The sequence below is a fragment of the Papaver somniferum genome, chromosome 4 (assembly GCF_003573695.1).
Source record: "Papaver somniferum cultivar HN1 chromosome 4, ASM357369v1, whole genome shotgun sequence".
NCBI classification, from domain to species: domain Eukaryota; kingdom Viridiplantae; phylum Streptophyta; class Magnoliopsida; order Ranunculales; family Papaveraceae; genus Papaver; species Papaver somniferum.
In genome coordinates this window covers 48,977,760-49,049,848 of record NC_039361.1, presented here as the reverse complement: position 1 = coordinate 49,049,848, position 72,089 = coordinate 48,977,760, and the positions used below count along the sequence as shown (strand labels likewise).

General features: G+C 36.6%; 6 protein-coding genes across 6 annotated transcripts; 4 read left to right on the top strand and 2 right to left on the bottom strand.

Annotated features, from left to right (window-relative positions):
• Nucleotides 1–28,886: 28,886 nt before the first annotated feature.
• LOC113275413 (amino-acid permease BAT1-like) lies at nt 28,887–29,626 on the top strand. Its single transcript, XM_026524904.1, has 2 exons — nt 28,887–29,097; nt 29,351–29,626. Exons 1-2 carry the CDS (start codon nt 28,943–28,945, stop codon nt 29,556–29,558), a joined length of 363 nt encoding a protein of 120 aa, XP_026380689.1. The 5' UTR covers nt 28,887–28,942; the 3' UTR covers nt 29,559–29,626.
• Nucleotides 29,627–32,948: 3,322 nt separating this feature from the next.
• LOC113275412 (amino-acid permease BAT1 homolog) lies at nt 32,949–33,645 on the top strand. The gene is made up of 2 exons (XM_026524902.1): nt 32,949–33,263; nt 33,381–33,645. The coding sequence occupies exons 1-2, from the start codon at nt 33,121–33,123 to the stop codon at nt 33,643–33,645; spliced, it is 408 nt and encodes a 135-aa protein (XP_026380687.1). The 5' UTR covers nt 32,949–33,120.
• Nucleotides 33,646–36,474: 2,829 nt separating this feature from the next.
• On the top strand, nt 36,475–39,625 carry LOC113275411 (amino-acid permease BAT1 homolog). Its single transcript, XM_026524901.1, has 8 exons — nt 36,475–36,865; nt 36,976–37,236; nt 37,789–37,807; nt 37,954–38,173; nt 38,284–38,465; nt 38,594–38,883; nt 38,981–39,110; nt 39,210–39,625. Exons 1-8 carry the CDS (start codon nt 36,774–36,776, stop codon nt 39,552–39,554), a joined length of 1,539 nt encoding a protein of 512 aa, XP_026380686.1. The 5' UTR covers nt 36,475–36,773; the 3' UTR covers nt 39,555–39,625.
• Nucleotides 39,626–39,755: 130 nt separating this feature from the next.
• On the bottom strand, nt 39,756–44,498 carry LOC113275414 (amino-acid permease BAT1 homolog). The gene is made up of 8 exons (XM_026524905.1): nt 43,683–44,498; nt 43,320–43,580; nt 41,882–41,900; nt 41,312–41,549; nt 41,020–41,201; nt 40,593–40,882; nt 40,352–40,481; nt 39,756–40,260 (listed from the first exon to the last, which is right to left on the bottom strand). Exons 1-8 carry the CDS (start codon nt 43,817–43,819, stop codon nt 39,898–39,900), a joined length of 1,620 nt encoding a protein of 539 aa, XP_026380690.1. The 5' UTR covers nt 43,820–44,498; the 3' UTR covers nt 39,756–39,897.
• Nucleotides 44,499–45,597: 1,099 nt separating this feature from the next.
• Nucleotides 45,598–49,075, bottom strand: LOC113275410 (lipid phosphate phosphatase 2-like). The gene is made up of 8 exons (XM_026524900.1): nt 48,881–49,075; nt 47,886–48,111; nt 47,696–47,783; nt 47,501–47,610; nt 47,298–47,391; nt 46,334–46,522; nt 46,166–46,225; nt 45,598–46,025 (listed from the first exon to the last, which is right to left on the bottom strand). The coding sequence occupies exons 2-8, from the start codon at nt 48,099–48,101 to the stop codon at nt 45,826–45,828; spliced, it is 957 nt and encodes a 318-aa protein (XP_026380685.1). The 5' UTR covers nt 48,102–48,111; nt 48,881–49,075; the 3' UTR covers nt 45,598–45,825.
• Nucleotides 49,076–68,622: 19,547 nt separating this feature from the next.
• LOC113273850 (dynein light chain, cytoplasmic-like) lies at nt 68,623–69,547 on the top strand. The gene is made up of 2 exons (XM_026523440.1): nt 68,623–68,963; nt 69,083–69,547. Exons 1-2 carry the CDS (start codon nt 68,715–68,717, stop codon nt 69,236–69,238), a joined length of 405 nt encoding a protein of 134 aa, XP_026379225.1. The 5' UTR covers nt 68,623–68,714; the 3' UTR covers nt 69,239–69,547.
• The last annotated feature ends 2,542 nt before the right edge of the window (nt 69,548–72,089 follow it).

The following is a 72,089-nucleotide window of genomic DNA, read 5'->3' as shown; positions in this document are numbered from 1 at the left end:
ATTGTGCAAAACAATTGAAAATAACACAGTTGAGGAACTGGCTAGTCCAGTCCTCTTGGGTGAAGCTCTGGCTAGCCCAGGCATGCCCCAACACAACACACAAGCCTTCTATTTATACCCAATTTCAATTCCCCCAAAATACCTAATTTCTAAAATTAGGGTTTACAAATTAAATCAAAAATTCTTACCAACTACTTCTGATATCCACTCAATTAGCTTGACCCACGCTTCCTCTTCCTCTCCTGCTCACTCTTCTGGTACAATTGCCCTAGCTCGAGTTATTCCATCATTTTCTCTCCTAGGGTTTCAGGAACTGTGAAGAGGATAAAGTGATAGAATAGTAGGCTAGAATGATGGGGGATTAGGTGGTAGTGATGGGTTCGAGTGTTTGGGGATTGACGGCTCGTGTAGGGGAGTGGTGGTGGTTGAGGCGACGGAGAGGGTGGAGTTGGCAGGAGCAGAGCTCGACTGCTCGAAGGAGGAAGATGAGAATTTGGGTAAGGTGCGTTTGGCTGAAGGGTATAGGTGTCAGGTGTTGTAGTGTTGAGCGGAACATCAAAATCTGATGCACATCGAAGCGAAAGCGTTGGATTATCAATTCTAGATTGATTCTAACGGCAAGATGGAAGCAAGTCTTGAGCGACCGTTGGATGCGTGACACAACGAAACTGACGGCTCAAGATGGAGTTAGGTGCTATAGTGTTTGACAGGAGCTTCAGATTTTGATGCACTATGATGAAGCGACCGTAGGATGCTGAGATGATCCAATCTGACGGCTGAAGATGGAGGCGGGTATGGATATTAGAAATGGGTTTGGGTAAGGGTTTTGGACCTTGGGTATGCCAAGCCCATATATTCTTTAAGAACAATTCTTCCTTGTTAAGCCCATTTCTAGCCTTTTGGTCTTGTGCACAACATTCCTCACGGCTTCCTTGCGTAAGTCCTCCCGACTTTTCACTACTTTTCTGCTCTTTTCGCTCCGCAATTCATCCAAAATTTGTTACAAGCTAAAAATGCAAAATTAATTAATAAAAATATTTATTCTTGAAAACAATGAAAATACAGAATATGGGATAAAATGTAGAAGTAATGCACAAAAGATGAGTTAAATTCCAAGAAAAATATATAGAAATATGCACTTTTTAGCACTCATCAAACACATACACCAGAATTTTGTTAACGAGGAAACCGCAAATGCAGAAAAACCCCGGTACCTAGTTCAGATTGAACATCATACTGTATTAAGCCGCTACAGATACTAACCTACTACCAATTAACTTCGGACTGGACTGTAGTTGAAACCTAATTAATATCACACTGATTCAAGGTACAGTTGCGCTTATTACGTCTCTGATCCCATCAGGATACTACGCTCTTGATTCCCTTAGTTGATCTCACCCATAACCAAGAGTTGCTACGACCCAAAGTCGAAGACTTGATAGATAAATATGTCTCACACAGAAAATTCTATAGGATTGAATAAATCTGTCTCCCACATAAATACCTAAGAGTTTTTGTTCCGTCATTTATAAATCAAGGTGAACAGGAACCAATTGATAAACCGGACTTATATTCCCGAAGAACAGCCTAGTATTATCAACCACCTCACAATAAACTTAATCGACTAGCGAAACAAGTTATTGTGGAATCACAAACGATGAGACGAAGGTGTTTGTGATTACTTTTCTATCTTTCCTATCGGAGATATAAAATATCTCCGATAATTTTTTCAATTGTACTCAACATGATAGAAACAGCAAGATCAGCTCATGCAACTATAAAGATAATAGTTGGGTCTGGCTTCACAATCCCAATGAAGTCTTCAAGTCGTTAACCTTTAGGGTCTCGAGAAGAAATCTAAGGTTAAAGGAGAATCGACTCTAGTTATGCAACTAGTAACACACAGGAGGTGTGGGGATTAGGTTTACCAGTTGCTAGAGTTCTACTTTATATAGTTTTCAAATCAGGGTTTGCAATCCAAGTTACGTTGGTAACAAAGCATTCAATAATCACCGTTAGATGAAAAACCTGATTCAACCAAGCTAATATCTTTCAACCGTTAGATTGAACTTAGCTTGTTACACACAAATGGAATGTACCCTAATTTAGGTTTATGTAACCGTACCTAAACGTGTACACCATGTTGGTTCACAAATAGTTAACCGAGGTTAGCCATATGATTACTCTCATATCAACCTTATTCATCTCAACCATAACTAGTTCAAATGACTCAAATGAAACTAGTTAAAGAGTTGTTCAATTGTTATAGACAACACAATTGAAACCAAATCGGTTTGATTCAGTTGAATCAATCATGAACCTTATATCCACGGTTTGCAGAGATTGCATTCCTTATGATTTAAATTTTTAAGTTCATGAACTGACTGATTTGACAAAGTAACCAGCTTAAGTATGCGTACTTAAGAAACCGGATTTGAGTTTGTTAAGTTTCCAAACTCAGCAGAAATATTCGGTTCGAAAACTTCCGCCAGTATGCGTACGGGTGCACATACTTATCTTGTCTCCTTCACCAATTTGGTATACACACATATGCATACACTTGGTTCCCGGTTTGTGGATTTATACACTAATGTGTGAACACACTATATATGCTTATATCCAAACATGGTTACATTCTCAACTCTTTATATCAATCATTTAAACATTCTTCTATAATGACAATAGCCGTTTTCACACATTATCAGCATCAAAGCAATTTTCAAGATATTGAAATAATCATTATCGAAACATTCCAAGCCTACATCAAATGATTGTATCACACAAACCATGTAAGATGTTACTCGGCAATTTTCTCATGATATAAGATGAACTTGGTCGAAGCGAAAGCTTACCAACACATATTTAGATAAATATGTAAGCGAGATATACTCAGCTCGAAATCTCAAATGTGTATAGAGAAAACAATATCTTAACACGACTTATGTCTCAATATAGGAGATAGTCGAAATATACTTTCCAAGTGATAGATGAGTTCAAGTCTCCACATACCTTTTGTGTAAGAAGTTCCACAAGCTCCCCTTATTAGTTCTTCGTCTTCAATGATGAACTCTATGAAATCTATGCTCAACTACATTATCTATGTCCTAGTACGAGACATCTATAAATAGGCTAGAAATCAAGACTTATAGTTTTGATCACTAACATTGACAAACATGCTTGAGATAACAACGCATGCAAGTTCGACCGAGCAGTGCTCTAACATAAAGTGGAAAAGCAAAACCACGAGACACCAGAAGTTTTGTTAATGAGGAAACCGCAATAACAGAAAAACCTCGGGACCTTGTGCATATTTAAACACCAAACTGTATTAAGCAGCTACAGACACTACCCTACTATCATACTTCAGACTGGAATGTAGTTGATATCGAATCCACCCTTCGAGAGATTCAATTACAGTCGCGCTCCTTACATCTCTTGAACCTCGCAAGGCTCTATGCAATTGATTCCTTTAGCTGACATCCATTACATCTTGAGAGTTTCTTCAACCTAAATGAAGACTTTTGATACCAATCCGCCTATAATAGATAAGCCCGTTTGATTTCCCTTTAGATCAAAGGTCAAAGCTTGGAAATATGTTTGCAATAGACAAAGCTAGAAAACCTCACAATTCGGAACACTTATACTCAGTTAGTTGAGAAGCCTGGATCTTTAACCACCTCTCAAGAAAAATCTTGAACTAATCAGTTAAGATAATTTTTCAAATACGTATCTTGAGGAATCACAATGTCTGAAACGAAGAGAACTTTGTGATTTCTACATATATTGCCTGAAAGAGACTACGAAAACCTCGATAACAGAAAAAGCAAAATCGGGATTCACGGACTATCAAAATAAAGATAGTCAGATATAGATTTACGAATCCCCAAGTGAAATCTTTAAGTTGTAGACCTAATTATGTTTCTCAGAGGAAACCTAGGTCAATATAGGACGACTCTACCTATGTTAGAGCATAGCTCGGTTGAACCCACCAAGCGTTGGTATGTCAAGTTTGGTTGTCATATTTTAGTGAATCAAAACTCATGTTAAGAGTCGCTTGATCATGTACTAAAGTCAACTTCGTATAGGTTAGCTTGAAAGTATTAGGATATGAGACATTACAAGTATTGCGAAGACTTGAAGATTTGAAGAAGCAAGGAGCTACAACGACAACGATCATCCTTCCACTTGAGGTTAGTGATATTTCAGTTGAACTGTTTCATTCCCTAACATATCTTTCAAGTCGTGCATATTGAAAACAAAACTGCGAATCATATTTGAACTCTAGATAGACATAGTATTAAGGAATACAATAAGAGGTTTATTGCTTAACCATTAAAATTTGTAGATAAGACATCGCCATAATCATTTGAATGGTATTATGATTATGTATGGGTATGAGGTGAGGATTTCATCCTAGGGAACAATGTTTTACATGTGTTCAAAGGAAGTAAGTTCATAATCTTGTTTGTGAATCGAAAAGGAAATCGCCAGGTATTATTGGTTTTGTTATTCATTGCATATCTCATGAACAACCAATATGTCTGATTGAGTATAACCGTTCATGACTTGTTTGTTTTCTTGGTAAAACTATTCACAAAAGCCTAACTTATGTATTGGTATGACTTTTATTGGTGAAACCGATCTTAAGTAATCACCTGAGATGGTATGATCGGGTTTGTGATTTTATGTCTGACCAAATATGGGAAAGTGGAACCGATCCTAGTAAGTGGTGCAGTACATCACAAAGGGGAACCGATCCTTGTATGAGGTGCAGCGAGGTTTATAGAAGAAAGGGGAACCGATCCTATGAACATGTGCAACACGTTTTTAGGCAAAGGGGAACCGATTATATGGACATGTGCAACACATATAAGTTAGATACAATATATATGTGGGGAACCGATCCTAGTACCTAGTCAACCGAATTTTGGAAAGCTAGCGTGACTATGCACAGTACTCACATGGAAGGTATAACCGAAACTTGTTTTGGTAGAACCGTTAAACCCATGATTGTGATTGAATGTTATTTGATCAATCGCATAGTTCTTGAAAGTCGGATGAACCAATTCTAAACTTGTTTGGAAGTATGGAAAATCGGTTTCAAGGTTGTAAGTGTCAAAGAGAACTTATAAAGTAAGGGTGTCGACATACTTTGAACACGTGTTGTGAATGTTTATTTCTTTAATTGTTCAAAGTTATTCCTTAATAGCTAAGGGAAGAGATTCCCAGGATCGAAACATAAATAAGTTAAGTATCTCTTAATTAAGGTAATTAACTTTATTTTGGGAAAAATAAGAATTAGTAGTGTGCATTTACTAATTTAGATATTTTCTGAGAGATTTCGATCATTATTTTTGGACAGCGCATTTCCAGGAATTATGGAAACCGAATTTGTGTTTTAATGAATATCTTGAGAATATTTTCGGTTTTGGAAATTCCTTGGTGTCCAAACTTCCTAGTCTATAAATACTTGAAGTTTGCCTTTCTAGCAAACTAATCCTTCGTAACAACAAGCTTCCTCTTTGTTATGTTATTACTGGTGTATCCGCCTATTCTGAGATAAGAGTAACCTAATTAGGCGAAATCTCTTACGGTCGCTCAGTTTAAAGTCTTCTTTGGGATTGAGAAGTTCAACCGTGTACCGTTGGTAGGAAACTAGATAATTGCGGTTTATCTTTTGTTTTCATTGATTTGATTGACTAACGGTGGTTGAACTTTGATTGCACCTAGTTTTTTTATGCTTGAGAATCTTCTCTTCTGATATAAGATTCACTCAAACTAGTTCAGAGTTTAGCCAGGGATCTTTAGACTGTTGTTAGTTCTAAAGACGATCTTGTGATAATACATTGTTAACAGACTCCGTTCTGTGCGTGATTGATCACAAGAGATTCAAGTGATTGTGTGCAGGTTACTATTGAAGATATAAGAAGATTTGAAGACGAAGAAGATATTGAATATTTCTGATTTGTGGGTTCATAATATTTGGTGTGCACAATACTTGTTTCGGTAAAATATGATCCAAATAATAATCGGTTTATCCTTGTGATAGATTGGATTGATTAATTGAGTAGATCGGCATCAACACAATTCTTTGGATTCATAGTGTTGTGGGCTTAATCTTAAACGATTACTTCGGTAATTGAACATAAGATAGATCTAAGGACCCGACGGAGGAGTTTATGTTAAGATAAACAGAAGAGCCTTTGTCCGACTCATATCACTTGGTTGAATAGAGTTGATACCAAACAGATTTGTTGTTCTTTTACTGTTTGGAATACGAACCAAAGGAATTGTTCCAAGTACGTGACTTATTTATAAGTTGGAGGCGTGGGAATATAGACGGAACTAGGTGAACTATAGGTTTAGTTGCTTGGTCTCAACTATACGAAGTTAGGTGTAATTTTGTGTAGCGGCTTAATCCTGAGAGTATTCAATTCTGGACAAGGTCGCGAGGTTTTTCTGCATTTGCGGTTTCCTTGTTAACAAAACCTTGTTGTGTCATTTACTTTATATTTCCGCATTACAATTGTTTTATTATAATTAAATTAAATCACATAAAAATTAATTCCTATTTACTTGATAAGTGAATCCTATTGTGTTTGGTCAAGTAACATACTTCGTTGTTGTATTGTCTCGATCTCATATCCATAGACGATCACACGAAGTGTGAACCGATTAGTTGTATTGTCTCGACTCAGTCCATAGACAATCACTTTCGGAGAAAGGACTTATAGGTAGGAAAAGTTTTACCTTGAAGTATATTTGGGTACCCTCGCCTTTCAACCTATCAACCAGGTCACAAAGTGTGAGGGATTGAATTCCCCGGTTGAAAGAGCATCTCTATTTATAGATATTCAAGACTAAGTGTTGCTTAAAATTCAAGCTAAGATAACTTGAGATTCAAACAAATACTTTTTATGTTTAGATAAAACTCTAATTAGGGTTTCAATTAAGCATGTGATAATTGGTCTTAAAATTTATATAAAAGAATAAACACAGTGGTCCGGTTACGAAACCATGTATAATGATCGTTCTTTAATAAATATGCGTTATGAACTATTAATAATTTGATGTTCATTTAAACACTTAAGAATTTAATAATGATCCATGTACACAAGTGTTTTAGTGATCAATTATGTCTTAGATGTGTTTATGAGAGTCATAGCAATGCTAAACGTATTTAAACAATAAGTTTTTGAGCATCTGCGAAAGTTTTACAGGGACCGTTGGTGAAACGGTTCGTGAACTGTAAGAAGCGAAATAAAATTAGGTATTGCGAGTCATCTTCCAAAATAAAATTTAATTAAACAAACTTTAACATGTAAGATGATAGTATTTGGAATAGCTAGTGGTCCTCATTAACCAATAAAAATAAATTCCTACAAGGAGAGATAAACCATCTTACACTTGAGTTATAGGGGTATAATCTTCAGCCTCTCTGTACGCTTCAAGTTCTTCCTCAATCAGAGTCAACCTAGATTCAAGGTTCTCGATCCTGTCTTCAATTCTTTTGGAGGAAGATTGCATACTTTTACTTAATGCTTGAAATTTTTTAAGCATTAGATTCATAGTAAGACTAAACATATTAATTTGAGAGATTGACAAATCATTACAAGGTGTAGAAACTTCTTTGTCTTGTCTACAGTCATTATCAGAAGATTCAAAGCGAATTTTCTTAGTGGGGAACAAAATAGTCCAGACTTCTTTGTTCGAAGTTAAACTATAAGGCATGTTTGGTGGTTTTCTTATGCAAAGAAATCTGAGAAGGAATGAGGGGAAACTTCTCCTTTCTTATAACCTTCTTAAGTTCATGAATTTTCTCTCAGCCATGTTACGGAACCGTGATGCATCATAAAGTAAAGATCTTGTAAAGTAAGACACGCACTCTTTCCCCTTTTAACCTTACCCTAACCGAGTTTGAGAATGTTCAAACTTGTAGATTGAATGTGTATAGAAATCTTTACAATTAGACCTTTTATGGTAAACCAAAACTTTTCTTGCAGAGAGTCAAATTTGAGAGTTTTCATCAGACACTTCTACCCTCTTTAGGTTGTAGTTCTCACCCAATGGAGAGATGAGACCCAACCATAAGATTATTATAAGGAAAAATTCCTCCCACATAGTGGTGGGTTAGGAGGTTTTTCAAGAATATAGAAGTTCTTTGAGAATTTCTTATTCAATTGGGGCCTTTCAATATGAACTAAAGGATTAGTCTAAGATCTGATTTACCCAAGGGATTTGAAAATCTTTTCTTGTTTTCGCATCTTGTTCCTTATTAATTTGATAGAACTCCGAAGATTGAGTATAATATTCTCATTCTCCTTTAAAAGCAATGTCTCCTTCACTTTCTGAGCAACCTTCTTCTTCTAAGATTGTGGAGGGTGAGAAAAATGATCCATGGTCTCTAATTCCAAAAACACATTGATCATCAAAATGCTCTCATTCTTTACATGAGGAACACTGAGACAGGGGTTTCAAGTCCTCGCAAATGAACTGGTATTCTTCTTGACTAGAGATGAATGAATTAGGCCAGTAAATGTATTTAGAGTAGGTGTGCTGATTTGTTCTTATTATAATTTCTCGATACAGATTGATTCTTCTTTTTATGAACCTTGAGATCATGAATAAGTTTTTAGTCCTTATTTGTTCCTTTGTCACTTTGTCTAGCTCATGTTCCATGCCTTCAACCTATTGTGAGGTGATTGATAATACTAGGATGTTCTTCGGGAATATATGTCCAGATTATCAATTGGTTCCTGTTCACCTTGATTTATCAAAAGACGGAACAAAACTCATAGGTATATTCGTGAGAGACGGATTTATCTATTATCATAGACTTTTCTGTGTGTACAGATTTATTTATTAAAGTCTTCGACTTTGGGTCGTAGCAACTCTTAGTTGTGGGTGAGATCAGCTAAGGGAATCAAGTACGTAGTATCCTGCTGGGATCATAGACGTAGGAGCATAACTGTACCTTGGATTAGTCTGAGATTGGTTGGGGTTAACCTACAGTCCATACAGAAGTTAGTTTGGAGTAGGCTAGTGTCTGTAGCGGCTTAATACAGTGTATGTTTAATCTGGACTAGGTCCCATGGTTTTTCTGCATTTGTGACTTCCTCGTTAACAAAATTCTGGTGTCTGTGTTATTTCTTTTCCACATTATATTTTGTTATATAATTGAAATATCACAGGTTGTGCGTTGTTCAATCAATTAGAATATCCGACCTTTTGGTTGTTGATTTAAATTGATTGACACTTGGATATTGGTCTTTGGTACCATCCAAGTTATCTCTCTTTGATAAAGACTCGCAGATTTCTATTTTCTTGAGTATATATCAAATCGAGAGATTGAGATATAAACTCTTTGATGTACTTTTATCTAGATTGAGTCTGACTGTCTAGTTGATTCTCTAGAAAGTATATTGGAGTTTGTCCATATATATTGTTGAGCAAAATATTGGGTGTGGTTGTTATACCCCCGCTTTTTCAATTGGTATCAGAGCAGTCAAACACGTTCAAGACCTTACAAGTCTGTGTTTGTAGCGATCTGACTCTATGGAAAGTAGTGTTATCTCAATAAATGCACCACTAGATCCAAGTATTTCAGAATTCTCTTCCATGACTAATTTAATAAAATCTGTAGAAGAAATTCTATCTAAACCTCCACCAGGTTTAAAATCCCTTGAAGTGTTTTCAGGGCTTGAAAAGATGCTTGAGAGCTTATCTCTTGATGTTGAGTTATACCTCTAGAAAGAGCAAGAATCTATTGACAGGCTAAATCAAGTTATGATGAATAATATTCATGTTGAGGTTGATATTGATTTATTAATCAGTGAGAGCAATGCTCCTCTCTGCGTAATCCAATTAGTTGTGATAAAATAAACGAATTACAAAAGAAGTTTAAATCTCAGTCATCTGAGTATATCACCTCAAAGCATGGATTGATTTGTTGCTCAATTCCTGATACTTCCTATCAAGATAGTAGTATTGTCTTCTTTTATGAAGAATCTAGGACGTCTCTTTTTTTAAAAGAGTTTTTCTTCGCAGTACTAAAAACTATCTGCAGAAACTGTTTTTTATAAGTTGGAAAACAAGAAATCAGAAACACAAATATTTTTGGGCTCTCTTGAAGTTCTTTGATAGACTTATAAAAACAGTTCCTTGGGTGTTTCTCAGCACTACAAGATTTAAGAGTTGTTGGAAATAAACTCTTTCTTGGTGCCATGGTGAGCAAGACATTGTTCACCTCAACACAACTTGTTTGTGTTGAAAGTGCATCCTCACCAAGAAATGTCCTGCTATGTATACGATGAGGGAAGCACAACAACTGGGGCGCACAGATTATATTTGGTAAGGCTGTAGAATTCAATTGGACTTTTATAAAAAGGTATGTCTATAAAATTGAGAAAGTTTTATGTTTTTATTACTTGTTTGAGTACTTATAATGATCCATGTACCTTGATTATCGTTCATTTCTACCTAACTTGATCTGTGTTTAAGGTTCTTAAATGTTTAGGTTTGAAAACATTAGTTCGGGATGTTTGGACTTCATGGTATACATACCAAGTATGCATAACATTATTTAAAACCAAAATCCATGGGTTTAAGTTCGAAAACCCCATCTGCATACTGATCCAGGATACGAAAATTCGTTTGCAAACCCGTATGCATACTTGACGTCGATATTCGGTAAACTTGTTTTGGCCGTAACTTCTTCGTCCGAACTCGGATTTACCTAATTCTTTTTGAAATATCTTCCTATTTGAATTATCTTCAAAATAGAGATGATGAACCTTGAATTTGGATGAGTTAAGATTGGTATTTGTCCTGTCTCTTGTTTTTGAGTATTTTGCTCCGTTTCGTTCTTGTTCCACTTCTATTGAACTTGGGCACTTGGATTCTTGGAGTACCACTCTTCTAAGCTCATTTGTAGCTTTTACAAGAATATTGTTGGTGAATCACAAAGAAGGAAGTTCAAGAATGGGCAGTAACACGCATTACTATGGGATTCTTGAATGTTCACAATCATTTTATGTGAACTATGGTGCATGGTCGTTAATGACTTTGTATGTTCTTCTTTGTTAAGTAAATATTTTTATACGCCTTTGGTAGCTATTCTTGTTGTAAATCCGGGCGAAAAAGATTGATTCTACCCTCTAAGAACAAATCATCTTATATGTGCATTACGAGTTTGTCTTGATGCCTAGGAAACTTCTTATGAGAATTTATCCTTTTTTTTAGAAGGATTACTAGAGTTTGGAATAGCCATTATTGCGATTACACATAGCTATGTCCAACATTTTCATCTTCATGTTTTTAGGATCATTTGTTTAAATTCTAAAAGTGTTTGAAAGATGATTTTTGCGGTATTAATATTTATGGTTTTATATATTGCAATGTGTTATGGGATATGTGTGTTTGCATCCATGAACTATGATTGTCCCATACTTTTTCAAAAGTAAAGTCTTTCTTAAGTCGATATTCACGTATTGATAAAAGAATGAATGGACTTTTGACAAATACAAAAGTTAAGCCTATTATGTCAGTTTTTGATGGAAGATAGGTTAAAATCTTTTGTGTTCAAGGATTATGTCTATTGAATGTCATTGTGCAATTGGTGATGGAAAAATAGAAAGAATCCTTGTGTGTTCCGCAGTAATTGATCTTCCCTGATCTATATTTTATGTATTACCGTGAGGCTCCGTAATGTGTCTTATGTTGAGCACTAAACAACCAAGTTGATTATTTAGATTTGTTGTTGTTCCGTGAGATACTTTATGTCGAGCATTTTAAACCAAATTAATCATCTTGTTTGGTTATTTAGTTATGACTCCGTAAGTTTTCTTATGTTTGAGCATTTTTGACTGGGTTGATTATTTTCATGATTAACTTAGTCATTGCTCCATAGATTCTCTTATGTCGAGTATGACCAATTAAATTGATTACTTTTGTGATTAGTTTAGGTGTGTATTTAGATTAGATTAATTATGGGTTTTCTTATGATTAATCTAATTGAGTATTTTTGAGTCTCCATAAGTAAATCACGGGTTCTCTTATGATAAATTTAATTGAGTATTTTGGATTCAAATTCATACTTCTATGTAATTTGTTATGTCCAAATAAATCCTTCTTTTATTTTTGAAATTAAGGTCACTCTTGTTGTTCTTTCGGGAATGACATAAAATGGGGGAGAGTTCTTTTGAACTTGTGCTTAATTGCCAAATCTTTGTGGGGAGTGCGGGTGTGGAATATTTTAGGGGTTATATTGTATCTTAATAGACTCCTTGATGAATGCATTTAGCTTCGGATTTATGATTGCATCTAAATAAGATGATATATGCTTTCTTTTGGTCATGAAATGTCTCTTTAGGAAATTTCATTAGGATCCCGTTCTTGTACCTTTGCCAATTTTATTGACAAAAAGGGGGAGAATTAATATGTAGTTCACACTACAAATACATATGGTTTTCGGATCATTATGTAAGGGGGAGTGGTTTCCATGTGAGATGGAGTATTGACTAAGGGGGAGTGACATATCACCATATCATTGTTGTTAAAGTTGTGATACAATTGAACTTTGACGCTGTGTAATGATACTGTGACATTGTATAACAATAATTGAGAACTCTTGTTTTCTCGTTGTTATAGCTACGGATTTTCAACAACAGTGATGCTAAACTTACAACCTTTGGGATCATTGGAGTACTTGGAAGTGACGAAGATTTCAAGTAATGTTGAAGATTAGACATGTGGAATAGGAGCTACAAAAGTTTATTTATATATTTTTTGTATTCCATATGTATTGATAGTTTTGTCGCTAAAATTGACAAAGGGCCGGGGAGATTGTTAGAGCATTGCTCAGTCGAACTCGCATGCGTTGCTATCTCAAGCATGTTTGTCAATGTTAGTGATCAAAACTATAAGTCTTGGTTTCTAGTCTACTATAGCTAAGGTCTCGGACTAGGATAGAAAGTATAGTTGAGCTCAAGAACTCCATGGCAATCATCATACAATACGAAGGACTACTCAAGGAACTGGTGGATCTTCATCGACTAAAAGGTATGTTAAGACTTGAACTTATATATCACTCGAAAGTCTATTTATCTCCTATCTTGAGACAAAAGTCATTTTGCTATATAGACTTAGATTATACACATTTGGTATTTCGAGCCGAGTTTACCTCGCCTATATATTTCTCAAAATAAGTGTTGGTAAAGTTTTCGCTTTAGCCAAGTTCATCTTTACCTAGTGACGAAAGTCATGATATGTTTCAATCACTTTGAAAATTGCTCCGACGAGAAATGGTTTGTGAATAACAACTATATAACATCCTCTGAGAATGTTTCAATGATTGAAATGAGAGTTTAGACTATATAACCATTTTCCAATTAAGTCCTTATTGCTTGAACCGAAGTTTGCGAACTTTGTTGATCAAGTGAACCGGAGAAGTGCGTGAGCTAAGTCCGCGAACCTAGTCCGTGAACTGGCGAAGTTCTCAAACCCGAGAATTTCTGCTGGAGTTTGTGAACTCCATCCGGGAACTTAAGCCCGCGAACCCAGTCCGCGAACTTGAGTAGGTTATGTCTAAAAACGATGTTTAGTGAACTTATATTTATAAATAGAGGAATGCAAGTGCAAGCCGTGTCTATATAGTTTATGAACCTATTCATGTGAATCAAATCGTTTTTGCTTCAATTGTGTCTTGTGTAGTACATAATATTTCCTTGCAATTGAACAACTCTCTAACTAGTTCATTTGAGTCATTTGAACTAGTTATGGTGAAGAAGAATATGGTAGATATGAAATTGATCATATGGCTAACCATTTGGTTAACTATTGTTGAACCAGATAATGTACAAGTTTGGGTACGGTTACACAAGTCTAGGAACGTGCATTTCATTTGTGTATAACAAGCTATGTTTTCGATCTAACGGTTGATAAATATTAGCTTGAATCTAATCAGATTTTCATCTAACGGTGAATATTGAATGCTTTGTTACTAAGCTAACATTGATTGACCCTGATTTGGAAGACTATATAAGAGAGAACTCTAGAAACTGTGAAACCTATCCCCACACATTCTGTGTGATACTAGTTGTGCTAAGCTAGAGTCGATTCTCCTTTAACCTCTGGTTTTATTTTCTCAAACCGGCTTTAACGACTTAAAGACTTCATTGGGATTGTGAAGCCAGACCGATACTAATTTTCTTGTAGTTGTGTGATCTGATCTTGTTGTTTCTATCGTCCGAGTACAATTGTAATAATTGGCTTCTATCTCCGATAGGCAAGACAAAAAGTAATCACAAACATCTTCGTCTCATCGTTTGTGATTCCACAATATCTTTTTTGCTTCTTCGATAAAGACTATAGTGAGGTGATTGATAATACTAGGTTGTTCTTCGGGAATATAAGTCCGGATTATCAATTGGTTCATGTTCACCTTGATTTATCAAAAGACAGAACAAAACTCATAGGTATATTCGTGGGAGACAGATTTATCTATTATCATAGACTTTTTTGTGTGATACAGATTTGTTTATTAAAGTCTTCGACTTTGGGTAGTAGCAACTCTTAGTTGTGGGTGAGATCAGCTAAGGGAATCAAGTACGTAGTATCCTTTTGGGATCGGAGACGTAGGAGAATAACTGTACCTTGGATCAGTGTGAGATTGGTTGGGGTTCAACTACAGTACAGACCGAAGTTTGTTTGGAGTAGGCTAGTGTCTGTAGCGGCTTAATACAGTGTATGTTCAATCTGGACTAGGTCCCGGGGTTTTTCTGCATTTGCGGTTTCCTCGTTAACAAAATTCTGGTGTATGTGTTATTTCTTTTCCGCATTATATTTTGTTATATAATTGAAATATCTCAGGTTGTGCGTTGTTCAATTAATTAGAATATCCGACCTTTTGGCTGTTGATTTAAATTGATTGACACTTGGATATTGGTCTTTGGTACCATCCACGTTATCTCTCTTTGATAAAGACTCGCAGATTTCTATTTGCTTGAGTATATATCAAATCGACAGATTGAGATATAAACTCTTTGATGTACTTTTATCTAGGTTGAGTCTGACTGTCTAGTTGATTCTCTAGAAAGTATATTGGAGTTTGTCCATACAGATTGCTAAGAGAAATATTGGGTGTGGTTGTTAGACCCCCGCTTTTTCAGAATGGTTAAGTCTTCGCATACCTTGTTGATGTAGTTCTCCAAATATCTTCGTATATCTTCATTCTTCGAGGGTGATGTCTGATACTCAATTACCAACTTATATACCTAGCCCGAGACTTGACTTAGTAGACTGGAAATCAAGATATAGTTTTGATTAACTAAAATTAACAACAAGCCTGAGATTGCAAAACTTGTGGGTTCAACCGAGCGATGCTCTAACAAGCACCTTCATTTTTGAAGATCTGTAGCGATAACAACTTATGAGAATACTCAAATAGAGATTTTAGAATGAAAAGTCACTCTACTCAATGGTTGTTATACATAAATATAGTACTGTCACCTTCCTCAAAGTTCAATCGCACCACAACTTTGAAGCAGTAATACTGTGGTGATATGTTCTCCCCCTTAGTCAATACTTACTTCTTTTGCATAATAGGTAAAACTTATAAATTATAATCCACTTCCCTTTACATAATGCTCCATAAATCCATATGTTGTAGTAGGATAGTACTTAATAGTTCTCCCTATTTTTGTCAACAAATTAGCAAAGGCGAAAAACAGGGATATTAATGAATTAAAAAAAAAGAATATCAAGACTAGAGAACACATACCAGCTTTTATTTAACGATTTCACCAAGTAAACTCAGTGTTTTCATCAAGGAGATGTATAGGTACAAGCATCTCCTACAATTCCACAGTCACAATCCCCACACAGATATGATAATTAAGCACAAATTCAAATTGAACTCTCCCCCAATTGTCGTCATTCCCGAAATACCAACATGAGCGACCTTTCTCTAATAAAAAAAATGATTTTCTTGGACATTAACAAATTTACTCGCCAATTATGAACAAAGTATATTTGTATCCCAATATTTTTCTCCCTTTTAGGTGAATTACGAAAAAAGAAGTTAAAAAATAGTGATCTTAATGTTAGAGGCACTAAGACACAATATTTTCGTGAGAAAAATAATCATCGACAAAAATTATTCTCTTGGCCAGTTACGAACAAAGAGGACAATTTATGCGATATGACTCAACATAAGAATTAGATCTTCTCTAGCCATGTACGAACGTGGAGATTAAAGTTCTCGAACTTATTACTTGGTAATTACGCATTCAAGGTGGAAAGTCGATTACTAGAGACCATCTTATGGAGTCCTATGCGATATATTCACAAACAGTGTAATAGTCGCTAGATAAATATTGTAATTCTCAAAATAGTTTAATCCTCTTTTAGCCAGTGTTAGAGCATTGCTCGGTCGAACTCGCATGCGTTGCTATCTCAAGCATGTTTGTCAATGTTAGTGATCAAAACTATAAGTCTTGATTTCTAGTCTACTATATCTAAGTCTCGGACTAGGATAGAAAGTGTAGTTGAGCTCAAGGACTTCATGGCGATTCATCATACAAGAAGAACTACTCAAGGAACCGGTGGAACTTCTCGACAAAAAGGTATGTGAAGACTTGAACTTATCAGTCACTCAAAAGTCTATCTACTCTATCTCCTACTTCTTGAGACAAAAAGTCGTATACTATATATAGACGTAGATTATACACATTTGGTATTTCGATCCGAGTATACCTCGCCTATCTATATCTCTAAATATGTTTTGGTAAGTGTATCGCTTCAACCATGTTTATCTTTACCTAGTGACGAAAGTCATGATATGTTTCAATCACTTTGAAAATTGCTTTGACGAAAAATGGTGTAACAACTATATAACGTCCTCTAAGAATGTTTCAATGGTTGGAATGAGAGTTTAGATTACATAACCAATGATGAACATAAGTATTGTTGTGGAAACACATATGTGCATAAGTCTTATCCCTTGAACCAAAGTTTGCGAACTTTGTTGATCAAGAGAAACCGGAAGAATGGCTCGTTGCCAAGTCCTCGAACTGCCGAACTTCTCATCCCGAGAAATTCTGCTGGAGTTGACAAACTTGTTGCGTGAGTACCAGTCCGCGAACCCAATTCGCGAACCGGCGGAAAGTCTTTGCCGAGATTTTCTGCTGGAGTTTGTAAACTCTGCCCGGTTGCTTAAGTCCGCGAACCTAGTGTGCAAACTTAAGAAGGTTATATATATGAAGATGATTTCTGAACTTAAACTTATAAAGACTAAAGAATGCAGTTTGCAAACCGTGGCTATAAAAGTTCATGAACCATTCAAGTGAATCAAATCATCTTTGCTTCAATTGTGTCTTGTGTAGTACATAAGATTTCCTTGCAATTGAACAACTCCCTAAATATTTCATTTGAATTCATTTGGACTAGTTATGGTGAAGAAGAATATGGTTGGTATGAAATGCTCATATAGCTAACCTTTTGGTTAACTATTGTTGAACCAACAATGTACACGTTTGGGTACGGTTAACAAACCCAGAAGAGTGCATTTCATTTGTGCATAACAAGCTAAGTTTTCGATATAACGGTTGAGAAATATTAGCTTGAATCTAAATTAGGTTTTCATCTAATGGTGGATATTGTTTGCATTGTGACCAAGGCTAAACCCTTATTTGAAAGACTATATAAAGGAGACATCTAGTATTGTGCAAAACTAATCCCCACACTTCACGTGTGATACTAGTTTGCGTGCTAGAGTCGATTCTCCTTTAACCTTTGGTTTTCTTCTTCTAAAACCAGGTTAACGACTTAAAGACTTCATTGGGATTGTGAAGCCAGACCGAGACTACTTTTATGGTAGTTGTATGATCTGATCTTGCATCTTCTATCGTACGAGTACAATCAGATTGATTGGCTTGAGATTAATATCTTCGATAGGAAAGATATAAAAAGTAGTCACAAACATTTTCGTCTCATTGTTTGTGATTCCGCAACATCTTGTTTCGCTACCATACGATTAAGATTGTTGTGAGGTGATTGATTTATCTAGGCTGTTCTTCGGTAATATAAGATCGGATTATCAATTGGTTCCTGTTCACCTTGATTATTATCAAAAGTCGGAACAAAAACTTTAGGGTTTTTCTGTGGGAGAAAGATTGATCCTTTGATAGACTTGTCTGTGTAAGACAAATTTGTTTATTGTCAAAGCCTGCGATTTTGGGTCGTAGCAACTCTTAGTTGGGGGTGAGATCAGCTAAGGGAATCAAGTGCGCAGTATCCTGCTGGGATCAAAGGCGTAGGGAGTACAACTGTACCTTGGATCAGTGGGAGACTGATTGGGGTTCAACTACAGTCCTGTCCGAAGTTAGCTTGGAGTAGGATAGTGTCTGTAGCGGCTAATACGGTGTGTGTTCAATCTGGACTAGGTCTTGAGGTTTTTCTGCATTTGCAGTTTCCTCGTTAACAAAATTTTTGGTGTATGTGTTATTTCTGTTTTCACATTCTATTGTTTTATCTTTATAATTGAAATAATACAGGTTGTGCGTTAGATTATCAATTAGAGTAATCCAACCTTTCGTTATTGATTGTCATTGATTGATCCTTGGATATTGGTCTTTGGTACCATCCAAGTTATTCCTTGTATTTGATTAGTACTCGCAGTTTCTGTTTGAGGAAATCAAATCAAGAGAGAGAGAGAGAGATAAACTCGTTGATGTACTTTTAATTGATTGAGTCTTGTTTATTCTCTTAAAAGTATATTAGAGTTTGTCCATAGATATTGCTAAGAGAAATATTGGGTGGTGTTGTTAGACCCCCGCCTTTTCAGCCAGTGAAAACACAAAGAGTTAGGAGCTTAACCTATATAAGATACCTGTTCTAATCACCAGAAATATGATAGAAAATAACAAATCTCACAAAATAAGCAATACATATAAATAATCCATGAAGATTAGGTGTTGCGAGTCATCTTCAAATGTAAAATTAATTAAATAAACTTTAAATATGCAAGATGATATTGTTCAAAATAGCTAGTGTAACCATATAACATGCTACCTCAAGTCTAGTTATATATCCTCCTTAAACAGTATGAATAAGTCGTTACAAGGAGTTACCTAGTAACAAAATAAAGCAAGTAAAGAAGCTAGGCACCATCTTCACTTTACGATTCAATCCAAGAGGCTTGAATCTTCTCCATATCATCCTTAATTTCAGCGAAATTTTATAGTAAGCAAACACATTTGTTATTGCACACATTTTACCTTGTTGTTCACCTTTTGCACATTCTTGAGAATTTTGTGGAAAAAGGCGAAGGAGGTGGGATCACAAGTATCGATTGAGGGAGGAGAAAGACTTCTTTTTCTATTGCTGTCATTCATTATCATTCGATTGAATATGGTATTGAGAATGAAAGAGGGAGTACCATATAATTGAGAAATTTTTAAAGCTCTACAAATCCTCTCGATTAGGCATGGAAAGCCTAGTTTCTTGTCATAAAACGTCTTGGTGGCCATTTGTTGAATGATACAACCGCACACATCAATAAGTTGAATTTCCAAGTCAAGAAATATTTCCAACCAAAAATCCTACCAATGATTTGATTTGAGATGGTTTCACTTGAAGGATTTTCTTACCTTGGTCTAGGAAAGGAGAAAGTTCCCATAGGGGGACTTGTAATATTTTCCAACAACTCTCTATCAACTTCTATAATATTTCTTCTAATCATGGTTCTAAAAAAAAAATTCTCAAGATCAATATCATGAATGCTAACATAAAATACTCTTGTGAGAATGTCAAATCCTTCACCATGACCATCAAAGATGTCACCAAGATTATATTTTTCGAAACAAGATAATTCACTAACATGTACAAAATCCTTGACCAACTTCTTTTCTAAGATGAAACCTTTAGAAAGAATTTTATCATAGGTTTTGGAGCAATCTTCATTAATAAATACAATTTTACATGATGTTTGGTTAGATGATTCAACTTTTTCCTTGAGAGGAGATGCGATTTGTGTAAATACGTTAGAAAATTTCTTAGCTTTCCCAACATCCTCATTGATTCTGACCATGCTTACTATAAATTGTAAATTTTGAGGAAGAATAAGGTAGAACTTACTTGAAAAACCTCCTTTATGAGAATAATCATCTTAATTAACACCTTTCTTGAAGAAAGATTAAATTCAAAGAATAATGGTATCAAAAGTATAGAAAACAAACTCCAATTTCAATAGATATGTTGTTGGTTCCGTAAATTTTAGCTATATGTGTACCTTCTCAACCCGTTTATGAACAGTTGAGAAGAATAACTATAAGAAGTTTGCGTACCCGTGGACCTTATGTTGGCCTTAATGAGCTTGACCTATTACGGGACTAATAACTATTTTGAAGTAAATAGCTAGAACATCTAATAATTTTAAAAATTGTCCTTATTCGGATCTTTTCTCGAAAATTGGTAGAGTTTAGATGTCCCTACTGAGTTTCACAAACAATTTTATGATGAGATCACTCAGTCAATATTGTGAAAATTAATCAATTGATACATAATCTGAAAAAGCGGAGTCTAACAACTATACCCAATATTTCGTTCGGCTATCTGTATGGACAACTCCAATACAATTCCAAGATCATCAACTAGATAGTCAGACTCGATCACGGGAAAGTATCCAAGAATTATATCTCAATTTCTCAATGTAATCAGCAAATCAAATAGATAGAATCCGCGAGCCTGATTATTATGAGAATCAACTTGAACGGTACCAAAGACCAATGTTCAGTGTCAATCAATTTCAATCAACAACCAAAGGTTGGATTTACCAATTGAATGAACTACGCAAAACCTGTAATATTTCAATTATATAAACAAATATAATACGGAAAAGAAATAACACAGACACCAGAAATTTTTTAACTAGGAAACCGCAAATGCAGAAAAACCCCGGGACCTAGTCCAGATTGAACACCATACTGTATTAAGCCGCTACAGACACTAGCCTACTACAAGATTAACTTTGGGATGGAATATAGTTGAGCCCTAACCAATCTCACACTGATCAAGGTACAGTCGCGTTCCTTACGCCTCTGAATCCCAGTAAGACTCTACGCACTTGATTCCCTTAGCTGATCTCACCCACAACTAAGAGTTGCTACGACCCAAAGTCGAAGACTTACAAATAAATATGTCTCCCACGGAAATGTCTATTTTGGTAGATAAATCTGTCTCCCACAGAAATAGCTATGAAGTTTTGTTCCGTCTTATGATAAATCAAGGTGCACATGAACCAATTGATAAACCGGTCTTATATTCCCGAAGAACAGCCTAGAAATATCAATCACCTCACAATAACTTAACTATGTGGTAGTAGAACAAGTTATTGTGGAATCACAAAGAATGATGCAAAGAGCTTTGTGATTACTTTTTATATTTTACATATCAGAGATAAATCTCGAGTCAATCTTAGAGAAGATAATACTCAATACGATAAAACAAGTAAGATCAGAATACGCAACTACATAAAAAAATAGTTGGATCTAGCTTCGGAATCCAAATGAAGTCTTTAAGTCTTTAACTTAAATAGTTTTAGGAAAAACCTAGGTTAATGGAGAACCGACTCTAGTACGCAACTACTATCATACAGGAGGTGCTGGGATTAGGTTTCCCAGTTGCTAGAGTTCTCCTTTATATAGCTTCCAAATCAGGGTTTGCTTAGTTAGCTTAGAAACAGAGCATTCGTTATTCACCGTTAGATGAAATCCTAATTTAAGATGCAAGCTAAGTTTTACTTGAAACCAAAGCAATATCTCTCTATCGTTAGGTGGACTTATCTTGTCACACATAAATGAAATGTAATTCATTTAGATATGGGTAACCGTACCTAAACGTGTATACTTAGTTGGTTCAATAGTAGTTAACCGTAGTTAGCCATATGAACACTTTTGTCTAATCCACATTCATCTAACACATCTAGATCAACTATGATGATCAAAGATGATCAAAGGATCTATTTGTTTTCTTCATAGAGTTGTTCAATTGTTCATTATCTTATAGTAAAATATATGAACGAATCGAAGCAAAATCGGATTGATTTGGAAGAATCAATTCATGAACATTTAAGCCACGGTTTGCAAAGATTGCATTCCTTATTATATAAATGTATTTGTTCATGAGTATGAAATCATACTTTACCGATTTAAGAACTTGAACCACTTAAGTTTGTGAACGGGTATGCAAACTAAGTTCCGGACATTGGTCACAAGCTAACAGTTTGCAAACGGGTACGCAAACTTCAGCTCTGGACCAAACTCAGTTGAAATCGTTTGCGAACGGGTACGCAAACTTGGTTCCCGGACTTCAACAGTTAAATCAGCTTGTGAACGGGTATGCATACTTAATTACTCTGACTTAAACAGTTGAATAAGTTTGCGAACGGGTATGCAAACTTCCGGTCTTGAATTCTGTCAAAACAGTTCGTACACTAAGTACACAAACCACAACATATCCAGACATGGGTTTTAGCTCTTAACTCCCATTTCAATCACTAAAACGTTCTTAGAAGAAGACAATGGATGTCTCATACACACCATTAGTTAATAAGCAATTTTCAAGTGATCGAATGATCAATACGAAACTTTCCAAGTCGACATCAAATGATTGTGTCACACAAACATGTAAGATGTTTCAAGGAAATTTCCACATGATCATATTTTGACATAAAGTCAAGAATAATGATGAATGTGCCTAAGACATAAAGCCACCAACACGTATTTCGAGAAATAGATAAGCGAGTTATACTCTGCTCGAAATATCAAATGTGTATGATACGAAAGACTATATCGTATACATTGTCTCAATATGAGATAAGTAGGAATTGAATAGACTTCCGAGGATAGATAAGTTTTAGTCTCCACATACCTTTTGTTGATGAAGTTCCTACGAGTTCTTTCAGTAGATCTTCGTCTTCAGTTGTAAGCGCCGTGAAGTCTAAAGCTCAACTATACAATATATCCTAGTCCGAAACTCCTATAGGTAGACTAGAAATCAAGACTATAGTTTTGATCAACTAAACTTGACAAACAAGCTTGAGATAGCAACGCTTGCGAGTTCGACCGAGCAATGCTCTAACAATCTCCCCCTTTGTAAATTTTACTGACAAAATTATCAATACATATGGACTACAAAATAAATAAGACTTTGTAGTTTCTCATCCATCATGCTCAATTTCCTTGGTTCTTCAACATTACTTGAATTCTTTGCTGCTGCAAGTATTCCAGTGATTCTGAATGTGTTCGACCCAGCATCATTGTTGTTGAAGATTCGTAGCTATAACAATAATCAACAAGATTGTTTTCATATTGTTGTACAGTGTCATAGTATTATTTCACAACATCAAAGTTCAATTGTACCACAACTTTGAAAATAATACTATGGTGATATGTCACTTTCCCTTAGTCAATACTTCATCTCACAATGAACTTCCCCCCGTACATAATGATCTGTAAACCATATGTATGTAGTGTGAACTAGAAATAATTCTCCCCCTTTTTGTCAATATAAATTGACAAAGGTACGTAAATTAGTGGGATCATAATGAAATTCTCATAGAGATACTTCATGACTAAAATAGAACATATCAACTTTGTTTCAATGATTTCACATAGTCGAAACTTAGTGTATTCATCAAGGAGTTAATAAAGATACAAGATAACTCCTACAATATTCTACGGCCGCACTCCCCACAAAGATTTGGCAATTAAGCACAAATTCAATTAAGAACTCTCCCCCATAAAATGTCATTCCCAAAAGGAATAACAAGAGATACCTTACTTTCATAAGAAAAGAATGACTTATTTGGACATTAACAAATCACATGAAACATGAATTTGTATCCAGAAAACTCAATTAAATTAGCCACAAAAGAACCTTAATGATTAATTTAATAAAAAATGCTCAACATAAGAAACTTACGGAGCCATACAGTATTTCCAAAAAAAGTGGATCATGGAAAGATCAATACTACGGGATATTCAAAGATTCATTCTATTTTTCATCAAACTTTGCATAATGATACCATATACTTAACCTTTGACATATAATTCAAAAGTTCATTTTATTTTCCATCAATATTTGCGTAATGACACAATAGATCAATATTGATCTTTGATCTAAACTACTGATTGTACAAGAAAGATAAACCGTATATACATATTTTTCAAGGATCATTAAGTTAATCTACTTTCAATTATATAAGGTTTTGTCTTATAGGTCCAAACGAAAAAATTGATGGTTTACTTGGTACCCTCTCATTTTCATATATTATTGGAGATAGTTTATTAGCGACCGGGGTCCTATATTTGTTATATATATATATAAACTCTCATAAATAATGATCTTAATTAGACTTCCACGTAGTATTTTTTACCCCCGTTGTTGGAGATGTTCTAAAGAGATCTTCATCGATAGACCTTCCTTTCTTGCATTCTTTAAACAGATTGAGAGACAACATTTTAAGACAACATAGCCTGGTACTCTTGATCCATAGATTCTCGAATTTTTCCCTTACTAAGGGAACCTTTATTTTACCTTTAGATTCTTTACCCTCAACTAAGATATTGGAGGTCTCAATTATTTTGATAGCATTTAGAGAGACCGAGAAATTGAAAGGTCTTCTAGACAAAAGGCTCTGGAGAATCTTTACGGAATTTTGGTGTACGTTACAGGAACGACCCTCCAAAAGCAATTCCCATAAAGATTTACTTTTAGGACCAATCACAAACACAAACTAGTTAGGTCTTTCAGTTTTTGCGTGCTCTGATACCAACTGAAAAGGAGAGGATGCCAAGTGCATCACCTACTTTTTCGTTCAGCAACCTGTATGGACTACAATTGCAAGTAAACCAACTTAATGATCCTTGACAATATATATATGAAATTTATGTCTCTATCTCATCACAATCATAAAGTCTACTAAATAGAGTCTGTGAACCTGATTGTTTAGAGAAGAACTTGGACGATCTCAAAAATCAATATCCAAGATCAATCTAGTTGTATCCAAATAATTGAATCCAAATTTTGGCAAGGATGAAATTTGTTATCTATCATAAAAATAAAAAAAAATGCGGAAAAGGGAAACACACAAGACATCAGAAGTTTTTTCAATGAGGAAAACTGCACCTGCATAAAAACCCCAAGACCTCGCCCATATTTGAATACCAAACTGTATTAAGTTGCTACAAACACTAGACTACTATCATATTTCGGACTGGAATGTAACTGAGACTAAATTCACCCTCCAAGCAATTCAGATGCAGTCTTGCTCATTACGTCTCCTAAACATTGCAAGGCTATACACGATTGATTTCTTAAGTTGACGTCCTTTACAACCTAAGAGTTGCTTCAGCCTGAGTGAAGACTTTGATACCAATCCGACCCTAACATATAAGCATATATTATTTCCCTTTACATCAAATAGATCAAGGCTTAGAAATCTGTTTACAATAGACCAAGCTAGCAAACCTCATAAATTCGACTCTAAACCTCATATACCTCGCAAGGCTCTATGAAATTGATTCCTTAAGATTATGTCCTTTACATCCTAAGAGTTGTTTCATCCTGAGTGAAGACTTTTGATACCAATCCTAAGTAAAATCAGAACACTTAGCCTCAGTTAGCTGAGAAGCCCGGATTATTAATCACCTCTCAAGAAAAACCTTAAAACGATCAATTAATAAGAGTTTTAGATATTTATCTTGAGGAATAACAAAGTCTGAGATGAAGAGAACTTTACGATTTCTATCTATCTCGTTCCTGAAAGAAATTACTAAAACCTACACAACATAATTAACAAGTTTAGGATACATGGACTATAACGGTAAAGATAGTAGGATCTGGCTTCACGAATACTTAAGTGAATTCTTTAAGTCGTAGACCTAATTAAGTTTCTCAGAGACAACCTAGGTCAATAGCTGAGGACTCTAGCAAATAAATAAGACACATAAGTGCCATCTATTGAATTTCTCGGTTGTTTGAGTCTCTTTATGAATAGATTTTCAAGACGGAGGGTTGCTTAGAGTTCAAGCTAAGATAACTTGAGATTAAAGCAAACACTTTCTATGTTTAGATGAAACTCTTGTTAGGAATCCATGTAAGCATATAAGAAATATGTATTGAAAACACATAGAAGAATATACACTATCGCCCGGGTACCGGTACTGTGTATAATGATAGTTCTTGGAAAATATGTCTTTCGAACTTATAAGCAATATTGTGTTCATTTAAAAACTTAAAATTAGAATCATGATGCACAAGTGAAAGTGTTTTAGAGATCAATGATATCTTAGAGGAGCTTATGAGAGTCGTAGCAATGCTAAACATATTTGGGAAAATAGTCTATAAGCATCTGCAAGATTCGTACTGGGTAGTTATGCAAAACGGTATGCGTACCTATGACCAGTTCGTGAATTCAAGGACCAAAAGTATGCATACTAGGTATGGATAACATATTTGGTTGTTCACGAACTCAGATCCTTTATAGTATGCGTACTAGGTACGGGTATTGTACCCATTCATGAATCTAGAAACTTTAAGGTATGTGTACTAGGTACGTGTATCTACCTGTATTCCAGAACCTCAGATATCTATGGTATGTGTACTAGGTACGTTTACCTACCGTAAGTCCATATTTCAGTAAGTTCTTGAAATTCTCTTTTGATATTCCCAAATGCTATGGATATAAAATATCATTGCTTGGGAAATTTTCAAATGATCCATATGACAAAAATATAGTTCTGAAACAACAAATTGCTTCGAACTAAGATTGTTAAGGACCTATTAATATCCGTTGCTTGAATCATATTTCGAGATGTTTAACAAGACAAGTTTGACTCAAAATTTCTTCTTTGAAATATTAAATCCACTAAAAGTCATACGACATAGTCTCATATAGATAGAACGGTGATTCATGTGAGTAAATAAAATGGTTCAGTCTTCACATACCTCTTGTTGGTGAAATTCTCCAAATGTCTTCGCTTGATCTTCAGTCTTCAAGGGTTATTCGGTGATGTCTGGTACTCAGTTACCGACATCTAAACCTAGTTCGGGACTTGACTTTCGTAGACTGGAAATCAAGATATAGTTTTTGTGCATCTATCATTGACAACAAGCTTGAGATGGCAAAACTAGCGAGTTTGACCCAGTAGTGCTCTAAAAAATTGGACTTTGATGCTGCAACATGTAAGAGTTTTTTTAACGGGGCTTCTTCTGGAAACTTACGGCTGAAAAATGAAAAACTTTATTCTTAAAAGGCAAGGGTTGCATAATTCTACTGAATTAGCTATTTTTCCATGGGAATAACGTGTTTCCCTTTGTTTGATTACAGATTTATTTCCATGGAACTATGACTCCCATTTACAAAAAAGCGTAATCTAATGTATGTTTTAAACTTAATTCCATGGGATTTCATGAAAAGTCTTTCCTTGCCTCCCTGAGGATACTGATTCCATGAAATTATTTCATTTTCCTGTTATCAAGCACAACCTAAGAAAACAACTGAAAATCCCGAAACAATAAGGGAAGTATTAAGATGCATAAAGATATTGAGGCTACTAGGTTCCTATTGAAATTATAAAGAAAAAGAAGAAGAAGATCTACGAAAAACAAAGAAAGTCTGATTGATGAGATTCAAGAAGGTATTAAGATGGATGTAATTGTTCGGCCAGTAATGAAAGGGGCAAGCACATCATCTACTGACCTGTCATTTCCTCTTGGCTTTGAAATCTAATTGATTTCATGCTTTTGAATAAGTGGATGAGAAGGTTGTCATTTCATGTCAAAGACGATCTCGTCGGAACCAATTCTAGAAACACATAAGATATTAAGGTTAAAAGCTAAAATAATGGGTATGTTTCCTAATGATACTTTAAATACACAAAAGAAAAATCTCCCAAGATCTAGAGCTTTTAATAAAATATCAACAACTAAACTTATGTAACTTGGTTCTGTATGGAGTTCAGACTTTCTTTTGAAAATAGATCGACAATACATGTTTAACAACCTTACAGAAAATCATGATGGTTTAACTATTGGGATTATCAATGAGCCTTCTACTTGATAGTAAGTAGTGTTCTTTTTTTGGCATATAAGTTGCATTTTGAAATTCAGATACTACAAGATGCATCTTTAACCGTTAATCCTCTCTGTGTGTTTAGAGATTTTTTATCTTTCTTTTTATTTTTGTTTTCTTTGGGCATATCCGTCGGCACACGCTCTACGTACCTTTTTAATCTATTCTCTTTATTTGATTATTATTTAAAAAAGGAGTAATTTTCAAAAAATAATTAAACATAGGGGGTTAGTAGACGGCTCCATTGGTTCATTTGTACCTTATATGATTTCCTCTGTACTCTTCTTTGATTCAAGGAAATGTACATACAGCTAAGATCCCAGATTGCATCGGATTTGGTTTCTTAAACAAAATATAACAACAGGATCCTCCTATAACTCTCCCAAAAGATTTTGTTGAATCTACTCTAATTTCTTTTCTGTTAATGATTCCTCAGCCCCACCAACCTCTCTGATATCACAAGTTTTGTTTGTTCCACTGTCAGATTCAATACACATGGGAAATCACAACTTCACGGTTCACCAAAACGTTGACTAACAAAATTACTAGTTTCAGTAAACACTTTTTTATTACTTTTCACAAAAATTAATACATCAGCTGATAGTACAACAAAATATTTACCAGTTCCGGTAAGGGTTAAATCTTAACCACGGTGTAACTTCCGTCCATCTAATATCTCCTATTGTAAAAAAATTCAACTATGAACTATATAAGCTGGTAGTTGTGGTAGCTACAGTATCTCGGAAATAAAAGTTTCACTTAGTACTCCATATTAGCACTTCTCTGAAGAACTTCGTGGAGATCAAAAAAATGAGAATGAGGGAGAGTTCTAAGGTTTCTGAAGAAGAAGCTCCTTATCTCGCATTACAAACTCATGAATATGATGATAATGAAGCTGCTGTGAAAGCTGATGATTCTCGTTTGAATCAGCTCGGTTATAAACAAGAACTCAGCCGGACACTCTCGTAAGTTAAAGTCTATCTGAATCACTTCTTACTTTTCTTAGATTGATTTTTCATTTTGCTCCATAACATTTTGAGCTTCATATTTCCATTTTAAGGTCAATTTTCAGATTATTGCGAGATTAAATTGCTAAAATCTTGATTTTTTTTCCCAAAAATGGATACCATTTTAGAATTTCCGCTCTATTTATAAACTGTTTGGATATCATGAAGTTGAGCTTCAATCAATTGTTGATCGGCGATATGATATATGCAGTGCGTTATCAAACTTTGCTGTGACGTTCTCAATCGTATCAGTGATAACTGGATTGACAACAACGTACAACACTGGTTTGACGTTTGGAGGGCCCTTGACAATAATATATGGATGGCCAATAGCAGGATTTTTCACACTGATAGTTGGTTTTTCGATGGCCGAGATTTGTTCACCTTATCCAACCTCTTGTGGACTCTATTTTTCCTAGCGTTTTTAGGGGCCACTCAAAAGAAATTAGGGGCCAACAATAAAACAAAAAAGGTCACCCAATCCTAAATTGTGTTCACCCCTTATCTCTCATATTTCGTAATGACAAAATTACCCTTCGATATTCGGTAGTTTGAGCAGGATTCGGGTGATAAAAAAATTTGATGGATTTTTTTTTTTTTGCTTTTTCGAACTTTGGTACAACCATAATCGGTAGTAAAGTGTATTACTTTAACTTCCAAATGTATATTGGTCCCAAAATGAGATTTTTCCAAAATCCTTTAATTTTCGACTTTGGTGCAACCATAATCGGTAGTAAAGTGTGTTACTTTAACTTCCGAATGTATATTTGCCCCAAAATGATATTTTGCCAAAATCCTTAAATTTTCGAACTTTGGTACAACCATAATCGGTAGTAAATTGTGTTACTTTAGCCTCCGAATATATTCATTTTTTGAATCTTAGTACTACCATAATCGGTAGTAAATTTGACTTCCGAATGTATATTGTCCCCAAAATGAGATTTTGCCAAAATCCTAAAATTTTCGAACTTTGATATTACCATAATCGGTAGTAAAGTGTGTTACTTTAACCTCCGAATATATTAAATTTTCGAATTTTAGCACTACCATAATCGGTAGTAAATTTAACTTCCGAACGTATATTGGCCCCAAAATGAGATTTTACCAAAATCCTAAAATTTTCGAACTTTGGTACTACCATAATCGGTAGTAAAGTGTGTTACTTTAACCTCCGAATATACTCAATTTTCGAATATTAGTACTACCATAATCGGTAGTAAATTTGATTTCCGAATGTATATTGGCCCCAAAATGTGATTTTGCAAAATCTTAAAATTTTCGAATTTTGGTACTACCATAATCGGTAGTAAAGTGTGTTACTTTAACCTCCGAATATATTCAATTTTCGAATATTAGTACTACCATAATCGGTAGTAAATTTGACTTCCGAATGTATATTGGTCCCAAAATATGATTTTGCCAAAATCCTAAAATTTTCGAACTTTGGTACTACCATAATCGGTAGTAAAGTGTGTTACTTTAACCTCCGAATATACTAAATTTTCGAATTTTAGTACTACCATAATCGGAAGTGAATTGTGTTAATAAGTGATGCTTATTATCTGCCGATTGTGTTCATGGCCTCAAATTCAAATTTTCAAAACTTAACAAAAGTTTCAAAATATTCTACTTTCACAATCGGTAGTTAATGGTGTTCATTATCTATCGATTGTGCGTAACTTTTTGTACAGAGAAATTTAATTTTTAGAATCAAGAATAATCGGTAGATATCGATCAATTTACCTACCGATTATGGTTGATGTACTTAAGAAACGAAGAACATCAACCATAATCGGTAGGTAAAGTAGATTATTATCTACCGATTATGTTTCTGCTAGTGTAAATCCAAGAACATCAACCATAATCGGTAGGTAAAATAGATAGTTATCTACCGATTATGTTTCTGCTACTGTAAATCCAAGAAAAAATTTCGGATCAAATTTTTGATTTCAAGTAATCAAATCCTAATTTTGAATCACAACTACTATCATCTATTCGTTTTGTTTGTTGAACTCCTTTTTTTTTGATGTTGTAAGTTTCAACTTTAAGGTTTATGAATTTTTGGTTTTAATTTTAAACAATCAATCATAACATTTGTTTGATCGATGATCTTTGTTTTCAATCAAAATTAAAATGATGGAAAAAATTTTAATGGGTGGAAAAGAGAAGAAGAAGTGGAATGATATGATTATGAAAATAAAGGATATAGGTTTAGATTTAGTATAAAGGTAAAGGACAATATAGACAATTTTTTATTTTTAAGACATCCCTTAACCTCTTTCAATGGATGGAAATAAAAAGATGACCCCTAATTCCTTTTGTGTGGCCCCTAAAAACGCTAGGCTATTTTTGGGCTGCAAAACTTTGCGGAAATGACTGGGGTCCTTTTGCATCTTGGCTCACTGGTTGGTAAGTTTTCTGGTCCCTCTTTGTCTACTTGCCCTGCATTTTGGGGAATTGTTGTTATTTCTTTAATTTAATGTGAACACATGTGGGTACACGCTTCACTTCACCAATATGATTATTTGACCCTTCAAAATTTGTGGTTGAATCTGTTGAAATAAAAGTTCATTAATACTTTAGGGAATGAAAAAGTGAGCCCGGCTATAAATCGACAGATATAATACGGTGATTCCTGGCTAGCTTTAGGAGACCCGGTGATATTTACCGATTGAATATGTGTTTATCGATTTTTGTGGTGTTCATTTTTTCGATCCTGATCAAAGTTTTTTAACCCCATAATTTAGGTTTCACTAATTAATGTAAAAAAACTTTGAGCAAGAGAAGTCATGTAGTTTCCAGTTCCACCCACTTGGTCAATAACATTCGATTGGGATAGAAGGAAAAAATCTTTACTGGATAGAAAAAATGGTTTTAGAAGTCTAAAACTTCTTTTGTAAGTTAAAATCTTACTTTTTAACGGAATTGTCAAGGGTTTTGGAAATTGAATCCCACGGATTATATCGACTGAGAGAGAAATGGAGAATCGGGGAACTACAACAACCTGTCCCGCAAAGATTAACAAAAATAGTTAATTAAGACAGGCTAAGGTCCCATCATTTTTCTCTCAGTTGATATAACCCGCGGAATTCAACCATCAAAATATCGATCATTGTCGATTTATTAATTGCTAATATATATCTATCGAGAATGATACCAAAATTCATATAACATATTCTAAACAAGATACCGATCATTGTGGATTCTTGTTTTATATGAATTTTAGTATCCGCTTTAATAAACTTGGACCCCATGTTAAAACATTCTAAATGTTTTGGGCCAATACAATTGACATAGCTGCTAAGAAAGAAGTTCTATTCACAAGTAATGCTATCATTCTGTTGACATTCCAAAACACAAGAGAGATGGGGTATTTAGCTAGAACTAATCGCCGAGTTGGAATTTGCAGTACATTTAGTATTTTCATGGCCGGTGCGTTTCTGAAATAAGAAGCAATAGGCATGTCACATGTGAGTGTATTACTATTTGGTTTTAAACAAGCAATGCTAATTTAAAAATGTATAGTTGTTAATTCATTCTATTAAAATAATCGCCTCGTTTATAGTCCGAATCTTTCAGCCTTAGATGGAGAAATATTTCACATGTGCATCATGTGGATATTCACGTCGTCTCCCAAATGTCTGGACTCCTATCCTCAGTATGTGATACAGTATATTTTAATGGCCGGTGTCATTATATATAACATATACTAAATCAAAAGACTGAGTAAAGCTAGCTATGTTTGACTTTGATTATTGAGCTGGTTGGTGAAATTGAATCCAAGTGACGTGATTTTGTTGTATAAGAAATAACTCCAAGAATCATTGAATCCTGATAGAGATATATAAATAGCTAGTAGCCAAAGACTTTTGGGTATGCACAGCATAGACATTAAGATTTTCGCCTCACTTAGATTACCAAAGTCATTAGTTTGGCTTTGAACTCAATCGGAGAGAAAGAGAGGGAAGATCACAGGAGAAGATGGTCTGGAAGCAAGGGGATGGCGGGCTACTGCCTTTGCAAGGTGATATTGATACCATCAATGGAGTTCACACTCCATTAGATTCAGGGCAAACCCGTTTGCAGGAGCTTGGTTATAAACAAGAGCTTAAGCGCAATCTCTCGTAATTAGACTAAACTCATCCACTACCAGTAGCAATTTTCATTTCTGTTTTCTTTGGCTTAGAGGTGCTTATAGAGGTTTTGTTTGCATGTCTTTTTGGAATATGATCCAATTGCAGAGTCCTTTCCAACTTTGCATTTTCGTTTGCTATAATATCGGTGTTAACAGGGATAACTACCCTTTACAATACGGGGCTGAAATTTGGAGGTCCAACTGGTATGGTATATGGTTGGGTATTTGCTGGTAGTTTGACAATGTTTGTAGGGTCTTCAATGGCTGAAATTTGTTCAGCTTACCCTACCTCTGGTGGTCTTTACTACTGGAGTGCTAAACTTTCTGGCCCTAGTTGGGCTCCATTTGCTTCTTGGTTGACAGGCTGGTAAGTTTATTTTACTATTTACTTTTTATTTCTCTCCTCTGTTTTGCCAATTTTGTACCTGTTTGTAAAGAACTTTTTGAAAGAAAAAAACGCTCTAAAACTTTGAGATTCCCTAGTGTGATTTTTAAAAAATACAGAGCTATCTTGCACAGCATGTGTGTAGTTACCTACCACGGTCCACCGTTCACTTTAGACCACTTGGTAACATTTGCAGAAGCCTTCTGACCTCTAGAAGCTGATTTTAAACCGGGGAACACTAATTTTTCTAGGGAAAACAAAGTTGGTACTCCCTTTTTCCAAGTTATATGGACAGAGAACTTCATTCGTACAGGCATTGTTCTAGCTCCTATTTTTTTTTATCCAAATAAACCCCTATTTTTCATGGTAATATTATACTAAAGTCAATTCAATACTTCTAGTTTTCATCAAAAAATAAGGGGTAAAACAGGAAAGTGAAGAGATATCTATGAAATCCATACAATTTTCTTAATTTAAGAGATTTGGTCTCTACGCCTATATAATTTGGACCGAGGAAATACTAAGAAATAGATTGGAAACGCACGTTAGGAAATACTATTATTTATCCTTTCAGAAAAATAAGAGAAATCCATAGGCGGACACAGATGTCAATCTCCCCCAAAATATTTACTATTTTGGGATGTTTTTATCCTTGAATTGTTTAGAAGCAAATATTATTTGGTTTTGCCTCCAGCTTTAGCATCCGTTATAATAGATGTTTTTTATTTGTTTGAAATAGATTATAATAATGTCAGGTTAGTCTTAGATTGAACATAGTAATGTCGGTTAAGTCTATATTTGTGTGCATTCCATTAAGGAGTGTTAATTTGACATTTTCATTTGATTGGTTAAGTAGTTAACGACTGGTTTCATCATTACGCATTTTATAAATCTCGTCTCGTCCTATCGATATATAACTATTAAAAATAGATCAAAAAATGAGATTGAAATATCACGTGAACACTAGTTAAAGAGTCTGCACAAAATTAGAATGGGTTTCTTGCTTTTTGGAACGCTCAAACACCTATTTAGGACAAGTTTTCTAACGTGGTTATAAAAACATCCATATACAGTAAGTTGTACGTAAACATAGGTTCTGATTTTGTGCACATTCTCTAATGAGTGTTCACGTGACAATTCAACCTCATTTTTTGGTTTAATATTAAGAGTTACTTATCGAGATAACAAATATAATAGTGGGATCAGTTGTTAACTACTTAGCCAATCAAATGAAAATGTCAGACTAACATTTTTTAATGGTGTGTGCATAAAATGAAATGCACGTATATATGGTTAATCTTTAAAATTATGGACAAAATCTACCGTTCATAGACAAATGGACGTGCTAGAATGTACATCATCTAAAGGCAATCATCAAACTTTAATTCATTTGTAGGTCATATTTTCATATTACAATAACAGAATTTTACACAAAATACATGGATATTCCATCTTTTATGGATACAAATTCTATCGGAATGACTTGTCTGTGCGGCCATTGGCATTTATATAATTTTAGGATCCGCTATTCCCCCAAATGGAATGGAAGTTCTATCTCTGGGGGAATTTTTATTTGGGTGTTTGTTTAGATTCCATACAAAATTTAAAAAGTCTAAACATACTCTTTGATAATGAAAATTGAAAAAGCTAAATGTACCTCCCAAAATGGTCAATATATATATAAACCGCCTAGGCACATAGTGGGCTTAAAATCAACCCCTATCTTTCATGGAGAGGCGAGGCCCACTCTTATGTGAGTGGGATTTATATATTGTTCGTTTGGCAATATGTGCATCACTATTGTTTTAAAAACTCTCTAAAATCCAGATTTTCTTATTTTGAGATTTCTCAATTCATTTCTATGTGATCAATGACATTCGCATAATTTTAGGTTCGTTATTTGCCTAAATTTAGGTTATGACGGAGTTTATGTGTTTGTCAAGAACGACTTTTTTGTTTTCCCTCCCAAAGAAAGATTCAGTTTCCTGCAACAACCAACACTAGCAGCAACGATAAAAACACCATGGCTATTGCTATTGCCGGATCATTTTGACCAGATAGTCATTCAAAACTAACATCACAGCCGAGACCTTCATTCTAAGAAAGTAGTGAGCCTTTAATTATACGAATGTCATTGATCACATGGATTGGGTCCCACCTAAAAACTTGAAAACGCGAATTTCAAAGAAAAAGTGGGTAAAATTTAGCCAATTCATTACGACAAATATCATTGCGATGTCCATATGTATAATAATTGGTTGTGATTGTGTTAGATAAAAAAATGATGGAGCTGGGCAAATTTATCCTAAAACATAATAATTTCTATCCAGCATTGTTGTTAACCAACTCCCCCTCCCTTTTTGTTAACCAAATCCCTCAGTATCGATGCTGTGACCCAAAATCGCTTATTGAGACATGTCCCATATCACGGTAATCATAATCATCATTACCTCAAATTAGGTTTTGACAAGTCACTTTCATAAAAACCCAAATGCATATATTCAATATACTGAAAAAGGTTATGTGACTTTAGGCAATAGATTTCTCTATAAGACGTATAGTTACCCTCTGTAGGTCCCCTTTCGGTAAATCTTGAAGAGTGACATATGCAATAGCTCAGAAAGGATAATGTATGCAACCAAGACATTGAGCAAGGAAAGTTGCACCACCACACAAATTTAGGGGCATCAACAGTATGTACCAGTTCAGACAGATAACTTAACAGATTCAGGCATGCCGACGGGCCTTATCGTTATTGGTCCAGGCAGATTATCGGTTTCGGACATGCCCACAGGGCCATACTGTCCGAATATAAACGCTCATTGTGCACGTGGTTAACGGAAAATATTATCTTCATATTTTCTTACTACAAAAAGTATCTTTAACAATATTCAGTTAGAGGTCAGTCATTCTTTCACTCAGTATAGATGAATGAAAAAAATATTGATTCACGTCTTTACTGTGTGTGGAAAATCAGACGAAAAATTAGAAAATCAAAAGATTCTCACTTATGAGTTTGGTGGCGCAAAAAATGACACTGGGCAATTAGGAGTGACACAATTGCACCTATTTTAAGATCAAACCCAGATTAGAATTCAGTTCTAAGAGATAGAAATGGTATATGAGGATGGAGTTGAGCTGGAGGATTCAGGGCAATCACGTCTACAACAGCTTGGTTACAAACAAGAGTTAAAGCGGGATCTATCGTAAACTAACTATAACCCTATCCTATACCTTTGAATGAATATCATTCATTTTTTTTTTTCTTTTTGTTAATTTTGATTTGCGTAGTTATGAATTGTTTGTGAATTTGCAGGGTACTATCCAACTTTGCATTTTCGTTTTCGATTATATCAGTGCTTACAGGATTAACTACCCTGTATTCAACTGGACTAAGATTTGGAGGTACAATTAGTATAGTATATGGATGGTTGTTTGCTTGTTGTTGGACAATGTTTGTTGGTTTATCCATGAGTGAGATTTGCTCAGCTTTCCCAACCTCTGGTGGTCTTTACTACTGGAGTGCTAAGCTTGCTGGTCCTCGTTGGGCACCTTTTGCTTCTTGGTTAACTGGATGGTAATCAGTTCTACAACTTAATGAGTCTCGGTTATGGATTTGAGTGTTCGAATTGGTCTAGAGTTCTTTTATGATGCTCCAAATGTCTTTTTGTTGCAATTTCTCGTCGTATTTTTAATAAATCGAAATACGAAAAACAACCCACCTTTCTTTTGTTGGATTTTTATGGTCTTATTGGAGTTTTTGTCGGGTGTGCATGTGAACATAAGTTTCTCAAGGAACTTATGATGTTATTATCTTAACATAACCTTTTGTATGTTAAGGTTAGATCTGAGTGTCTTCTTGAGAAAGGAGATATTTCTCACAAGTCTAAAATGTGGATGGCAACGATGGTTTAATCAATGAAATGCAGCAAATTTCTGCTATCATTTTAACTGTTAAGTGCCCAATCCATTTGTAAACTATACGTACTACCTGAGTTCTTTAAACAAAGTTCATTTTCATCTCTTTGAGGTATTTAGCCAATATAGTGAATACAAACCCAATCTTTGTGCACGCAAATTCTTGTGGTACTAATTCAATTGAGTTCTTTTCTTTTTTTTTGGGATGCAGGTTCAACATTGTTGGACAGGTAGTTTTGACAACCCCCTATTGTCTAAAGTTCAGAACCGCAAAATATCTATCATAAGGACAGGCCTATCCTGCAAATTATTTTATTAGCTGTTACAAGATCTTTTTGAGGCTCTAACCAATTAAGAAGTTTTTCCATATTTGCAGTGGGCTGTTACGACAAGCGTTGACTTCTCACTTGCACAGCTAATTCAAGTTATGATTCTGCTAAGCACTGGTGGAGTGAATGGTGGTGGATACCAAGCTTCTAAATATGTAGTTATTGCTCTTCATGGAGGGATTTTGTTCACTCATGCCGTCTTAAATTGTCTTCCTGTTTCATATCTATCCATCTTTGGGCAGTTTGCTGCTTTATGGAATCTTGTTGGTAAGATAACTTTTCTTGTGCTCTCCCTCCTTGCATTTTATTTCCATATAAGATGTAGCCTTCGTCCTTCAGTTAAATCTGTGATTAATCTGGGTTGACATTTTTTGCAGGGGTTTTCGTCCTAATGATTGTCATTCCTACTGTTGCCACTCATACTGCCAGCGCCGAATTTGTCTTCACTCACTTCAACACAGATAATGATGATGGAATTAAAAGTAAACCTTACATATTTGTTCTTGGACTCTTAATGAGCCAGTACACCCTTAGCGGGTATGATGCGTCAGCCCATATGGTAAGTTCAGTTTTCATAATTGCTTAGTATTATATCTTTTTACTATCAGAACTGGAAACATTGTCGTCAATCTGTGGAGCTAGTACTGTTTTAGCCTAACATGCTGATTTTGAAACTTCCGTTTCAAGACAGAGGAAACCAAGAATGCAGATACAAATGGACCAAAAGGAATTATTAGTGCAATTGGCATATCCGTCATTGTAGGATGGGGATATCTACTTGGTATCACGTTTGCAGTCACCAACATCCCTCATCTTCTGGACACCAACAATGATGCCGGTGGTTATGCCGTTGCCCAAGTGTTTTATGAAGCTTTCAAAAGTAGATTTGGAAGTGGTGTTGGGGGTATTATTTGTTTGGGAGTAGTTGCTATTGCCATATTTTTCTGTGGAATGAGTTCGGTGACAAGTAACTCCAGGTGAGATAAATTATCATTCCTTCTTTATCTCCTGTCTGTCTGTTTCTTCCACCCTGAATCATCAACTTAACAATGTTATCTGTTTATTTTAACTCAGAATGGTGTACGCATTCTCAAGAGACGGGGCAATGCCATATTCATCAGTGTGGCATAAAGTGAATAAGCATGAAGTTCCAATAAATGCAGTTTGGCTCTCTGTTTGCATATCATTCTGCATGGCATTAACGGTTCGTAAAAACCTCATGACCTTTTTCATTTCCCATTTCATACGTTTAATTGTTGAACTTCACAAATGCTAATGTATCTATTTTTTGTGTCTATTGCAGTCTTTGGGAAGTCTGGTAGCATTTCAAGCGATGGTGTCGATAGCAACTATCGGACTTTACATTGCATATGCACTACCCATCTTTTTTAGAGTGACATTAGCTCGAAAGAGATTTGTTCCTGGACCTTTCAACTTAGGCCGCTACGGAATGTTTGTAGGTTGGGTTGCAGTCATTTGGGTGGCGATCATTACAATACTCTTCTCTCTACCTGTTGCATATCCTATTACAACAGACACTCTAAATTATACTCCAGTTGCCGTTGGCGGTCTTCTTATCGTTATCGTTTTGTGGTGGATATTGAGTGCAAGGCACTGGTTCAAAGGTCCTGTAACCAACATTATTTAGAAATTTTTACTCATTCTTGAAAACCTTCGTATCACGTAATTATTATATTCAAATTTTAGTTTCTTTTTAAAGAAGTTTCTACGAATGTATGCAGCGACTGACAAAAATCTAATGCATGTTTGATGGCTGAAATGCTGATTAAACATGCCAAACTCATGCAGCGGCCTAAGCATTCAAGTGTTTGTGCATCAAGTCAGGATATCCAGCAAACAAGTAGCATTCTTGTGGTGAATATTGATCAAATTATTGAAGTCCGACATTTACATTTTCAAATTACTGACAAGAGAATTTCACATGCGTTGCAGGTGAGTTCCACAACTCCAAAGAAAAACCAAATTTGACATCAGTTAGTTCTTATGGTAGTATCTATGTTGGTTACAGGACCTTTGAACCAATACCTAGCATCTAATATCCACCAAGAAACAACTAAGACGATTAGACCACCGATCGCAGCTGGAGTATAGTTGAAAGTATCCCTTGTAATAGGATACTCGACTGGTAGAGAGAACAAAATAGTAATTGTAGCAACCCAAAGAACTGCAATCCAACCTACAACCGTCCCATAGCATCCCAAGTTGAAAGGTCCTCGAGTAAACGATTTGTGTGCCACGGTAACCCTATAGAAGATTGGTATTGCATAAGAAATGTTGATTCGGACTGTTGCTATCGATACCATAGATTCAAATGCCACTGAGCTCAGTAATGACTAGAAAATTTGAAGAAAAGTAAGTCAGGGTCATTAGAAATACATGAAACTATTTGGTATTTGAAGTAGCATGAGAAATGAGAAGACATACCGTTAGTGCCATGCAAAATGATATGCAAACAGAGAGCCAAACTGCATTTACAGGTACTTCATTTTTGTTCAATTTATGCCAGACTGATGAATATGGCATTGCGCCGTCTCTGGAAAACGCATACACCATTCTGACAAGTAACATTCATGAAACAGAACATCATGTCAAAATTCTGTGAAAAACATATTCTACGAGGCAAATAAAAACTGATGTGTAACCACCATATTGGGCTAATCTTTACCTAGAGTTGTTAGTTATAGTACCCATGCCACAGAAAAATACAGCAACACCAGCAACTCCAAAGCAGATGATACCACCAACTCCACTCCCATATCTACTCTTGAAAGCATCATAGAACAATTGTGCAGCTGCGTAACCACCAGCATCTTTGTCAGGGTTCAGGAGGTGTGGAATGTCAGTGACTGCAAAAGTGATACCAAGTAGATAGCCCCATCCAACAATGAAGGATACCACAATAGCACTTATTATTCCTTTTGGTCCATTTCTATCCGCATTCTTTGTTTCCTCCACCTTGAAACACAAAGAAATAAAAGAGACTTGAATCATTTAGCTAAATTGGCTCACCCCTATAGCCATAGATACAAGGCACACAACTCTCTTAGCGAATTCGAGCTTTTGCAGAATTTTATTTCGCTAAAAGAAGTTACCAAGTGAACAGATGCATCATAGCCATCAAGGGTGTAATTGCTCATCAGTAGCCCAAGAACAAATATGTATGGCTTGCTCTGAATTCCAACTCCATTATCAGTGTTGAAGTGGTTTGAGATAAATTCAACACTTGCACGTTTAGTAGTAACAGTTGGAATCAAAATCATAAGTACAAAAACACCTACAAAAATGCCCATGTAAGAATTTAGATAATCTCTAGGGAGGAAAACACGATCAATTCCGCTTCATCTCATACTTGTGCCAGTCTAGAAGAGAATAAGCAAACCTTACCAATGACATTCCATGCAGCTGCAATTTTCCCCAGAACTGACAATAATTTGATGGGGAGAAGGTTTATGACGCCATGGATGAACAAAATTCCTCCATAGATACATATTAGTACATACTTGGAACATAAATAACCACCACCATTTTTTCCTCCTGTGCTAAGTAGAATTATAACTTGAATTACTTGGGCAAGCGAGAAATCCACGCTTGTCGTATTTGCCCAATGCAAAACAAGTGTGGACTATCTCTTCTAGTTAAAATGATACTCCCTCCGTCCCTATTATAAAGGCGGAATTGTAAAAATTTGTAGTTCCATCATATAGGCAGACTTTCAATTCCAAGATGAGTTTTTCCATATACTGCCATTATTTAATATAGGTAGTTATCACCACAATTATGCTAATGTTTCTAGTGTTGGAAATTGTACAAAGGATAAAACAGAAAAGATGATGGAAATGTAGAAAATTAAAAAAAATTCTTATTCTAAGAGAAACTAAATTCTCCGCCTATATAATAGGGACCGAGGGAATAAGAGACAAGAACATGAAGTTTGTTCTCTTTTGCTGAGCTTACCTGACCAACCATGTTAAACCTGCAAGAAAAAAGAGTAAAAAATATCAAGCCTCATTAATGGAAGAGTCAGCAACTACGGGAGTTAATTCTGTTTTCCTCTGGGTGCTTCATGAGTAGAGAGCTATGAACATTGCAAGCATTTCGACTTCAGAAAACATGTTGGGCCAAATTGACTCCATTCATTCATTATGAACGATTTTTGGGCACCAGTCCACTTTGGAGGGGTACCATGATTTTCACTTGACTGGGTCATTTAGAAGTAATTTGAAGCACCCTTATCCAAATATTTATTCTAATGACAAAATTACCCTTTTTAATTAAGTAGTATAATTATAAGTTGAATTATTAAGTTAAATAATTAGTGATTCGTGTAAGATCGAATCAATAAGTTGTTTTTCTTTAATTAAATTATTGAGAGAGAAGAATAAGCAGGAGAATAAGAGTTGAAGAAGAAAAAGAAATCTCTTTCTTATTTGAATTGACCAAAAATTTTTGAAAATGAGAAATTTTGTAGCTTGATTTGGGTTAGGTCAAACACGTTCGGCTACGATATTTGAAAAACAAGCAACCGAACTTATCTGCAATTGTAGTTCGGCTTATGTTTCTGAAAGCACAGGTAGCCGAACTTAATTTTAATGGATTTTTCGCTTTGTTTGGCTATCAGATTTCCAGGACATGCATCCGAACTTTTATTATAGGTATACAGAGTAATGTTCGGTTTAGTCGAGTCCACCGTTTTTGTAGCCGAACTTTCAGTTTAAAATAAGCGGAAAAACATGAGTTTGGTTAAGAGAAAAAATTGTGACATAATAGAACTCGATGTATAGGTCTTCAGAGAAAGTTCGGTTAGGAAAAAAATTGCGACATAACTGAACTCCAAATATTGGTTTTGAGAGAAAATTTCGGTTAGGAGAAAAAAGTTGCGACGTAACCGAACTCAACATATAGGTTTTCAGAGAAAACTTCGGTTAGGAGAAAAAAAATTGACTTAACCAAACTCAACATTTTTATCCTAGAGACTAAAGTTCGGTTAAAAAAAAATTCGGCTTAATCCAACGCAATGATTGGCATTATACACAATGAAAGGGGTTCGTATTTTCCTTTTCATTAGATTAGGTTTAGCTATCCATAAAGGGGTTGGAAAACAGCTTACTGCAAGACTACCAACTAGTTTCTTATAAAAATTTCTTTTTTTCTTTCTTGAATATATTGTTCCTTTAAAAAAAACAAGACATAGAATAAAAGTAAATTAAAAAATAAAATAAAATAATAATTTAATGAAGTAAAGGGGTTATTTAATAATTTACGCTTTCTAGGACATCCCTTATCCTTGAATAATGGCTGGCCTAATAACTTAATGGTCCAAAAAAAAAAAAAAAAACCATGATAACCAAAAAATCTTTTTTCATTAAGCTTGGGAGAGACAAAGGGTTATTACCAGCAAGTCAACCAAGAAGCAAAAGGAGCCCATTGAGGGCCGGCTAGCTTAGCGCTCCAGTAATAAAGGCCACCAGAGGTAGGGTAAGAAGAGCAAATCTCAGCCATGCTTAAACCAACAAACATTGTGAAGAAACCAGCTATAAGCCATCCATATATCATACTGATTGGACCCCCATAGTTTAAACCCTGACTATAGAGTGTAGTTATCCCTTGAAGCACTGATATTATCGCAAAACAAAACGCAAAGTTGGATATCACCCTGCATCATTAGTTCTCCAAACCATATGTTAAAACGAACGTATATTTTCATTTGGAACCACTTAAAAAGGAAGCTAAAGGAAAAGCATTGTAGTAAACTTACGAAAGACTGCGATTCAGTTCTTGCTTGTAACCAAGCTGGCGCAGACGTGATTCCCCGGTATCTATCGAAACATGATACCCATCCTGAGCAACAATGTCTTCAGATGGAAATACCCGATCACGATTTTCCAAAACCATCTTTCTTTTTCTTTACTCTACTTAATTTTCTTTTCTGTCCATCTTCTTATTTGGTTCACAAATATATACAATATATATAAGATGATCTCTACTATACTGCATGTTTTCATGTACGCATTAGACCCCCACTTGTGTTTAAATAAACTTTGAAACGTCATGAGCTTGAGACGACCATATCGATACGAGGAAGAAAAGATGAATGAAGGTAGTGTCATCAGTGACCAAAAAAAACCTACTCCAATACTTAAGCTACAATACTCAAACAAAATATTTGTTGATCCAAGATGATCTTTACCAAAATCTCTGTGATGAAAGTCCTTATCTGCAACCAATCACCTCCAGACAGCATTCTCGATTGGAAGTAAGAACAAACAACTATAAGTTAAACATTACATACATAGTCCTTGCCAAAAGACGAAAGTCATTTGGACTTGAATATCCGAACTGACATCCTTGCAGTTGGCATTATCCATCCCACTTAGAATTCTCTCAAGGCCAATAGGGTACTTATGCTCTGGCTATCTCCACAAGTCATCCAAAACCAATTAAGGCCATCTAAAGAAAAGTACTAGTTATTATGTGGTTCAGTTCTTGCCCCCTACCCATGCGCCTCTTTCCTTTATTCGTTTTGGTTTTTGCATGATCTTAATTTGAGCTCTCTTGCATTGCATACTGTTATAATATTCTCGCTTGATTAAGCAAGCAAATGAAGATTATGTACAGTGAAATAGCTAGGCTGGCATGTTTTGGAACCAATTGTTTGAACTTGGACGGTGATGCATTTTCAGAAAGAAATATTTTAAGGGGTATACTGCATACTTTGAGGCCAAAGATCGAAAATATTTACATTAGTTAATCTCTATGATATAAACTTAGGTTGTTTTTCCCCAATTCTTATTAAAAGATATTACTGCGAAGCAAGAAGAACCTTATAAATTTCAAAAACCAATTTCTCGTCATATTCAGAAGACGAATAAGCATTGGTTACCTCTGGAGCATCCACAGTTTTCTTTGATTTGGCTTCATCTTTAGCACTCACGATTCTCTTATTGTTTATGGCATTGTTATTACACCCGGCAAGTACATTTCCGCCGTCACTCAGCGACACTATGTTTCCCGCTAACCGATACATGAAATCAACATAAGCATCTCTGAGCTTGGTCATCAAAAGCTTAGTAGAGGTAGATAAGATCTTCAATCTTAGTTTCTTCACTGCTCTTACCTTCCAAAATCTATGAACTTTTTTTCCACCCAATCTTAAGACCTTCACATTTTTCTTCCTCTTAATTGTATTAGAAAGACGTTTATACCGATACCTCGCTAACAAATTTCCACTGAAACTCTCGTACAGAGGAGGATTACATAAGCTAGAAATGATCTCCATGAATTGTTGTGTAGAAAGCAGTAATACGTTTGATGATCGAAAATGAAAGAATACAGACCTCCTTTTAAGACAGGAGGAAAATGCAAAATATTAATGAGAGGTGATTTCTCAACGATGAGCAGAAACCTGCCAACTTCTACCGTGAAAAAATGGATCGCAGTAGGGCTCAACACATTCAAAGTGGACGGTCAAATAAATGAAGGATAAGCTGCATTACATGCTTATCCACTTTCTGTAGGTGGGTGGGAATTTATTCATATGCACTTTCTGTTAAATTAAGACCTCGCACCAAACACAGTAGAAAAAAGAGTCTTTTTTTTTTCTGTTAAATTTGACCTAGCAAAAAAAAAAAATACTGAAGTGTAAAACAGAAGGAAAAATATGTAAAGCGATATGATATCAGAAAAATAGTGGCAAAATTGAACCCGTTCTCTATTAAAAAGAACAACACACTGTCTGAAATAGATTTTTCTAACTAAACGGAGAAAAGATGTGAAATATGTAATTTTCAAAGTTCAAGGGCAACTGGTACAAAAAAATTCAGACTGAAACTTTTCACATGTCAACTAAGTCTATATCTATGACTTCCTATATGTACTCCTGTATACATTCACAAGTGGAATCAGTGTAGAACCCCAGCTTCTAAATCATCTCCAATTGACCTGATCGCCATATGAGGTCTGTCTGTTTCATCATCGTTAAAACGGCCATACTCGGTATTGTTTAGATGCATGTCATTGTAATTGTTCATGGAGGATGATGGTTGGACACCAGCAGGTTGTGAATCTGCCAAACTCTGGAAATAGGCAAAAGGTCCCCAACCTGCATTTTCAAAAACAAGAGATTCTTTAAATACAAGAGGAGATAAATAAATATTTATTAAATAAAAAAAAGGATACAATATTAACTAGGAAATAAGGATACAATATTTTCGAGAACCGATTATTAAAGAGAAAGCATACCATCAGTGTCATATGGAGGTGGAAAGAATTGCAAATAACAAATGGAAGCTACTGTCATTCCTGCACAATAGGAAAAATAGTATGACAATAATCAGCACTAATAAGCCATTACTTTACCGGAAGAGATATAATCCACTCTGGCTACATTTGAAAGTCTAAATCACAAACCTAGAAGGCCTCCAGCAAACACGTCTTGCCAATGATGCCAATAGTCATCTACTCGAGAAACTGCCACAAGAGATGCAACCAGCAAGGGAAGAAACAAGAGACAAAGTTTTGCAACATGGCCCTTACGATCAAATACTCTAATCTTTCCAGCTAAGTACCAAGCCAGATAACCAAGACCTGCGAAGGACCCTGCAATTTACAGAGGTAGTTGACGAGTCAATCACATATGGTAAACGATAAGCAAACACAAAATCTTGTAAAATAGTAACTGAAACATACTTTATATCAAAGAAGATGGTGAACATTCAAGTGCTTAATCAACAAAAGTACGGGTTAGCGACGTACCACAAACAACATGAAGGGATCCAGATATATTAAAAGAGAAACACAAATACATATCATTAGATGCCTAGTGTCCCGAAAACTAAACAGCTGAACCTGGTGTTTAACAAACCCTTTGCTACTTTTTGTCAAGGATTAACTTCATCGGTATACTATCTACTACCTGCGGCTACCTACAGCCATTTCACAATGAAACCTTTATATGCAGTAAATTTGTTTGAAGATTAATAGTAGGATTAACTTTTAATTATACACTAATTTACCTGTTACAGTTTAGATTATTTTACTAATATTCACACTTTTATGGAACGTCTGAAATGCTTTAGAGTGATGGATAGCTATACTACTCTAACTACTCATGTTCAATCATGGTTGTAGACTAAACAGGTAACAGTGATTAGGCCGAAAGAAATAGAACGAGAAGGATGCTTAACATTGTGCCTATGGAAATTAACAGATACTTCCGAAATAATAACTGTATAAACTTGAAGTAAATGAATGATACGTCCTATCAATTTCTAAAACTTAAACTGCAGAACGATTAACTGCGACAGCAATTGAGTAATGAGTACAGCATTCATGCACATAATGTATGACAAGTGGAAAGTGGTTTGCTGCTTACATGAAGTATGCCCACTTGGAAAGCTTTTGTGTCCTTCCTTAATGATTTTCTTGTCTCCAGTGCACAGGACGTTTTTCGTGACAGTATCAAACACCTGGCGGTGCCAAATCCCCTTAATTGTTAGTTTAAGTGCATAATTGTTCTTCAAAAATTATACTATGAACTCCCTTTAGAGAAAAAATTACGAAGCTATGAGAACTCACCCCCTTCCCATCAGGAAAGCAGCGCCAAAAGAAGTCAGGTCGAGGTCGACCAACAGCATCTTTGATTGCGTCCGTTAAAACTCCAGTTATAAGTACAGCAAATAGAAGACCTGGATATCATCGATTTAGCATTACTGATGCATCCATTTAAAAACATAGACAACAAGAAGTTACCTAAGAGCTAAGACCATATACCCAAGATTGCATGGTGCAAATCATATACATCCCTCCTGTAATAGTAGATACCCGCAATGATTACCATTGGCAATAATATGGCGACCAACTGTTATCAACCACAAAAAAAACAATGCCTGATCTATTAGTCCTGAGAGTTAAAGGAGACAATTAAAAATCAAAATAGAATTAAAATTAAAAAAAAACATACAGGAACTGCCCAAAATGGTACGGTATTGTCTTGCAACGGGTACATCAAGTCGGTCATCATATCTTGTCCAACAAAGCGGTGAAATGGTTCTATAACATTCAATACCACCTCTATAACCATGAGAAGTAAAAGTATGAGCCAGTCGTGCATATGAGTTCTAGCCAATTTTACTCCATGAGTCCTTAAAGTACAAGCTCCCAACTGTATCTCCGGCATTTTTCATAAACTAAAACACAAACACTCCAATTAATCAATAACCTTTAGAACTTACAAAATTACATCAAAACATACTTCTCCTCACAATGAAGCAAAACAGAAAAAAAGAAACACTCGAAAACTGCAAATCTCCAGGTGATGTAGTAAATAGTATACAAGTAATGCACCTTGAAACTATAAGATACAACAAAATTCTGTACAATTAGCAGGATTATTTCAGTAGGCTTTCAAATCACCAAATCCAAATATCACCTATGGTCCTATACAGACAAATTTACAGAATCTGAGAGTCTAATCTGGTGTAGTTTCATGTTTATGAAGAAGAATCTTCACAACTATTCAACGGAATAAATCCTAATTTCTCACCAAAATACCTAACCACGTCACAATTACTTTCACACTCATCAAACATCAAACGTCTCTACAAAGAGACAGTTTAATCACCAGATTCATACTCTACTCCATTACATAGAAACTCAATCCTCAAAAATCAAAAAAAAATTCAAAAAAAAATCCAAAAAAAAAAATTCCAAAGAAAAAGAAGTTACAATCAAGAAGAGAGTAAAGTTATCAACACGATTCAGTGTCCATTTTCAGTAAATCAGTGTCTATTTGAAGATTTTCAGAACCAAAATAGGATACAAAGACACAGTACGCATACAGAATCTATACAATAACTGCATATTCCACCAACATTCTTCAAACAGTACAGATATTCTCAGAAAAAGAAAAGAAAAATCAAAATAAGGAGATATCAGGGTTTGAGGAGATGAACAAACCTGATGAAAACAAGATCTGAAGAATCCGAGTAGAAATGGTTTTGAAAAAGAGAGAATGAGAATGAGAATGAGAATGAGGAGAAGAGAAACAGACTCTCAGGGTGTTTTGTTATCCTGGTTGCCGGATATAACGGAAAGTAAATAGCAGTTCGGGGCTGGCCGCCTGCTGTGCTGGGTGTTTGTTTCCAAAATAAAGTTAAAAAAAATAATGATACTCAAACACACCTTTGAAGTTTTGTTGTTTCGGGAAATTCACTTTTACTTTATTGATTTCACATTTTGAATTTGGACTCGAATTTGTTCACTCCGTTTTAACCGGTGCACATTTCGTATGATTTTCGTTTTGGGTATTTTTATCTTGTTGGATATTTATTTCCATAATCAGATACAAATTAATTTTCTTTCTAATTTCATGACAAGTCCGCGTCCGGATTGAGTGGAAGTGCATTTTCAAATACGATAGCCAGTTGTGATACACCTAAAGACAACAATAGTGTGGCTGTGGTTGAAATTTATATCTTACTAGATTTATCAAAATCCTTCGTATTAAAGAAAAACGCGTTAAATATATGTCAAGGAAAACCAATTATCATAGTGTAAAAGCTTGATTTATTTACATAATATACTGAATAATTTATTATCTTTCACAAATGAAAACATTGGTTGTGTAAGATACCTGAAGTAGAAATCAGAAATAAAAGTCAGAAGAAAAAAATGTTTTGTTTTATAAAAAAAAATTGTTTTTAGAAGTCACTCGGAAATTTAATGTTCAAACTAACTTTTTGTTTTTTTTCGACTTTTAACAATTAAAATGTTACTTTTAGATGTGTATCTACTGTAATAATCTGGAAAATTTAGAAAGAAACCAAAAAAAAAATATGGGATACTTTATAAAGTATCCCTGTTTTGAAATGTACATTTCAAAAGTATCCCCGTTTTTTACAAATTTTTTAAAGTATCCCGTTTTATTCGAAAGGCAAATTCCATCCAGTTAAGTGTTAGGTGGCAGTTATCTTTCCTATTAAAAGTCCTATTTACCCCTGAACTACATCTCCTTGGTAGAGAGAATAATGATTCGACGATCCTGAACTAGGCTCGACGAACTTGAAAGTGGTGTAACGACCCTGAACCGGGCTCGACTAACCGGAAAAATATTGTAGAAGATTGATTCTCCACCAACCAAAAACCCCAAGACATTTGGGAATGATGAACCCTTTCAGTGAATGATGAAACGAACCTGAAAATGATAACACGATCCTGAATCGAGCTCGATAAATTGAAAAAATGATGTAGAAGGTAAACGTACTAACAAGTAAAGGGTAAAGAAGTAAACTTTAAAAAAAAAGTAAACTAATGTTGACTAACTAGGATGGAAAACTAAACAGTTAGGACACTTTAAAAAAATTCTAAAAAACAGGAGTAACGAAAAAACGAGGTTAATAAAACAAGGGTATTTTATAAATTCTCCCAAAAAAGTTTAGGGGAAAGATGGTCGTGTATGTTTTAAGTATGGGTAGGATTAACGGGAAGCAACGGAATGTTAGGTAGTGTGCAGTGCACCTCGGTTAAACCAGGGTAGACAAATTTAGGCTTGAATTTTCGTTGGGGTCTCAAAAAACATTTACTTTCCAGTGCATATATTCTCATAATATTTTAAATTTTGAAAAAATCTTGACTAGTCACCGTCTTTTGGAGGATTCATCATGTGGTGGGACTCATATAGGCTTCTATATTTGTTATTGGGTTGCATAATTTAGACCCATGATGCACTGTGTATTTGTCATTTTTGAAGTAGTATATGTGTATAACCAAGGATGTGGTGGAGTCCAAGGAGGCATGGACCATGCTGCTGCTGCTATATTATGTTTTCGAAAGTAAATTAGTACAAAATGGCTCTAGGAAAGAGTTAGTGTTGTGTAGTCACTGTACATATTACTTATCCAGCTTATTGTGATCAACTTCTAACATACTTTGGGGTAGTACGTTTAATATGACACTACCTAACTCAGATAAGTAATATGTATAAATTAAAGAAGTTGAATAGGTATAAGAAGAAGGACATGGGAATTATATTCCCTTATTATTGATTTCAAATCACTTTATAAACGTATACAATTGACCCTATATATAGGGAGGAATGCATGTTAGTTACAAACATGGATTTGCCATGTGTAAGTACGGGTGTCACTAAATGTGACCAAAAAATGGATTAAGCCAATTGAGCTTATCCATTTTACAGCATGAGGTGGCATTGGTGGGTCAGCCACACCTCTGGAATATGCCGGATATATAACACTCCCTCTTGACCGACCTACCTTTTAATATTATTGCCTTCATAAGTTCGAGCGTTAAAGTGATGATGCGCCGCCATGAATTTTCTCCCCTTATCAAAATGTTTCAGGAAAACCGTTTAGGATAAAACTTGAGCACTGGGAGCTCACAACTATAGTGTTGATGCAGCTTGTTTGGCTTCGCGTAGAACTTATCAGGAAAAACCATGTGTGGTAAAAATCTGACTTAAAAGTAAAGTGTGATAATCCGATCACTGATTCCGCTAAAAAGTTTATGGATATCCATCTCTTTACATGATGTTCACCGTTCTAAGTTGTTATCTCATTAAAAACCTCGCCAGGAAAACCCAGAGGGATAAAACCTGAGCGCGGGAAAACATGAGTTCTCAGAACAATGATAAACCCGCAGATGTTGCCTCGTTAAAACCTTGCCCGGAAAAACCCAGAGGGATAAAAACCAGAACGAAGGAAAAAGTGTACAACATGTCGAACTGCGGATAGTAATGGACTCGCATGCCTCATTAAAACCTTGACAAGGAAAACCCAGTGGGACAAAACCTTGACTAAGGAAAAAGAGTACACGACGTAATGTCCAACATACCCAATATCCATAGTCTTCTGTGGATTTACTCCCCTTGTTGAGTAGCTGTCTCAGTTGATTATTCTGTTTGATAGTATTGCATAAAGATCACGAACCATCTTCTAATGCCTTTAGTAGTTTCAGCCTCCTTTAGTAGAAAAACTTGGTCTGATCTTCTTTTGTGCAATTTCTTAATGATCTTCTGATAGTAAAATCATTTATTCACCACTAGTTTCGTCTGGACAACCGTGACCGGTCGGAGGAATCACAAGTAACCTCTACTACCAGAGTCTAACTAGGAGATTGTTCAGCTACTTTAACAAACCTGCCAAAAATCAAAAACTTAAACAGTCCGATTAACTTTTCTCTGTGGGAGACACACTTAGCGATCTTTCACGCGAAAGATCAAGCTTAATGGTACCACGAAGATGGAGGGGTTTTCTTCGGAACAACGTCTCGATATTGGTGCTAGGCAGAACTAGGTTTACAAACCCAATATCAGGCATATTTCAGCCGACGTACTATTTACACATCTTTCGTGTAATACAAACCAGAGAGTGATACATTTCCTTTGTTGAGATGTAAACCGATCATTCTTAAAAATAAGAGATCGAATGACTGCAATCATGTTGGTTTGTCCATTTAAACATGTCTAAACCATTCAGGTTGACGAAATTAAAGGACTTCCAACTACAATACTCAACCAACAGATTGAGATCTTGTTTTACTGAGAATTTTATCTCGAACTCCTGCTTTAAGCATTTTTGTGCTTTGGAGACCTCTTTAGGAGTTCCAATCAAGTAGATGTTGCATAAACCAAATCTAGTAAATGCACAGTATATGGGCATATAAGATGGTTCACATATCCCTGGATAATATAAGCATCCACTCAGACGATTGACCACTTTCGTCCTTATTGAGCGAATAGATATGACGTGGTAATTTCTACTGATAGGTAAAAACCTTCAGGAATTTGTATGCAATTATCTGTATCTAGTCTTTCATACAGATTTGCAGTAACCACGTCCACTAGATGCACGTCGAGTCCTTAAAAGACTACCAGACAAATACCAATGAGGTAGTTTCATCCATACTAGGGAATATGTTACAAAGAAATCCATTTCATGTTTCTGTGGAAGACTTTTGTGCCATAAGTTGAATTTTTTTTTCTCATTATATGCACACACCTACCTGTAGCAACAAGGGGTGTCAGATGTCAGAACTGCAAACACCCACCTGCGGCTAAGAGTAGCACACATTTTCGAATGTTCGGGCTACAATATCAAAGTTATGAATTTTTACGAGAAACTGTTATTCTGCTTCAATATCTCCTAGTTTAATCAATCATATCTTTGATTATATTCCCATAGAGAGTGGTTTAAAACCAACAACACCTATGGGAGTATCGGTGGATACTTTGACTACGTCATCAACAATCATTTGATTACAAATCGCAAATTTCTCTATTGCATGCATGCCTTATCGAAAACCTCTCATTTTGAGGTTTCACAGCCTTTGCAGACACGTTCTCTTATTAGGAGAACTATACTCAGAGAAATTAGATCTTCCTTTGATAGTCTCTTTCAGAGCATTATCTTTCAATGATTGTGATTGATTCTTTCCTTTTAAGAGGAGCAGAATATTTTAAGTCAACTAGTCATCCACGCTGAAGGTGTGTTTTATGTGACACACTTGCTACTACACTCACAACTTCTCAAGGAAGTTACTTGACTTGCAATTTCTGAAGATATCGAATCTTCGGCATGTTTTTCATTACTGAAAACATCCAGATGAGATACATCATGGTTCATCTTTGTGCAAACCAGGATACTTCACGTCGTTTTTCAGGCGACAGCCTTTCCTCCCCCAAATGGTGGGAAGACTTTCTCATCAAATTTGCAAATCTTGTTGTAGTAGCATATGCAGTGGAACGTAGCATGTCTCAAATAGAAAAACATGACAATGGTTACATGAGTAATAAGTTCAAAGTGCACAAGAACATCAAATGTGCTCACCATAAATGCCCAAAGCATTACTAGGATGATACAACATCAACGGATGACAAACAAGAGTTTCATTTAAAACTATACGAGTACAGATACATAGTTACCACCAGGTGAGACGTCGAGTCATTTATGACTACCTGACCATACTTCCATCAACCTAGTTAGTGTCTGCGGAAAATCACTTTCAAGGTGTGGCGCTGCATAACAAGGGACCTCAATTAGTTTTCTCACTACGCTTTCACATAAGCATCAAATTTGTGACTGATGCTAAGACTAAGTTTCAAGAGCGTACACAAGGGAGAAAACACTTCAATATGATCTAAGGTCCATGTCTGCCAATCATATAAACTTTGTCGATAATTCCTTTGCAAAGGGGATATCTATCCACAATGATTTCAGTAGCTACTCTGAATATTATCGACACCCAGTTATCAATCAGTTAATAACGATCTCATATCATTCTCTCGAGTAAGAGGACACTCTAATCCATTGGTACCAAATCTGAACATGCGGATATTCTTCGCCACGGGATATCAACGCAAATTTTATGGACATGCTCCTCGTCAGGAGATATCAACTCATCACTCAAAGAGAATATGGACGTTATCTGATTAGATTTGCATACCTCATATAAGAGGTTTTCGTCTATGCTGATAAGCAAATTCTCAGACGAAACAATCGCTGCGATTCCATGTCATGCCTTGCAAGGACTTTAATTTACGCTGAATCAAGCAAGCGCACTCTTGCTATATCTAGCAACAGAGTAGTCTCCAACACCTTAGGCATTTCTCGATGTGAGAATTTAGTGAGACACAATTGGATTTAACCAATATCGTCGACGATTCTCCCCCTGATACTTAGGCGGGATGTCTCATCAATAGAACAGTCAGTTCTGCATGACTCAACCTATCAAGGGAGCAACTGGGTGTAGAAAACAATAATAACACGCAACCCAGGAGAGGTAAATGATCAGGTTTTCTCTCTCGTTTACTGTCCATCTAGGATAATTTTAAGAATTTACATTGCCATGTAAAATTAACAGTAAACTATAAACGAATTTTGTGACCATAGACATCATCTCAATATCAGTACCAGTCCTGCCAAAACGACCGATAGAGATCAACAATAATGAACAGCATTTCAAATGCACGCACCGTGTCTTTTATGTCACAGCGATAGCAGAGCTCATCTAGGCTCAAAGATGGTTATTTATCCAATCATTATGCTACCGTCCCGTATTATTCCACTTCCGATGGTACGATGCTCATCAGGTTCTTAAACCCGAGAACTATTGTGGTTCTCATATTCAAATATGCCTACCACAATTGTATTTTCCTTCTTCGCCAAAGATAAAGTTATTTGCATAGGTACTAGTGCAAATTTAATTCACCAAATTCATGATTTTAGGTAATAGCTCAAGCGACGAGAAGACATGATATTAACTTTAAATATCATTTAAAAAAATGCAACACTCATTATCGCTCGACGTTTGTATATCTACGAGGCGCAATTAACATTTGCATCACTCGATGTTGTTGACACAATATATACAAAGTGAAAATTAAGCATTAACTCCTTAAAGCTCGCCGATGCATATAATTGGCGCATATAATGCACGTCGTAAAGCTAGCAGGAACATATAAGGGCGCAAAATATGCGACTCTCCTTATTGCTCCGCAATATTGTATACGGTGCATATATCTTCTCCAGAAAATTAAGTCCAACTATTTACCACAGAAATCAATGGTGAAATACGGTTCTGACATAATACTGGCAAATCTCCAGTTTCGTCTATCAGAATCGACGAAATATTAATTTATCAAAGTTGAAATATGAACACATTCTTTTCATTAAAAGAAATTTTCTCGATATCAATTGTTGATCATTTCAAAGACCGTTGATAGAGACTGGCTAACCATGCTAACCCAGTGTCCATTTTTCATCGCATTCCACTCCATAGGTGGAACTACTTTGAATTCTAAAGATTATTATAGCAGAGGAATGTTAATATTTTGCTATCCCAAGGATGCAATAATTCCTCGCTCTGCCAGTATTAAACCGTTAACACCACAAAATCATTGGTGTTCCAACAAAGGTAATTTTACTCTCTATGATATCCAAAAAGGACGCGGAAAAACCTTCCGTTGGTCGGCTAAAGAAGAAAATAAAAATAACGATACAAAACTCAAATATTTGATTAAATTCGGAAACCGAATAAATCACAAATATGGTTCGTTGTTAATACGTACCTATTTCGGATATCTCTTCATATACCATATAATTTCTGTGCTCCAAATAGCACACACAAGGAACGGCAAGATGCCTAACTTCAGTTTTAACAAGTCCTAATTAAAATAGAAAAACGAAGTTAAACACTACGAAAATTTATGCATAAAACTACTTAACAATAGTCAAATGAAATGCGCAAGAGTCGAAGAGAATTATCCTTTTCCGTATCGTCATCCCCACCGAATACCACAGAGCATTTCGTGCTGATAACTTGTTGTGTAGTCACGGTACGTATTACTTATCCAGCTTATTGTGATCAACTTCTAACATACTTTGGGGTAGTACGTTTAATATGACACTACCTAACTCAGATAAGTAATATGTATAAATTAAAGAAGTTGAATAGGCATAAAAAGAAGGACATGGGAATTGTATTGCTTATTATTGATTTCAAGTCACTTTATAAACGTATACAATTGACCCTATATATAGGGAGGAATGAATGTTAGTTATAAACATGGATTTGCCATGTGTAAGTATGGGTGTCACTAAATGTGACCAAAAACTAGATTAAGCCAATTGACTTATCCATTTTATAGCATGAGGTGGCATTGGTGGGTCAGCCACACCTCTGGAATATGCCGGATATATAACAGTTAGGTCGTTGTCCAAAATGTCTCTAGGACTCTAAATCTAGAGTCTAAACACCAAATTAGTGAGACTCAAGTAAAGTAGCCTCACCAAAACTGGTCCCATACCCAAGCAACGACAATGAAGCGCCACCTTCGTTCAAAAGCAATTTCTGCGATTGTAAACCGAATAAGAAGACAAGTCCAAGTCCCACCAACAGTACTAAAAATACTCACAAGCACACACTTTGTTGACAAAAGCTCTCTGTCTAACGCTTGCCTTGGCATCGGTTTGGAAGCCTCCTTGGTGTAGCTGATTTTGGTGACTCAACTCTGTAGGTGTAAATAATCCACAAGGCTAGGTGGTAAGATCCTAAGCTGAGTTGCACCAGGAAACAAAGGAAAATAAACACCGAATAACTCGAACATGCACGAAGAAAGAGAAATCACGTGGGACGAGTGTGACAACCACCTAGCTGTCGGATGTGACAAGTCTCCAATCATCTGACAAGACTGACAGAAGATCAGAAGGTACTCGGTCAAGCAAAGGAAGCGAGTAAAAACAAAGGGACGAGAAAGGTGAGGGCGACATCGGACCAAATAACATCAAGGGATCGGCCTCGGGTATAACGCCATCGGGAACCTGAACCACATCGACCCACCAACAAGTCGGAGGAGCATCAAGGTAGGCCCGAGGAGGAACACCAAGATAGATACACCATGACTTACATTGTAACTTTGTTGTATCCCAGTCTTAGCCTATGAATATAAGGGCTTGAAGAGAGTAAAAGGCAGCTTGTAAGTGAGAGAAAGTTCACACTTAGAGAGAAAAGAAGTCATTATTGTGGGAGATCATCACTTGTAACCAAACTTTAAGTAATATTAATCATTTCTTTCACCCCGTGGACGTAGGTAATCATGTCGAACCACGTATATCTTTGTGTTCATGTTTGTTCATGCATCTTCACTTTGGTTTACTTTAGTAGTTTCACCCTTGGATTTAGTGTGCGATTTTATGCTACTACATTCTGGCGCCGACTAAGGGGACCGTATAACATCTTCGGATACCTTGATTTCGTCCACCAAATGAGATAATCTAAAGCTCCTAAGAACACCTTGAGTGTTGGTCGATGTTAAGAGATAAACTCTATTGGTGTAACTCTTTCCATTATTATATGTTTTTCGCGTTTAATTAAGAAAGTTAGGTCTTCATTTATAAGATTTCTATAGAAAGAAAGATTCTCAGTCCGGTTGTGTCTGGTTAGTCAAGTTAACAGGAAGATTTCCAAGAGCTCCCAAATAAGGCCATCGGCGTTTGGTAGTAGCCGCTGCGAAACTCTGTCAACAAATCACTTGGTTGCATGAAGTAGCGGGTAAAGTTATGATGTTTTAAGTGTTGGTTTTCGTCTTCTTTACTTATTTTCACCTTCAGATTCGAGCAGTTAGTGAAATTCTAAAAACTCCCAAGTAACATCTTTGATGTTTGGTTGTAGTCACTTGAAGTTCCGTGTCGATATCTTGAATATTTTAGACTTCACAAAACCCGTTTCGACAGCTCAACTCCAAACTGAGGAGTTAGATCGGAGAATAGGGAACGGATAGTAGATGGATTTCTTTTACAACTTTTGATTTTGAAGTAGTTCCAGTGACGTGAGTATTGATCTATCAGCTGAGGAGACTGAAGTGTAAAGAGTAAATACGGGACTTCATCCAGAGAGAGTTATCTTCAACAAACAGGCGACAAAACTGAGGAGAGAAACTGTTGGAGGTTCTATGTGAAAAACCAGATACGAGCATGAAGAAAACTTCAACAACTTTGCAGCTCAGCGAATAACAAATCTAAAGAGGACCAATCTGCTTCCTGATCTTCTCTTCTATCTTGTCCTTAAACATTGAGATTTGGAAGTTTTATGTTAAAAGATTTTCCAAAACGCTTTCTTATGAAAAATGGGGTTTTGTCCTGGTGGAAAAATTAAATGTTTTTTCGAAATCGTAACTCGATTTCGGTTTTGATCGGAGATTCGTTAACAAAAGATCTTGTTTTACAAACCCAATTAAGTTATTTTGAAAATATTGAATGACGAGGTTTTCAGCTGACTTGAGGATTTATCTATTTGTTTCATCTAGGGATTTTCTATCTTGAATGATATAATTACTCTTCTTGGCTATTCACTCAATCGATTTGTTGTTGCAGTGATGATTGGAATGGTGTAACAGTAAAGGGACAACCTCACAGTTGATTTTCTTAGACGCGATGGGAATCATCTCTTGTTTGCATCATCAGGAGCTGATGATGAAATTCATGAAAACACCACCAATTTAATCGAGCCACATCAACTAGTCACGGGAAAAACTGCCACAATTGAACGAAGCTTTGACTAACTGGCTCGGATCATCGTCATCTCGTCTAACTTCCACCTCGGGGCAATTGAAGATTGTGAACTGCAATCAGTGTCAAATCGGTTGCTTAAGTGGAATATATCATGGGCGTGCTTGCAACTTTGCAAGGGTCAAATTCAGGGAACCATCGAATATTGTTCTTCAAGTGAATGAAAACCTTTGAATTCAGCATCAAGTTAGTCGGGTCTCAGCACTCAGCTTCGGGGTAGATCATCATCGGGACCAAACGTCACAGCTCAACCAAACTTACCATGTCCACTCATTGCACCAATCTTGGGTCTGGCCATTTCTGGGTTCATCAGCGCAGCTCCAATCAATAACCAACTCGTCCAAATTTGTTCGTAGCATCAATCGGACAGATACCCAAGTAACAGATCGGAGCTACCCATGTCTGACATTCCCTTTTCATCTGCAACGCCTAGATCGGGTCAGGTCATTTTACATCGGGAGAGATGAATCTATCGGACAAGGCAGTCACTTCATATCGACTCGGGATGATTAACTCGGGAAGATTGCAATTGACTCGCTTCGGGAACTTAGTTCGGGAGAATCGAGTCGGTTCGTTCCAGAATAACACACTTTCATCGGGACGTTCATCTATAACAGGGAAACATTCTTAACTCCTCAATCCTCGTTATGCTAGTTATTTTGATGATTGTTATTTAAAATCTTCTTCATATAAGTCTGGTGCAAGAGAGATAGGCTTAGTTAAATGCAACCTACCTAGGAAAGCATGAATAGTCTGGTTTCAATATTTGAGAACGTAAATCCGAGACGTTTGGCATGCAAATATGAATTAGTTTTACTACCTTGGATTATTATCTAGTCATCGTGAAATATCGCTGTTGATCCATGTTTATTCGCTATGAATTCCAGCCTTTCAATTGAGTAATCTCATTACCACTCCATCGAACCTGAAATTGCATTGGACTTCTTAATGGCACATCAACCTGATTGCTTTAATTGTCACCTTAACCATTTACCATTTAAATTGTCACCAGGCTTAATTATTCGATGAATTTATTGGGGTCATTGAATATTTACAACTGTCACTTATCCGAATTGAAAGTCGCGGGTGCATAAATTCAATCCCGAATATCGATTGAGAAGAGAATAATATTGGCAGCGCACACAAGAGCTACGGGCAATGACGTAGACTCCAAAGGATGGGTAGATTTTCAAGGGGTGATGAAATGATCCTCTATGACCAAGCCACCAGACCTTACCCACTGAATTCGTGAAGTATCGGCCTCGCAGCATCGTGTAAGATCATCTCGGAAGGGGATTGTTGCCAGTCACCTCAGACTACATCGAACTAACTCGGAGTAGAATCACCTCTGGCCACCTCGATGCAATCTTTAGCTCTTGTCTCACCAACTTCCGGTCACTACCCATCGCCAGGAGAAGAACTGAATAGACGATCAACTCTGAATGACATATCCTTCCTACATCGGATCACCTTGAATCACCATCTCGGATGTGATAATTTTTCCCAACACAACCGACATGACAGCTCAACTTTGAAGTTGTACTAGGAGAACCTGCTCGAATCATGTGACGAAATGAGACAGCCACGCAACATAGGTTGTAGAATTCTAACATAAGGACGTTTCACGGCGACATCAAATGTATCTCTAAAGTAGGAGTTAGGATCGAAGCTGACGTCCTGTGTCAATGGGTGTCGCTTACCAAAGCGCAGGCCATGGCATCAACCATAGGAAATAAAATCCAAGTTCCACCTTTCTCTAGCACTTAGTCCACTCAATACATCGCTTGTAACATTCATATTTGTTTGTTTATAACATTCAAATCCTAGTGACTAATCCAAATCTGATTTCGCATGCAATTATTAAAGTAGATCATGTTATTTTGAAAACCTTAAGTACCAAGTCTTTGGCCAGGATTTCGGGAAAGCGGGCGATGTCGTTAGTGGTACTATTATTATTAGGATGTCAAATGTGCAATCTAGGCTAAGTTCTTTCGTGGATGCTCACTTAAAATAGCTTGTTGTTGCAGAAAAGTGATGATGGGGATGGAATCTATTGAATCTTCGGCGAAACTATCTCATTGGAATGCTGTTATAGACGATATCTTGTGATCAACCATCTCGGATCAGCCCAACCTCGGAGTATGTAAATTCGTGCCATCTAAGCCAATTTTTATAATGAGTACACCTTCAACCATGACGGACGAAGAGGAAACCACTCGTTAGAGATCATAAAGGACTACGCAATCACGTTATGATAAGGAGCGGAGCTTATTCGACTTTCTTATCGTCGTGATGATCAGAAAAATAAGACCCATTATTTGGGACCATAACAATGATCAATGTGGTGACTGAACAGAGTTCCACTGTGATAATGAGATAGTGAATTGGAGTTTATTACCAATCTCTATGGATATACATACAAATATCTCCAAAGATGACAGAAAAATCACTTGATTTTGTGAAAAACAAAGTTCCGACGATATAGATATTCGTATACTATAAATGGTCACTAATATCTTGGGCCATGAAAGAAATACATGGTGATGTAAGAACTTTAACACAAAGGAAAATTTAACTCGAAAAATATCATCTCGGGAAGTGACAACCCGAGAATGATAACTTGTTATTAATGTGAGAATCCATCTCTGATCGCCACCCAATATATGGAGGAGAACTGCCCACACGATCAACTCGGACTCGTATACTCTACTCATATCTGACCACCTTAGACCAAACCCTCGATCACTGCTCTAAACTGCGGCCTCAACTCCAGATAGCTCGTCTCGGGACAACAAGAAGTTTGAAAAGCCAAACAAGAAGACTGATCGCTTAAAGAATATGTACGATGGATGCACAACAAAATGATCCAGTTCACTTCATCTCGAATCATTATGCCAGACATACTGCGAGCAACTCATAAAAATGGGAGGATTCTTACACTCCCGACTCTGATCTTTGATAGTCGTTACCTTGAATAAAAACATTTATCTCACACCTCGGTAGAAATAGCATTCATCTTAGTCGAACAAGACCAGACCAACGATATGAAACATGACAAACTTTTGCACTTATCTGAGATTCGAAAAAACGGATTCTTGTTGTTTAGTATGTAAGACATGAATTGCTCGTACCTCCCGCAGCTTTGAGTTTTCAAGCTTGGTATAATGCCTAGCAACAATAAAATGACACTAAATAAGAACTATATGACATGTGTTGGCATATGACGAGGATGATGTCTCAATCTCACTATAAAGTTTGGAAATAGACCGTGAACATCGATTCGTGCTTATCCGCTATGAATTCAAGAATCTCATTTCTGTTTCCATAATATTAGTGGTTATCATTCTTAGCGTACGGTGTCTGTTGTTGAAATTTTAGGGAAAGTTTTGGTCAAGATGCGTTCTACATAGCTCAGAAAAATCAGACTGTGCAGCACCGATCAACACGATGATGATCAATAAGCTCGTTTGTGACAATAGTAATTAACCGAGGCCTACAGTATATCTAGGCATCTCAAGATGCACCCACTCACGCCAGGTCAGTCGGGGTACATACAATCCACTTGGACTTCAGTATCTCGAACCAGAAACGTCTGTGACCAGCCTATATCGGGCAATCATCCTCTTCGGGAGACAACTGAGAACGCTTTTCCTAACTGCTGCATCCCAACACACAAAAGCTTGTCGCGATGCAGAATTAAAATTTAGGATAGCTCTAGATATGACAAGTCAATGATTGCCCAGATAAGCTTATCTCGAAACAACAAATTGGACATCACACTTTACTTATCTTATCTGTTGACTCCCTTTGCTTATTACTTACATGGAATACTCTAAGGAATGTCACCGGTCCATAGGAATTTATTAATATGAACTCAAGAATTCTGCAAAAAACTCAGAAGCTCGAAAGTCCAAACATGAAGATCCTGATTGCTTAGAGAATCTGCACAATGAAGGCACGACAGAATGATCCAGTGTGCTTAAATCTGCGAAGTTCATTAGGATATGCCAGTCGGACTATGAGCAGCAATCAGTCATCTCGGGACAAAGCAATATACCAAGCTGCTTCGCCTACTCATGTCGGGGAATATCCAATACATTTCGGGTCCTAGTAGTGAATACTTCTTTGTTGCGAATGAGCATCGCCATAGCAGCCAACTCAGACTGATCACATTGTTGATTCCATCTTGCAAGGCTCCTCAACTTACGAACGACACCTAATAAAGGGGAGAATCCTTTCCCTCTTGTCTCTAGATCTTTAATTGCTGATAGTTTGAGTAACATCTGCAAAAACTCTTGAGAAGGCGCTGATTGAAACCACTTGACGAGTCCAGCAAAGAGCTTCAGAAAATGAGAATTCTATTTCCGAATGCCACGATCGGTTTTCTTATAAAAAGAATAAAAGGCTAAGCATTTTTTATCTTAGAAACTTTGTTTACCTAGTGTAACATGCCACAATATTCGATTTATAGTACAAATATAATCTTCTATCTCATTTGCTAGTGTTTCCGTATACTTTAGATTCCCAGGATGGCATGCGACACAACTGGACACGATAATACAAACTGTCTTGTGGGACCTTTGAGGTTAATCGGGCGAGATACGACGGTGACATGATGGCGTGGGATATTCGGCGATACTTGGAGCAACGTGTGACTCAGACAGTCGTCTGGTGTGTGACGCTGAACGAACAAGGAGAAAATGCTTCTCCAGAGAACCAGCTCACGACTACTTCCTTCCCGTTTCAACAAATCGGGAGCAAGTCATTGCGGGCCAACATGAAACAACCTGGGCATACCCTCGATCACTAGACAGTAAATCATCTCGGGCATCATCAGTACAGAATCGATTACATCGCTGCAACGACCGACTGCAACTTCGGGAAATAACACAACTGACTGCTTACCGAAATCTTTCGAAGACACAAAGCCTGATTACCGGTGAGACGCTATCTCACCTTGTCGAAGCGTATAGCCGGGGGTGAAACCTCAAATGGAAGAAACCAGGACAAACGGCGGAAAGAACACATTCTTTGAAGAGAAATAACTACGCGGCAGAATTCGGAGGTTGACAGTAAATTCGTGCCAACTTGTAAAGTCACGAGTCTGCAGTAAGTCACGTGATAACCGGTAAATCTAACATCCGGAAAAGAACTTGCAAATTTTGGAAGCCAAGTGATACCGAAACTAATTATATGAAGAACGTAATATGTGTTGGATCAAACGTACAACGGTAAGAAGATGATGTGACAAACGCAGCGACAGATTATTCGTACTCAGGTCATCAAATGGAATGGCCCGTGATGGTCCAAAAGTTTTGGTCCCGACCAAAACTATCGAGTCGAGGTTACCAATACACGAGATTATGGTGACTAAATAACCTGGGGGACGCCTTGGGTTGTTAGCGTATAGTAACACACGGATTATTCGTACTCGGGTCATCAAACGGAATGATCTGAGGTGATCTAAGAGTCCTGAACGAGTCAGAAGCTAATCGTAATGGTCATTCGTACTCTGGGCGACGCCAGTGTGGAAGTGCCGAGGTGACTTACACTCGAATGGTCATTCGTACTTGAGGCAATGCCAGTGTGGAAGTGCCGAGGTGAATTACACTCGAATGGTCATTCGTACTCGGGGCAGTGCCAGTTTGCAAGTGCCGAGGTGACTTACAGTCAACTGGCTATTCAATACTCGGGGCGGTGGCAGGGTGCAAGTGCCGAGGTAGCCTAAGGGTTCTGGTGGTTGGAAAACAACAACCGATTATCAAGGCATGAGTACTTGATAGTTGAGCATACAACATTGCTCTCATCGCAAGTGTGATCGATTATCAAGGCATGAGTACTTGGTAACTCACTTGATCCGGGATAGTCGTTTGATGGCACCCAGGATATTCGGGCTATAGAACCTAGGCAAGACCTAATACACTTCCACTGGGTCAAAGCACCAATGATGAGATACCTCAATTGGGACATGGCATTGGGCCCGATGACCCTCCTTGTTGAGTGTGTTCGACAGATATGGAATATTAACTAATGCCTACTTTAAAATGCTTAGCATTACAGGAAAACATGTGCGCTAAACTACGAACACTTATGAAAGCTGCAAGGGCGTCGCACATTTTGTAATGGACTTAACTTTTCAAGGGCAAGTGGCACTTGGAGGATTCATTTGGGAACCCACAGGGGCACACGATGTATATCAGTAACAGGGGCAACACAATGGTGACGGAGGACCTACCAAATCATCAGCATATGAATCCTCATCTTCAACAGTATGAGCTAAAGCAGGGTCACGATTGTCGTCTCGGGATTACACAAACGAATAGGGGAAAATACACATACTAGGACAGGGCGGATTGTATTCCTTTGCGCAGTCCCTTCAACAACAATCATACAATTACAAGACTGATGCAAGAAAAATGCTTTGGAGGGGCACGAGAACACCCTCATGGTTTGGAGAAAACCGGGGATGCTAAGACTGTCAGCCGATTAGCAAGAAAGATAAGTACCATCTACCACGAGAAATTGCCATATTATGTATTTCACTTGTTGATTCATTCGCATAACCGTAGTGACCACAGTAGACAGAGACCCGACAATTTGGCATGCCACATTGATAGCTTGAATTAGCCCTGCATGTCTTCCTACCGTGGATACATAATGTCTCATGAGCATGCTTAGTGAACTGTATTGCAGGAACCAAAACGATCGTTCACATCCCTACAATCGCATAATAACATGCTTGGATGTAGAAATGCTACATATAGAATACCCTCTCTTTCGTCATAAAGATTAAATGCGGGCTTCTCGGGGATTGTCACGAACCTGGTGCAAGGTAGTTAAGACGGAAAACCCTTGAAAATAGGATAGTAAGGTGCAAAGCCTACAGCTTTGTATTGCTATTTCATTTTGAACTTTATCAACCAGTACACATCTTGATTTAACTCTATGAAAGCATGCTGAAACATTGAACATGAATAGTATTTCGCTCGCGTCCTAATCTGTGGACAATCTGTTGTGTCTTTGTCGCTTGATTCGTTGTGATGCTTAAGCTAATATCAAAGTTTTTGAATGCGTCTCATAAAAGGTGCTTGAGGTATAGCAAGTACCACTTCCCCTCATGAATAGCAGGTAGCCTTGTTCCTGTAAAGAGCTTCAAAAACGATGATTGGTCAATAACTGGCGACAACTGAACCAGACGAAGTTCGAACATTGACCACCAAGGCATGATCGCAACAACTTCAAACAGAAAGAATGCATGACCATATTATCTTGGGGCTAATTAGTTCGGGAGTGGTTCACACAAAGACTAGAAGGTCATCTTGAAAGAAGCTTCGATGATTACCAAGGCAGACGGATAGCTCGTGGAAAATGTAGTGATCCACAATTGTTAGCAGAGACCAGCCAGTAAGATCCTTCGTTAGCGGAGCTACAAGAAATACCACAGCACGACGAAAACATTCAACAACCTTTGAACCAAGAGTTTCTTCGAAACTTCACATAAGACTAGGGGCAAGTATGCATACTGCAGACGCAGTTTGTATTCTTTTGCTCAGTTCCTTCAGCCACAGTGTAAATCCATACATCCCACGGCTAAGTACATCTGATGCATCAGCCAACCTGTCCAAACAAAGGACCCACGACAGAGACACACACCGCCAGACTTGTATCAGAAAAGAAAGCCAAATAAAACCAAGAAGAGCGACCAAACATCAGGATTTCATAGCACGATAATCATGGCGGGATTCACGGCATGATTAGGGACGTGGGAAGTCGAACGATTTTCTTCCCCTCGTGTCAAGCACACGAGTGAAAGAAGGGGCATAAATGTAGGTGTAAATAATCCACAGGGCTAGGTGGCAAGATTCTAAGCTAAGTTGCACCAAGAAACAAAGGAGAAGAAGCGCCGAATAACTCGAGCATGCACGAAGAAAGAGAAATCACGTGGGCCGAGTGTGACAACCACCTAGCTGTCGGATGTGACAAGTCTCCAATCATCTGACAAGACTGACATAAGATCAGAAGGTACTCGGTCAAGCAAAGGAAGCGAGTCAAAACAAAGGGACGAGAAAGGAGAGGGAGACATCGGACCAAATAACATCAAGGGATCGGCCTCGGGTATAACGCCATCAGGAACCTGAACCACATCGACCCACCAACAAGTCGGAAGAGCATCAAGGTAGGCCCGAGGAGGAACAACAAGATAGATACACCATGACTTACATTGTAACTTCGTTGTATCCCAGTCTTAGCCTACGAATATAAGGGCTTAAAGAGAGTAAAAGACAGGTCGTAAGTGAGAGAAAGTTCACACTTAGAGAGAAAAAAAGTCATTATTGTGAGAGATCATCACTTGTAACCAAACTTGAAATGATATTAACCATTACTTTCACCCTATGGACGTAGGTAATCATTACTTTCACTTTGATTTAGTTTAGTAATTCCATCCTTGGATGTAGTGTGCGATTTTATGCTACTACAAACTCAATAAGAGTACTTGAACTAGTTGAGGAACCAGAGCACCAGATCAAGAGTACTCAATGTCGGCTTATTAAAAATCATGAAATTGGTGAATCTTAGTTTCAAAAGAAAAATAGTGATGGTCCATGAGAAATGTGGTTACTGTGAGAGTTGAAACAACTTTGACTCGTCTGCAAGGAAACTATCAAAATTGTGTTGCTCATGCAACTTCTCACTCTACTAGGGCCGACCCATCCAAATCACTCGGAGAGTCACAATTGTCACCGGTCTCTTGGTGAAAAATGTGGTCCTAGTTCTACCAGAAATGTGTGCCTCTTCAAAAGTTCAAAACCAAAGTCTTTTTTTTATAGTACTTAGAGCGTCCACAGTGGGAGAGTAAATCCAAATATTTGGTCTTTTGAACAGACGTAGTGGAACGTACTATCGATCAAATTTTGATCAACGACTAAAACCCAGAGTATATTTGGTCTGGGACCAAGACTAAACCCAAATATAGTCGAGCGTTGGTATACTTCACGCCCCACCACCAGGCGGATATATAGTGCACGTCCCACATCAGGCGGACGTATATTCCACGCCCCACATCAGGCGTTGGTATAGTCTACGCTCCACATGGGGCGTACGCAAAGTCTACGCCCCATTTTTTTTATTATTATTTTGTATGGAGCGGGCATTAAACCCCGCCCCATTCTTTGTTTTCAAAACCATTTTAGTGGGGCGGGCTTTATACCTCCGCCCCACTTCTTTCATTTTTTTTTTTTGTTCTTTTAGGATCTACCCAATCAGGCGTTGGTATAGTCTACGCCCCACACCAGGCGAACGTATAATGTACGTCTGACCAAATTTAGTCTTTCCACCGTAGCGTCACACACCATACTAAACCCAAAATTTGATCTTTTTTTCCCTCTTTGATCTTTGGTTATACTCGCACCACCGCAGTTGCTCTTAGCTAAGGAAATTGTACGAACCAGATGGAATCTTGTAACAACTTTTGTCTCGAAGTAAGCAAGAATATTGCCTACGACTCTTCCTCCCTACCAACTACTAAGTCGGTCAAACAGCCTCAAACTTCAAGGATTTCTGCTACCCACTCTTTAATATCTAGCAAACGAAGAAAAATCATCAGAGGATGATGAAATAGCTATAAAAGAGAAAGCAGTGAGCAATTCTCTTCATCTCCTAATCAACAAGAATTGGCATCATCATCTTCAATAACAGCATCACTAGCTTAGATGGATAGAACTGCTTCTGATACTACTACTGCAGCAAAGGAAGCGAAGATAAAAAGGACGTTGTCATCGGAGGTGATGAAGTTGGCAACACTGGCTGTTGAACTGAATATAACAGTCAGATCAGCCAATATGCATGTAGCGATGCAAGAGAAAGCCTTTATCTTCACCAGAAAACTTCTAACTGTCAACAAATCCAATACGAAGAACACCAAGCCAACACCCACCCAGATAGCTCTTGCAATCAAGAAGGTAAGAGTATGTCCAACTCATAAGTCATAAGCATGAGTCGCTCATATAATTTGGTGATAACAATCATTGGATAGAGTTGTTTGATTCTCATATGTATAACGTACTTCTTTGATTTGTAGGAGTTCGATGCATCTTATGGTCCAGCATGGCACTGCATAGTGGGGAAGAGTTTCGGATCATTTGTGACTCATTCACCAGGTGGATTCTTGTATTTCTCTATCGACAACCTCTATCTTCTTCTCTTCAAAACAGAGGTCCAACCAGTCATGCAGTGATAATCTCCAGTACTCCAGTAAACTGCTCAGAACAGAATAGCTGTGTTGCTTAACAAGTACGTTGCGTGGGGTTAGTGTTGTAGACTTGTACTTCTCTCTGCCTCTGGATGATTTATCAACAAGTACACTCCCACAAGCAGACAAGTGAGGAAATCATGAAATGAAGCTAAATTTTTGAATGTAGTTTATAAATTTCTGAAAGTGTTAGTGAGGTTTAACTGTGTATGCACCTCATAAACAATAGGAGGTCTAACATATAGATACACACAGGAGTTAAATGACAGAATCTATATACATGATTACGATCTACTTCCAGCTTCCAAATCATCCAAGGTAGAAACATTTGGTTCAACCAAACCTATATGTGCGTGGTTAGGGCTTTTACCTGGTTGTTGTTGTCCTGCCTGCCCCATCAACTGCACATTAATGCCATTCTCACCATTCGTTTGCTGTGCAATATTTCTTTCTTCCAACATACTGAAATATGCCCAAGGCCCCCAACCTGCACCATAAAATGAGTCCTTTAGTTAAGTACAAAAGCGTCAGGAAAGCATTACACATCACGGACAGAATCAACATTTAAAACTTTAACTGCATTAGAGAACTGTTGACAAACATTACCGTCACTGTGATACGGGGGTGGGAAAAACTGATGGTAAACAAGCAATGAAACTACGGTACCTGTAGGAAAGAACTGCATGAGTTACGTTTCTTCGAGCGGTCATTTGGAATCCGTCTGATCAACGGGCGGAATTTAAGATTCCGCCCCATACGAAACGTAATTTATATTTACGCTCGATAACAGACGTGATTTATATTTACGCCCGTTTGAAACGTAATTTATAATTGCGCGCAGAAATGAAACGTAACTAATACTTCCGCCCGTCTTCATGCGTAAAATTGTTTTACGCGCGACCAAATTTGGTCTTCTCCCCATAACGTCACAATACAGATTAAACTCATATTTAGTCTTTTTTTTTGGTCTTTGATCTTTGAGTTTAGTCGTACCATTGCAGTCGCTCTTAGACTAACCGCTCCTAAAACAACCCAAAAATCTTATACCCGAAAAGGGATGGTGAAACTTTCTTAGAAACACAGTAGATTGCATCTGAATGTCATAAAAATCCACCAAAAAAAAATTAGTTTATGCATGGTGCCGTTTTTAGGTGTTTGTCGGCACCATACACCTTTGTTGAACCTTCTAAGGCCCCTTAACCATACAAGGTTTAACCTTTACTATTAACCTTAATTGTGGGGTCCACTTAAACACATCTTAACCTACTCCCATATAATGCATATACGCGGCTGATGTTTGATCTGCAGGTTAGAAATGTCGCCCCTAGTTAGCAATTCGGGTTTCGGCAAACATACGGAACGACAAACGTATGAGTATTATACGGTTTTGTAAAATCCAGATTCGGTCCAAAATTCGGTCAACGGGACGTGATTCGTCAGTAATTCGGAACGGCATACGTACGTGTATAATTCGATTTATAAATGTGAGTTCGGATCTGAAAATTCGGTATCTATATATAACAAATAATTTGTAATTATAAGGTCATAGACCAATTTTTATGCATATGTGAGAGCTATTTAAAGAAAAAATAAACTTAATATGATGATATTAATAATATATATAACATTAGTTATCCAAGAGGACGTCGTATGTTGGTTTAGATGCTTGGTTAGTGAGTTTGAGATCTCTCTCACCTTCACCTTCAAATCTCTTCAGTCGTTTTTGTTTCATAAAAATTACAACATGTCTAATATTCGGTCGTGTATGCTCGGGAGGCAGTAAAGCCCAAAAAATGGAGTCTTTGAAAAATAAAAGCTAAAGAATTTATGGCGAAGTAAGCGGACGTATCATTCGGGATACGTAAAATTCGTGAACGATTCGCGAATAATTCGGGAATGCCACATAATACGCGACTTGGATTCAGAGTTGCAAACGTACACGAATAAGACGGTAAAATTCGTGATACAGAAAAATTCGCGAATCATTCACGAATCATTCGCGAACTTACTAATTAGGATGTCGCCCCCACATGACCATGGTATATGGTATTATAAAAAACTGTTTGGTTAATTAAACAGTTCTTTGGACTATCAAAACTTCAAAAATGAAAAATCACACAAAACATGTCTGATTAAGGATTTTAAAAAGAAAAAAGAAAAAAATCTGAATGGACAATACAAAAAACCATCCAAAACCTTGTTATTCACGTACATAAAGCCTAACCTACTCAAAAATAACCTCTCCCTACTAATTTTACGAGCTTTTTTTTCTTCTTTTTTTGATCCGCCCATATCAACGAGATGGTTTTCGGGTTATTTTTTGTGTAGTATGTCTAGAATTTTTATTTCAAAATTCAAGAAAAACCGCCCTCTTCTATTCATGTATTTTGTTCAAAGTTCAAACTCCTCCCTCCTACTTTTTCTTATTAAAAAGCTCCCCCTATCATTCTGGTACGTTTGTTTCTTTCTTCTCTGGGTATTATGATATTTGTTTTCTTTTTTGTAAGTTGAGTGCATTAAAAAAGACTAACTTAGGGAGTTAGTAGCCCTTACATTTCCGAGAGTAGAGCCATCTAATGTTGAGTTATTGGAAAGTAATCTAACATTTGATTTATCTACTTCTAGAGATGACAGAATACAAGAAGGAGGATCAGTTTCCCAGCTAAGAGCCTTGTTAAAAGTTCTGGCTTCCTTAGCCAATATATGTGTCACATTGTTTGCCGTTCTTGGAACAAAATTAAAACCCAAAAAAATTTGACATGTATTGAAAATGTTTTTAGCTTCATCCAAAATAGATTGATTCTGCCATTCCAATTGAGATTCTCTTCCATTCACG

Excerpts from the sequence above, each read along its gene's own strand:
- LOC113275411 (XM_026524901.1), top strand. The coding sequence starts at position 36,774 with ATGGTATATGAGGATGGAGTTGAGCTGGAGGATTCAGGGCAATCACGT. Across the intron at positions 36,866-36,975 it reads GAGTTAAAGCGGGATCTATC|GGTACTATCCAACTTTGCAT; the intron begins GTAAACTAACTA and ends GTGAATTTGCAG. Across the intron at positions 38,174-38,283 it reads TGCTTTATGGAATCTTGTTG|GGGTTTTCGTCCTAATGATT; the intron begins GTAAGATAACTT and ends CATTTTTTGCAG.
- LOC113273850 (XM_026523440.1), top strand. The coding sequence starts at position 68,715 with ATGGATAGAACTGCTTCTGATACTACTACTGCAGCAAAGGAAGCGAAG. Across the intron at positions 68,964-69,082 it reads TAGCTCTTGCAATCAAGAAG|GAGTTCGATGCATCTTATGG; the intron begins GTAAGAGTATGT and ends TTTGATTTGTAG.
- LOC113275413 (XM_026524904.1), top strand. The coding sequence starts at position 28,943 with ATGAGAATGAGGGAGAGTTCTAAGGTTTCTGAAGAAGAAGCTCCTTAT. Across the intron at positions 29,098-29,350 it reads GAACTCAGCCGGACACTCTC|TGCGTTATCAAACTTTGCTG; the intron begins GTAAGTTAAAGT and ends TGATATATGCAG.
- LOC113275414 (XM_026524905.1), bottom strand. The coding sequence starts at position 43,819 with ATGGTTTTGGAAAATCGTGATCGGGTATTTCCATCTGAAGACATTGTT. Across the intron at positions 40,482-40,592 it reads ACTATAACTAACAACTCTAG|AATGGTGTATGCGTTTTCCA; the intron begins GTAAAGATTAGC and ends GTTACTTGTCAG. Across the intron at positions 40,261-40,351 it reads CATTTTGCATGGCACTAACG|TCATTACTGAGCTCAGTGGC; the intron begins GTATGTCTTCTC and ends CAAATTTTCTAG.
- LOC113275412 (XM_026524902.1), top strand. The coding sequence starts at position 33,121 with ATGGTCTGGAAGCAAGGGGATGGCGGGCTACTGCCTTTGCAAGGTGAT. Across the intron at positions 33,264-33,380 it reads GAGCTTAAGCGCAATCTCTC|AGTCCTTTCCAACTTTGCAT; the intron begins GTAATTAGACTA and ends ATCCAATTGCAG.
- LOC113275410 (XM_026524900.1), bottom strand. The coding sequence starts at position 48,101 with ATGCCGGAGATACAGTTGGGAGCTTGTACTTTAAGGACTCATGGAGTA. Across the intron at positions 47,392-47,500 it reads GCTTTCCTGATGGGAAGGGG|GTGTTTGATACTGTCACGAA; the intron begins GTGAGTTCTCAT and ends TGGCACCGCCAG. Across the intron at positions 46,523-47,297 it reads TCCAAGTGGGCATACTTCAT|GGTCCTTCGCAGGTCTTGGT; the intron begins GTAAGCAGCAAA and ends TGTAAATTGCAG.